This window comes from Zingiber officinale, chromosome 7B (assembly GCF_018446385.1).
Source record: "Zingiber officinale cultivar Zhangliang chromosome 7B, Zo_v1.1, whole genome shotgun sequence".
Classification (NCBI taxonomy): Eukaryota; Viridiplantae; Streptophyta; class Magnoliopsida; order Zingiberales; family Zingiberaceae; genus Zingiber; species Zingiber officinale.
Window position 1 is genome coordinate 83,432,281 of NC_055999.1, and position 62,721 is coordinate 83,495,001.

The 62,721-nt window shown below is 37.1% G+C and overlaps 1 protein-coding gene across 1 annotated transcript; it reads right to left on the reverse strand.

Annotated features, from left to right (window-relative positions):
• Positions 1–14,184: 14,184 nt before the first annotated feature.
• On the reverse strand, positions 14,185–27,668 carry LOC122006158. Its single transcript, XM_042561538.1, has 2 exons — positions 25,759–27,668; positions 14,185–14,765 (listed from the first exon to the last, which is right to left on the reverse strand). Exons 1-2 carry the CDS (start codon positions 27,385–27,387, stop codon positions 14,436–14,438), a joined length of 1,959 nt encoding a protein of 652 aa, XP_042417472.1. The 5' UTR covers positions 27,388–27,668; the 3' UTR covers positions 14,185–14,435.
• Positions 27,669–62,721: the final 35,053 nt, after the last annotated feature.

Sequence of the window (62,721 nt, forward strand, 5' to 3'; positions counted from 1 at the left end):
GGTTGGAAGGGGGGTCATTTAAAGGGATAAAAGATTTTGACATGTGTCAAGGGTTAGAAGTGGGGGTAGGGGAGGTTCTGACATATGTCAAGCATTGAAGAGGGGTAATTTAAAGGGAGGGGGTGTTTTGACAGGTGTCAATGGTTGAAGAATGACGAATTTAAATGGATGGAGTGTTTTGACAGGTGTCAATGGTTGGATGATGGGTAATTTAAAGAGGGTGAGAGATTCTGACATGTGTTATATGTCAATGGTTGGAGGGAGGGATGATTTAAAGGGAGAGAAGATTATGATATGTGTTAATAGTTGGATGCGGGTAATTTAAGTGTCAAATTAGGAATGTAATTTAAAGGAAGGAGTAATTTAAAAATTATATAAAATAAAAAAAATTAAAAAATTTGATAAAAAAATAATAAACATAATTGATTAAAGAAATAAAATTAAATAAATATTTAAAAATTAAAAAAATAATAAATAAAATTAATTAAAAATAAAACTAAATAAAAATTAAAAAAATATAAGTATTAATGAAAAAATAATAAACAAAATTAATTAAAAAATAAAATTAAATAAAATTAAATAAAATTAAATAAAATTAAAAATATATATAAATATTAATGAAAAATAATAAATAAAATTGATTAAAAATTTAAAATAAATAAAAATTTTAAAATATATAAACTAAATAAAAAATTTAAAATATATAAGTATGAATGAAAAAAATTAAAAAAAAAATTTTAAAAAAAAATTAAAATATATAACTATGAATAAAAAAATTTTAAAATAAAATTAATTAAAAATTTAAAAAAAAATCAGAAAAAAAAAATTAACTCTCATCATACTTATATAGTTCCGAAAAAAAAAATAAAAAAAAAATCAGAAAAAAAAACAAAACAAAACAAAGGTTACATGCGTCTTTTTGGCGGATGAGAGAGGGGGAAGTGGAGGGGTGCGCGTTGACCGAGGGGGGGAAAGCAATTTGCACGTCGGATAAGCAACTAGCATGGTGGTCCCCTGCTTGCACAGGCCTACTCAGCGTGACAGGATCCTACCCGTTTGGCACGCCATCCGCTGTGGCTTTTATTCCCCTGTTTTTTGCGTGGATAAATGAGGAAATTCAAGGCTAAAAAAATATATATCTTTAAAGGAAAGGAATGCTAAAGGTGAAGAAGACAAGGAGATGTCGAAAGAAAATGTCAAAGAACGAGGGAAAGGAATTCTCTTGTGGCCACGATCGACTATATTTACGGGTAAACTCACTGTATCACCGTCAGATCGCAGCCTCATGATAACCGTGTAAATTATTTAATTTCTTTTAGACAGTTAAACGTGTATTTAGAATGGTTTAAAAATAAAGAAAAGTAAAAGTGTTGAAATTTTTTATGGACCTAGAAGGTAGAAACAAGAATTAATGTAGGAAAGACTTTGTTATAAAGTAAGAGGATGGTAGAAAAATTCTATGAAGAAAAATATTTACTATATATTTTTATCATCATACAAAATTCTTATTTCTATACTTAGAGGGTATTTGGTTGATAGATTTAGAAATAAAGGAATGGAATGATAATAAAAATAGTATTTGGATTGTGAGTTTAGGAATAATTTCCAGATCTATAGGAATCATCCAAACTCATATAAATAGATGAGTTTTATTCTCATTTTCATTCTCATTCTACCTTCCTATCAAACTCATTCTCATCATTTAACCAAACGTCACCTTAGATTCATGCTTCTATATTTTTTCTATAATTACATCATATCATTAAACATAAGACAATTAGATTTGTATTCTTTTCTATACTAATGACTCTTGTCATAAAGAATTTCATTGAACTTAATAGGATAATTAAACTTTACTTAGTTGATTAAGAGTCACATGAAGTCAAATTGATTTTGACAACTTCCTTGTATGATTGATGAAGTCAAGTTGTTCTTTGCATTGTTCTTGTATTTGAAGAAGTCAATTTGTCTTTGGAATAAGTTTACATGTCAACATCTGCCCCCCTTAAACTTGTTCTTCCTTGAACTCCCAGCAAATTCCTTAGGTATTGGAAAGCTTTTGCTTTTAGAGACTTTGTAAATATATCAGCTACTTGATCACTTGAATTTACATTCATGGAACAATTCTATTTCTTTTAATTTAACATACTCCCTTATAAAATGAAAGTGAGTATCGACATGCTTGGATCTTTCATGATGAACTGGGTTTTTGACTAAAGCAATTGTTGATTTATTATCCACATAGATCTTGGTTGTAGCTTCTTGTTGCAATCTAAGATTATGAGTAATCTCTTTAGCCAAATAGCATAATAAACACAAATGACTGCAGCAATATATTCAGCTTCGTAAGTTGATAAAGCAACAATTAATTGTTTCAGAAGCTTTGTGTCGTTACAGAAGTGAAGTGAACTTCGATGTATTGTTTTTCTTTATAATATGAATCTCTTCTTACATTGCTTTTCTCCACTTTGCATTCTTGGAGGCTTCTTCATAAGTTATAGGATCATATCCTATAAATAAGCACAAATTATTAAGAGCAAAGTCAACATCAATCACTCGGCTAGAGTCATATATATATCTTGGATGCTCTTCATCTTTTTCACAATTGGACTGTTTAGATCATCACTTTCTAACTGAGTGTCAACTTGTTAGGGTAATGATACTTCTTCACTCTCTCCTTGTTTGTTTTTCTTCTCTTTATAATCTTCTTTAAATGAGATTTGTTTCATATTGTCATTATTGTTGTTATTCCAATTCCATGCTTGTTCTTCGTCAAATTCCACATCTCTTGATACCATGAACTTTTAAGTTATGGGATTGTACAATTTGTACCCACTAGCATTCTCGCAATAGCCCAAGCAAATACACTTCTGATTTTTATCTTCAAGTTTTGTTCGCTTCTCTTCTTGTACTTTTGCATATGCTACGCTCCCAAAAATACGAAGATGATCCACCTTTGATTTGTGTAAACTCCAAGCTTCCTCCGGGGTGTTGTCTCCAATTCTTTTAATGGGAAACTTATTCAATAAATATACAACATCTCCCTAAAATTCTTTTGGGACATTTTTCTCTTTCAGCATACATCGAACCATATTTTGAATAGTTCATTTTTTTTTCCTTTCGGAAACACCATTTTGTTGTGGTATTTGAGGCATTGTGAGTTGATGAAGCATACCATTTTCTTTGCAAAAATTTTCAAACTCTAACGAGATGCACTCACCTCTTCGATAAGTTCATAGAGATTTTATCTGATATTCACTTTATTTTTTTAACTAAATTTTTAAATTTCTTAAATTTAGTGAAAACTTTTTTCTTCTCTTTCAACATATATACCCAAGATTTTCCACTATAATCATCAATGAAAGTCAAAAAATACATATTTCCACCAAAAGAGATAGGTTTGATGAGTCCACGAACATTAGAGTGCACAAGTTCAAGTTGTGAAGATGTTTGTCTCAGATTGTACTTTTTGAATGGCTTCCTCTGTTACTTTCCTACAACACATATTTCACATAGATGGTTGAAACTTTCAATCTTTGGCAATCCAAATACCATGTTATTTTTTGAAAGTAGCTTTAATGCTTCAAAATTTAGATGCCCATATCGAAGATGCCAAAGAATGGAACTATCTATAGTGCTTGTCTTAAAGCAATTCTCTTCATTGATGCTTAACTTCAGTGGGAATATTCTGTTCTTGGTCATTGTGACATGAGTAATAAGATTATTATCACGAATACTAAGAGTCAAGTCTTTCATTTATATATCATATCCTTTCTCTAATAATTAATCAATGTTCAAAAAATTATTTTTTATACCAGGAACATAATAAACATCTGAGATGCAAACCTTCTTTCCATTTTGCAATTCAAACAAAATGTCACCTTTTCCTTTAATTGGCCTTTGTGATAGATCTCAGAAGGTGATATTGTCTATTGGCTTCTCATCAAACTTTGTGAACAACTCCTTTCTCTCACACATGTGGTTTGATGCTCTTGTGTCTAGGAACCATGTAATAGGCTAGACAGATTCTGGCACATCGCATGTCATTAATAATACTGGTCCTTCCTTGTCCACCTCCTTATTGACAAGGTTTACTTATTCTTCTCCATTGTTAGTGTTATACCAAAATTCATTATAGTGATGACCATACTTTATGCAAATACAACATTAAGATTTAGTTTTATCATACCTCCATCGAGTGTCTCTACCTGATGTGTGTAAATTATATAGGTTTTTAAATATACTTTAACGCACATCCACTTATATTTCATGAGCATAATCTATGTTTATTGCACCCTATTTTATTATTATATCGTATTTCTATTTTTTTATTTGGAGATCTACTCTTTGCATATTTTGATTGATAAGACATAATTTGGAACAACAACAGAGCAAAAGACGTACATTGGAGTAACTTGTGAAAATCCAGCAATCTGGTTGTGCCATGAGGCACGGTCGTGTGTTATTGCCCTTAGCAAAGCAAGGGTAGGTTGTACCTTAAGGCACGGACATGCCTCCCATCAGCAGCCAACCAAAGAGTGGCCTTGTGAAAATACATGGTCGTGTCCCCTTTCCATGGCCAAGTCGTGTTCCGACTATGCCATTTAATACGATCGTGGCACATTTCCAGAGGCTAAGCAAGGAGGGGTCGTGCCAATTGGCATGGGCATGCCTCTCCGACCGAGGCTATTCACACCTAGGCAATGCTAAAAGGCACGACCATGGCGGAGAAAACAAGGGGTTGTTTCACACCAAAATAGGGTTGTGTTAAATCTGGGCAAACTGCAAACTTATTTTAAAACGGTTATAACTTTGTGTTCAATTGGAATTATAGGTTGTTATTTATACCAAAATGTAGTTAACTTCAAGATCTACAACTTTTCTTCAAGTTTAACAGAGAGAAATCAAGGTCTAGCCATGATAAAAGGCACGATCGTGCCTCCTAACCGCAGCTTCATCGAGACCTCCGTCTAGACAGTAGACCAAACTTTGAACTGCCATAACTTTCGGCTCGGTTGGAGCTAGGGTTCGATCCAAATATTAGAATGTAGATAATTTCAAGGGCTACAACTTTAGTTCATGGTGAAATACTAGAAAACTAGGTTTAAGGGGTAAAAGATCTAGTTTACTGGACCCCTATAATCCTGATAAACCTAGGCAATTTGGAGAAAGTATAAAAGGGTCAAGAACCTCATTCTTTGATTTATCTTGGGTTTGGGACTTCATCCCTCTCCTTAGGGAATGGTTCTCCCCTTAGGAAGAAATCCTAAGGCTTCATCTACCTCCATTCCTTGATGTTCCGTCCATCTCCGGAGTAAGGAGGCATCCCCAAGATATCGAAAATCTCGGCAAGTATCTCTTCTTCCCCTTCTTCTCATATATAGGATTGTAAGTATGCTTTATTTTATGTTTTAGGGTTGTTATTCCCTTGCAATGGAGTAGATCTCTCTTTCTAGGATTAGGGAGTATTTGTGATGTGATGGAGATGTAAAACTATGCAGATTTGTCATGTTTCTATTCAATGACTTGTTTGATGCCTTATTTATATTTAATGAAATGTGTGTGTGAAGCATTTATATATCTTTTGCATGTTTTATTGAATGATGTGGAGGATTGATATCCATGCAAGGGGGTGCTCTAGATTGTATGGCTGGGGGCCCTAGTGACAAGGATATCCCTTTAATCAGACATCTGAAGGACGTTGAAATTCCGTTCTGTTTAAATTTCCTCGTACAAAAATTGTACAAGTACAGAACTATTCCTAGCAACCCGCATGTTCGATCAGACATGTGTTTGATTAATCAAGCAAGTTCTTAACGGATCAAAGCACACCTTGATCGAAGTACAAAATCGCTGGCCTCTTGTGTTAGTATTCAAAATCGATACAAAGAAAACTCGACTAATTACGCAACGGAATTAAAGAACTAGTTGTACCTTTTTCTTTGTAGCTAAAGACCTCTTGATCTTCTTCCATATTCCTCTCCTCTTCTTGGACATCGTGTGAGCGACGATCTACCAAGATAAAACCACCCTTCTTCTCTTCTCTTCCAAACCGCCGGCCACCAAGGGGAGATGCTCTAGGATGGGGTGTCTTCTCTTCTTCTTCCTCTTCTTCCTCTTCTTTAAGTCGCCGCCCACAAGGAGGAGGAAGGGGGCGCCAACCCTAAGCAAGGAGGAGGAAGGGGGCGCCGGCCCTAAGCAAGGAGGAGGAAGGGGGCGCCGGCCACAAAGAAGGAGGAGGAGGGGGTGCCGACCACAAGGAAGGAGGAGGAAAGGGGGCGCTGACCACAAGGAGGAGGGGAAGAATTGTGCCGCCGGCCCTAAGCAAAGGTGGAGGAGGCTTGTGGGAAACAATAGGTTTTGGAGGCACCACCTACTCCCTTTTGTAAGTTTGTCGCTGGCCCTAGGTAAGGAAGAGAAAACTAAAAACAAAAACCAAATCGGATGGGTGGATACGAGGCTTTATATAGAGACTACAACAGGGACCTAGAGGAGGAATTGGTTTAGGCCTCCTGATGAGCTTGGGCTTCCTGTGTTCGGTCAGAACACCCAACTCAAGTCCATCAATAATAACTCATACCACTAAAGGGTTATTATTGAACTACCGCACCAATCACATATTACAATATGGGCTCCTACTTATCATGAGTGCATTAATCTCCCTATGTTTAAGATATCGTATGTCCGTTAATTAAATGAGTTACTGACAACTCAATTAATTAACATCTGATTCCAAGAGTAGTACCATTCAACTTTATTATCATGCTAGACTAAGGGGGTGTTTGGTTAAATGATGGGAATGACTATGAGTATGGGTTTGATAGTAGGATGGAATGGGAATAGGAATGGAAATGAAACCCATCAAGTTATATGAATTTGGTTGATTCCCATAAATCTAGTAATGATTCCCAAAATGTCATTCCCAAACCCACAATCCAAACACTATATTTTACTATCATTTCATTCCCTCATTCCCAAACCCATCAACCAAACACCCCCTAAATCCACCTGCAAGGTTTACATGATAATCCTTATGAGCTCCTCAAGGCGACATCATCAGCCTAAATAATTAGGACACAGATTCTTTCTATAATCAACAACACACCATATAAACAGTACTATTTCCCAACTCATTGAGCCTATTGATTTAACGAATAAATCTCACTCATTGATAAGTTAAAGAAATAAATACTAAGCATACGTGATTGTTATTATATAGGGATTAAGAGGACGCACATCTATAATAGCAGAGGTTCTGTTCTTTTATGTAGTCAGTACAAATCGAACAACCTTAAATGGTCCTGCTCAATACACACATAGTGTACTAGTGTAATTTTATAGTCAAGACAGACTAATACCAAATTACACTACAACCGTTCCAATGGTTTATCCCAATCCATCTTGGTTGTGATCTACTATTTATAATTTATAAGGAACTGATAACATGATCTTCTGTGTGGCATCACACACTATGTTATCTACAATATAAATTAAATGGACAACTGCATTGACATATATATAAATATAAAATGCAAACATTTGATCAAAGTGATTCTCATTTTAAAATATTTCAAAACAGATGTTCATATAAAAACTAGGTTTATAGTATACATCCCAACAACATCTAGAGCATCACTTTGAATTAGAGGTCGATACTCTACAAGAGAATAGAACTTAATAGGTTTATCTCAATTCTGTGCTATAAAGTGGATGTTGTGATGTAGATCATATGATCGAGAAGCCCTTAGTGACAAAGGGTAATCTTTTAACCAGACTTTTCGCATTACTTATTCTACTTAGTAGCATTAAATGCCAATGGAATAGACACTCTGATGCGGGCTATCATGGGGTTGTCTCGGTATTTAGTTAGGTTTTTTACAAAAGCATGAACATATAGGATAGGAACTACGCAATCTATGTAACATCACCTAGCATTACAATGAAATCGAGATCCTAAAATCACTTCCCCAACCATTTCTCACATCCTCTTAAGCTCAACCCCTCTCAAGATCAATTCTCTCTCACTCTCTCTCAACCTTCTCTCCCTCTCTTCAATTTCTCTCGTTAGTTCGCAAGTACCAAAGTCAACTTTCGACCGTTTAGATAACTTACGTTGCGACATCTCTAGTGCTTAATCAACAGTCCTCATGGGATCGATATCTTTTATTATTTGACGACAACCGTACACTTGCGGATTGTACACATCACTACCTCGTCCACTGCCTTGACCTCGGCTTCCACCATGACCTCTTCCATGTCCATGTCCTTCATTTCCATCATTCTGATTTTGAGTGTGCCAATTGGAGTTAGAAGTATGACCACCTCTTCCTCTCCATGTAGAATCCCTTCCTCGTTGAGAACCTCGTCTGGATGATTCATTCTGCTTGAATGATAGTTTAGCTTGGAGTGTTTGCTCCAAAGTTCTTCCTTCACTTTTCTTCAATATTCTTTATTCATATGTTTGAAGGGATCTCATAAGCTCTTCCACAGCCATCACCTCCAAATCTTTTGACTCCTCGATCGCCACAACTATAGAATCAAACTTTGAGTCTAAAGACTTTAAGATCTTTTCAACGACTCAAACATCTTTTAGCTCCTCGTCATTTCTTCTCATTTGATGAACAATAGAGATAACTCAAGAGAAATAATCATAAATTATTTCTGAAGCCTCTTATTGTAGTGCTTCAAATTGAGCTCATAGAACTTGTAGGTGAATCTTCTTTGTTTTATCTAGTAGATCATATGTTATCTTCAATATCTCCCAAGCCTCTTGTGACATTGTTGCTAGAGCAATCAACTCAAAAGCGGTTTCATCTACTCCTTGATAGATAGTGAATAAAGTCTTCTTCTCTCTTTTCTTCATTGCCTTAAGAGCTTGCTCATTCCCATCACTTGTTTCGACTATAGTATAGCAGGTCTCCACAAGGTCTCATACATCAAGGGAACCTAATAAAGCCTCCATTTGTATACTCCACATTCTGTAGTTATTTTTGGTTAACTTTGGCACTTGGAGGGAACTTGTCGAAGCTATTGGTATATATTCTCTGATACCAAATTTGTTAGAATTTTTAGTGGAACTAGGATGAGGAAACAAGAATGTAGAAAAGACTTTGTAATAAAGTATAAGGATGTGAAAAAGACTATGAAGAGTAATGTTTACTATATACTTTCATCATCATACAAGGTCCTTATTTATACACCTAGATTCATGCTTCTATATTCTTCTACAATTACATCACATCATTAAACACAAGACAATTAGATTTTGTTCTTTTCTATACTAATGACTCTTGTCATAAAGAGTTTCATTGAACTTAGTAGGATAATTGAACTTTGCTTAGTTGATGAAAAGTCACATGAAGTCAAATTGATTTTGACAACTTCCTTGCATAGTTGATGAAGTCAAGTTGTTCTTGGCATTGTTCTTCCATTTGAAGAAGTCAATTTATCTTTCAAATAAGTTTATATGCCAACAAGCATGTCTAATTACTCAAATGAAAGATGAAGAGAACAACTTTACGAAAAGGAACAAGATTGAAAAAATAAGAATAATGAAATTAAACAACAATAGAATGAATTATGCTGCTATCCTCAACTCATCATCATCCATGAAGTTGTCACTAGGGCTATGGTGCAGCCAAATGGGTGCACAACCATGGGATGCTGAACTTCTGGACTGCCCACCGTGAATACTTCCCGATTTACCCTAGCGGTCGATGAAAAACTTCTGTGGGATCAGGCCAGTCGGCACATATTCGGTGTTAACTACTTCAATATTTTTTGGGATGAGCATAATTATCTTTTTTTTTACTATAATCATCATCTGCAAAGCATAAAAAATACATGTATAAAATAATAAAACTCAATAAAAAAAACTAGTGATTACCATTTATCAAAAACTAAATAAGTCTTTTAAGTACCAAATAAAAGAAAAAATAAATCATATTTTTTATCACCTAAATCAAAACAGTTGTAAATAATAAAATAGAGACAAAGGAGAAATCAAAAAATTTATGACTATAAATATATCTAAATAAAAGTTAAACTTAATATTTATCAAGGAAACGAAATTGTAAAGGTATCTAATTTGCTATTATTCAAAAATAATAAAATCTTCTATTTTGATAGGACACAATACCGATGAATGCATCAACATTTGAACTTAATCAAGCAAGGAGCATAGTAACACTAACCGAATCAGTATGAAAATGTTAGGTGTGATTTCTCTTCGCCGATCTCAACGAGAGAAGCACTGAGATGGGGAGTTGGAAAAAGGTAAGAGGAAGAACTAAAAAAAAACTAGTATTTTTATTTTTCATTGTATAGATAAAAAAATTCAAATTCTTGTTCTTATCGATCAAAGAAGAAAGCATCACCAACAAAGGAAAAAAATGTAAAGAGAGAAAACTAGGGTTGAGAGATACTGAAAAGAAAGCGTCACCAACAAATTGGGGTCCTAGGCATAAACCTTAATTGCTTATACCTAAAGTCAACCCTGAAACCTAAATGGCTTTGGGCTGAATGACCACGCCATGGGCCTGCTATGAAGGAACCTAGTTGAGCTGACTTTTATGAGGGTTCATCGCTCACCGTCTTTGACGTGGAATCAGTACCCACCAGTAGTCTACTGAAAAAAAGTGGCATCTGACTTACAACTAGACAAAATCAACGGTACGGACAAACAGCTATCGCCATGGGAGAGAAGGCTCACTCGTGTGGTCGGTATAAGCATGTGGTCGTCCACATAGCCCATCCCGAGCTGGTGTGGCAATTGACGTGGATCCGCTTCAACCGAGGCTTTATAAACCTTCTCGCAAGTAAGTAAAAGTATAATTTTCTGGACACTTGCTAAGGTCACTTCTTTCTATCTTCTGGTATTGAGCTCCTTACGTTCCTTTTTATCCATTTACTGACTTGATCGTCAAACAGGCAATAGCGACTCCCAATTGACCCTCATCGATCTCTAGGTCTCATCTCTCAAAGGATGTAGCAACCACCTCTTAAATAGGAGGAAAACATAAAGAACCCGCGAAGGCGAAAAGAGACACCTTCAACCACCACGAGTTTGCGGCCTCATGGTGGTAGTGTGAGTTTACAACCGCCAATTTACCATGGGATAGAGATGTATTGTCTTGTAGCCAAATTTTTAATTTTAGATGGACAAAATCAATCAAAATTAATCCATGATAAATTTAAAATCTATACAGCTATTATTTTTTCAATAATTAAAGAGTATATATATTAAGATATAATGAAAAATTTTGGTATTATTTTGGAAAGTTTAGATCCCCTGACTCTAGAATTAAAAATATTAGATCCTTTTAAATCTGTGAGTACAAATTTTAACTTATCGTTGTATATGTATTCATAGGAGATTCAAAACAAAACTACACCGAACCTAGTACATCGATCATAGTTTCCTTTAAAATTGATGCTCGAGTTCACTTGGGGGACAAGACTCAAAGACAATTGTCCAACATATCTAAAAGGACCAATACCAACCTTCACCCTATCAGGAAGTAGTAGGAAGAGCCAAAGTTAAAGATAAGCCTTATCTAACTCTCTAAGACCCATACCAAAGAAACTAAAAGAGAGTTTAACAGGGCTTCAAAGATTAATAAGGGAAGTTTATTATTCTTGAGAATGGATTAGAAGTGAAGAGGAGGGAGTTATTTGTAGGTATCATCCTCCCAAATAAACGATTGAAATCAATTTGATCCAATAATATACATGGGTAAAAATCGAGAAGGCACCCCTCTTTTTCCAAATCGTCAAAGGGGTACTCTAATTTGATATTTTATCAATAGGTAGGGGTGTAAATGAACCAAGCCGTTCATGAGCTATTCGAATCTCGATTCGATAAAAATTCATTTGAGTTCGTTTAATGAGGCTCGTTAAGATAAACAAACCAAGCTCAAGCTTCACAATATTCGGCTAATTAGCTCATGAATATGTTCGTTAAGCTCATGAATCAGTTTTTAAATTAAAAATAATAGTTTTGATATTGAATTTATAGATTTTACACTCTATTTATGAAACATATAGACAAGTATATTAAATTTATTTATTAAAATAAAATTATAAATTTTAATAAAAATATTATAATTTCCTCTAAATATATAATTTAGTTTTTAATGAATATTTAAATTTATAATTTATATTTATTAAGCTCGATAAAAGCTCGAATAAGCTCGTGAGTCATGAATATATTCATTAAATAAACCTTGAGCTCGGCTCGATTATAAACGAACCAAACTCAAACATTCAAAAATTCAGCTCGGATCGGCTCGATTACACCCCTATCAAAAGGGTATCCCATACCATGTAAAATGACATAACTATCCTTTTCAGTATTGTTCTCATCATTATCCCATTTATATTTCTTGTCAAAATCTTGAACCAGTTGGGCACGTTTGTAACAACTACGAAACCGTAGTTGCTACACATGTTGTAGCAATTATGGTTTCGTAGTTGCTACAACTACAATAGTTGTAGTTTATAGTTGTAGCAGCTACGATTTGATAATTATTACAACTACAATAATTATAACTTATAGTTGTAGCAATTATAATTTTATAGTTATTACAATATTAAAAGAAACCTTAATAAAGAGAACTAATATCCTTCAAAACCTCTAAGAAGACTTTAAATAATATTTTTTAAATCTAAAATTAGACTATTATGAGTTACACTAGGTAATAAATATAGATTTATAAACGAACTTCGATTTTATTATGCGTCTTGTGATTCAATCCGATTAAAAAATTATGACCTCTTAAATTTATCTAACATTTATGTTGTAGCAATTACTATTTCATAACTACTGCATAGTTATTACAACGCACTCCTTGATTCAAAATTTAGATGAGAAATATAAGGGGAAAATAATAATGAGACTCTAGAGAAAAAGAAGAAAATGAGTAATGAATATTAAAAATGAGTAAATGCACAAGTACAGTGCAAGATACACTAAGGAGATGGTTGAGTGCAATAATTTAATTAAAAAGCAATTGAATAAGACTCGTCAACTAATAATCAAATCTTTATCCCATTAAATAAAGTTGATTGGTTAAATAGATTTTCTTATACGACTATTAGGTTCAGTCTCTTATTATATATTTATTTATATTTATATAAATTTTATTTTATTTTATTTTATTTTATAATTGGTATAACAAAATAATTCATTCTCTAAAAGCATGTGTGGCGTGGGGATGGATGGATGGAAGTAATGGAAAACGTTGTGATAAAAGTGGGTGAAGGAAGCCAACAATTAAATGTCTTTTCCTACCTTAATATTTGGATAGGCAAATTGGCGACCACACAAGAGGAGGAGTAAGATCACTCTCCATCCATCACCCGAATAGATGATTAATTAAATGAAAAGGACCCTTTTGGCCACAAGTCGGCTTCTAATTATTCGCATACGACAAGGCAATCAAAATTAAGCCCATAACACGTTTGGTATGTAGTGATCATGAAACACAAAAGAGGGACCCAACTTGTCGGTATAAGTCTCCATTAGTTGAAGAGTCAAAGACTCAATTTACCATAAATGATTAATAGTTATTCATTATAAAATTGAGAATCAAATCGTTGCTTCTATTCTAAATAGAAATTATATATCTCCATATAAAGTTTTAAATCCGTCTAATAATTTTGTTGAGAGGGATTTATTCTTAGCACTTTGATAATGAACCAAAAATATCTTTGTGTGGGCACACCTCATGATCAAGACCAAAACATGATTCGACTCGATGAATTATGTTTGTCGAGTAGAGCATCTTAATTAACTCTCGTTCTCATTAAGTCGTACAGATTCTACTACATTTATTTCTCCTTAACTCGTCACCCCACTCACTAATTATCATACTCGTGTTTATCACGAGTTAACAATTTTCAGGAACATGTATGATTTTTTCCACCTACACCTTCCAAAGTCTAAGAAAAACACAACACATACAACCAAACGCTCAAAAGTGGTTTAGGGTTTGGGATTTACTAGACCACTTAAAATGAACGATATCATCTTTTGCTCCAACTACTCCATTACCTTAATTTGTACTACGACAAATTCTTTCACTTTTGTCCATCTCCAGTCATGTGACTAACAACTCCACAATCAATTATAACTGATGGCTAGCACTTCACTTAAATCATCTCGATTCTAGTCTTACTTGACTATGAACAGAATTTTAGTGATACAATATTCCAACAAATCTGTTTATGAGCACCTGATATTGTACATGACTATCCAGTGATATCTTCTAAATTAAACTGAACAATAAACCCAGCCCAGTGTTCAAATACAATTTAACACGGTAACAATCATCGCCGATCACCAATCAAATGGATTAACTTCCGAATGGACAGTCTTTTCTATCCAAATGCATCATCACATTACATCTTTCAGTTTAGTTTTCATCCACAATAATTCACTTTGTTTGACTCTTTCCCTTCTTGGATTTGATCTTGCTCTCCTGCATCCTCTTCTTTTTAGCTTCGGGTGTAATCCAAGTATAGTCGGGCGGAATCATGAACGGATCTTGTATATCTTCCACACGGCTACTAGGTCCTAAGATCATGGTGTTACTTTGGCGATAGGGTACCTTTATCCATCGAATCCATGGGCTTGATGTATTTTTTTCAGGGGACATACACATGGGACTAGAAGGAGGTGTCGAGAACTCTTCCAATGGCTGTAGCTCCTCAAATTTAGAGAAAGTAATCAGGACTCGGATTGTAGGAACAACTGGAATGGCAACCTGTAAACATATGTTATTATCAGGTAACATAAAAGATGATCTAGGTAAAGCTGGTACAGCCAGACTTAGGTCTCAGACTTTATGAAATGGATCCTCATGCTGCAGATCGATTTTTTTCATATTGTCCAATAAATTGAATTAAATCTAAAAACAATTTTCTTAACAAAGTGGAAATCTTGGAGGAAGACCAGTACTCCTGGCAAAAAGAGAACAACATTCAAACCAAGCAATAAGCAACCACAAGATAAGTTATAAGAACTATAGGTCAAGGGACTAGAATATAGCATAATACATTGCACAAAATTACACAATGGTTATGTGATTAATACTTTAGAAGATGCCGCAGAACGAGAGACACCAAAACAAAATCTCTCAATGTATCAGTCTAATAATTTTGCTTATCTCAAATTTAAAGCTTTAATTAAGAAATATATACCAACTTTTAACACATCCTTTAATTCTCTAATTCAAACATTCAAATGAAAATTAGTCAAAAACTGAAGCAAGATCATTTATGCTCGTTATTAAAACCTATGAGCATTTACCACTTAAATCATGCCAATTACAGGTTCATCCCCAATTATAAATGTGCCAAGTAACATCATCTAGGATGCAAGGTCAAAGGTGAAATGAACTAGTTATTAAGGAAGAAGATGATCAAGAAAATCATTAAATAGAATCCTATGAATGGACCAAACGATTTTTCGAAAGGTATTCGAAGGTAGTTATCAAACTTCATTATTGACCCAAAATACAGAGACTCAAGATAACTAGTAGTTACATAGTTAAATTTATAGCTCTTTCTGTTAGCTCACAACTCACTATAGATAACTAGTAGTTACATAGTTAAATTTATAAAGCTCTTTCTGTTAGCTCACAACTCACTATATGAGACCCAACTATGATCTCATAATCTCTCCAATCAAGACTTGTCACCTGTAAAGATTTAAAATCTAATACCAAGTCTAAAATTATCCCAGATTGGTGGCATGTGATGTCTAATAGTGACTCTACCATCATACAAGCACCCCTTTCTGAACACCCCACTATGTCTAGGATAGGTCTACTCTGATATAAATTGTCACAATCCATATACATCAGTGAACTGACCCGTAAATTTGTTAGGCACGACCACTGGCCTAAAATGCTTAAGCCCAGGTTAAATACTAGTTCACCTATTTAAGTTCATAAATTTCATTCATTAGTCACAACTCAATATTTGCAACTGAACTAGAATGTCATGATTTTCCCCAGATATGGTTGGACGTCCTTGTCAAAACCAATAGTCCAAATCATAGTCAAATTCTTCTCTAATCGATGGTATTAATGGTGTTTTTTTTCCATCACACAGACTCAATCCTTTTTAAACATCCCACAAAGTTTCAGATTAGTTCATCTCTAATACTAATCATCAAACATTCATATAGATAAGGGAATTGGTTCTGGGTCCACTCAAAATTTATTCTGGAGCTGATTTTGTAATTTGTTGAGCCTACATTTAGATATAATTTTCATTTACATGGGCTGATTGTCATATTCAAATGTCACATATGACTTAGTTACGACAATGACTATTTTTATTTAGTTATGGCATTGTCTTATTTTTATTTCTGTAATCATCATTATATGTGTAACTTTAGTTTGATCCGTTTGCAATATTTGATTGTGATATCTATAATATTCTGTTGAAGCTTTTGTTGTTTGCCTTCAGTTTTCAAACTTGTTTAACAATAGAGGACTAGAAATTGTTTTTGGTATCTATCAAATGCTCACTCGAGGACACACTAAAATTTTTTAAAACATGAGGTCTTTATTTGATAAGTGCCTTATCGTAAAATATTCAATTTGTGTTGGTTGCTAACAAAGGTATATTATTGTTGTATAAATATTCTGCTAAGTTTTCATTCATATTTCATGTCCAATTATTTGTTATGCTGATAGATAATTGTGATGTACTTCAGTTACTGTGATATAAATAGATTTTTGTACAAAAAGAATAAATTGCGACAGGATTTTGATGCCGTGAAAGCATAGGGAATATTTTGCCCTTTTTCTAAGAATTTTAGAATATTTAATTAGTTAAAAGTATCATGTGGCTCAAGGCAACCTTTCCTATAAAAGGTCAAGCCCATCAGGACACATCGATTTAGTGACTTTAAAACACAGGAAAAAAACAGCTTTCATTTGTTGCTTTAGTTGATTATATTAGATCAAAAGATTTTTTTTAATTTTTTTTACAGTTTCCAGATTTAATAATTTCATTAATGTTTCTTCGAATCAAAGTGACAGAGCAAACAGATATGAATTATAGGACTCACTAAGGATTAAGGTGTCAGCATTAAGGTTTAGGTTAGATGTTTTGTAACATTTACACTTCAGCAATTTGAAATTTAGGAAAGTGACTTAAGTTACACTAGAGTTCTAATTAGACCCTAAATTGGAAATAAATTGATCGTCAAGGATAAATGGAGTTATCTAGGTGTTGTTGAGAGATAGCTTAGATTAGATTTGGTTGTGCCAATATTTTATTAATCTAGGGTATGATATAATTAAATCCTAGATTAAAGATAATTAAGAGTTGAGTAATCAAGGTAATCCACATTTTAATATTATTATGCCTTACTTTCAACTATATAGTTAGTTGGCATTGAAGTTCACATTGTAAATGGATTTGATAGTAGATTCCTAGAATGACCCATCTATACCCATGCCCAAGTCATGCCTAAGTATCATAGTGTTGTATCATGCACAACTATGAAAGTTAGGCCGGCTTTACATAGGCCAAGGGGAATCGGTTATCTTTATTGTCTTCATCTAGCCTTTTATAATTTATTTAAAACATTATAAATCATTAAAAAAATAAAAATAAATTAAAAAATTTTAAAAAATTGTTAAGAAATAAAATTGGATTAAATTATAAATCGTGTCATGTAATTATATATTTCTAGCATATTGACCTCACTTAGGCATAGATTAGATCATTGAGATGGTCGTCATCATTGTCCACCACTTCTTCGCCCTTAAATTTGCTCAAAGGCCTTTGAGACATGTTGGTCATTTAAAATCCTTGGCTTAAGGGTATTTAGGGCCTATTGGATTTGATTGTATTGCTCCAAGTTGACTCCTAATCATTAATCCAAAGTGAATAAGTCCTAAAGGTTGAAGCTTCATACATTTTTCTAACGAAAACAAATTAACAATAATAATGCAATTTAAGTTAAATTGAAATAGAAAAGATTAAAAATAAGAATATATCTCATGAAGAAGAAAGGACAACATTGATGATTAGGCACAATAGGATAATAAACAACTAGAAGAGAATAAAAAAAACACTGGGAGGAAAGAAAATTATGGAGAAGTGAAATGAATTTGAAAATTAAGACCTAAATAGCTTGAGAAGCTTTTGAGAATTTATTGTTGGGATTCAATCAAAGTCCCACATGTCTTAAAAGATCATGGTTTATAAGAGAAAAGATATCTCCATTGGCATAAGGCCTTTTAGGGAGAGCCCAAGAACAAAACCATAAGGGCTTAGGCCTAAAGTGGACAATATCATACCATTGTGGAGATATCTAAATTCTTTTCGATCCTACAATTGGTATCAAAGCGAGGTCGCTTTTCACCGAACTAACCGCCAGAAGAAGCACGAGCCAGAGCCATGATTCAAGATTGAACCATGTGGGTGAAAACCTTGAACAAAGTAGGGGAGACCCTGAGCAGGTCAAGGTGACCCGATGCTCGAGGGGAGGCCCTGAGTAGGTCAAGAGTGACCCGATGCTTGAGGGGGACCCTGTGGTCCTTTGTTTGAGGGGGGATTGTTGGGGTTACAAGGTTGCAAACAAAGTCCCACATTAGAAAAACATAGGAAAGATCATGGGTTTATAAGAGAAAAGATATCTCCATTGGCATGAGGCCTTTTGGGGAGAGCCCAAGAGCAAAACCATGAGGGCTTAGACCCAAAGTGGACAATATCATACCATTGTGGAGATATCTAAATTCTTTTCGATCCTATATTTATTTTGTTCAAGGATGAAAAATGAGGAGCAAGTAGTTGACTTTTGAATATCTAAAGAAATTTTATACATTTATAGACAAATGACTATAATACCCTCATCAATTGAATAATTAAATATTTAGTTATGTCTGAGACCGACGACGAGTCCCGACTCCAAATCGGAAACACTTTACCGCCGCCTAAACATAGCGGTGCGGTTCAAGGCGGTGTGGTTGAGGTATGCCTCCCGCCTAGGCGCCCGCCTCAGCTGTCATTCTATGATTAACTTGGAGTTAAGTATTTCAAGCCATCTAGTATGGCCCAATAAATTAAATGGACTAGGATGCATCTATTGTGAGTCGTTTTGAAAGTGTTATTTTGTGTTAGAGTCATCATTGAGGGGCATTTAAACCTACTCATTGTGAGATGTTTTGAAAGGTTTATATGAGTCTTGGAGTCATCATTAAGTTTCACATCCCACCTATTAGGGATGATTCTGAGCTATAAGTTAGACGTTAGTCTTAATGGAGAAATCAAGCCTCAAGTGGAGAATGTTGTAACAACCTAGTTCAATTGTATATGCTAAGTTGTGAGGGAGCTTGGATGACTAAATAAGTACTCACTTGGACAAGCATTTTGGGCTAGTGTTTTGTCCTTACAAAGTTAAATGTGTCATATCTCTCAAAACAAGTAAAGATACTAATTACAAACAACTCTCTCTCTAGAAATACATACTTGAGACAAATATATACACCTTTTGTAGCCAAATGAATCCTGCTCCAAATGACTAAACTTATCACCCTGTCCTTGTAAAGATTCTAAAGCCCACAGGAGTTGTTCTTGTGTCTCATTAAATAGCTGAGCTTTTAATAGACTGCCCATATATGGGCATACCTAGTAATGATTCCTCTCTGATGTTTATAATTATTTCAATGCAATTGATGCAGGAGAGGATCTAAATTGAGTTTTTTTAAATAGTTATCTATTAATTAAGTTTAGTTTCTTTTTTCTTAATTATATTTAATTTTGTCCTAAATCTTAGGAAATCAAATCTTGTTAGTTAATTTATCCTAAATCTTAGGGAATAAGTTTTATTAATTTATCTTAAATCTTAGAGAATAAGTCTAGTTGGTAATTTTTTCCGTTTAGATTTTTTTAAAGGTTTTGAGAGCTATATAAACCTATGCTAAGATGATGTCTAGGACAAGTTATTTTGATATTAAATCAATTGGTTTCGCTTAAGCTACGTTACGGCTATATCTCTTTTTCTTTCCTTTTTTTTTGTGTTACTTCTCTCTTATTTTCTTGTTAATCACTCTGTAACTTTACGCCCCAGAATAATAAACATATTCTGCTCAGTGTCAGTTGGTATCAGAGCTCATTAAGATCCAATGCAAGGTCATCGTGGACGTGGTCATGGTCGTGAAAGGCAGGTTCCAGCTGAGGAAGACTCACACTGTGGTCATAGCACCCAAGATGAGATTCAATATCTACAAAGACAAGTCACAAAGTTATCTCGGCGTCTAGCGGTACAAGATCATAAAGAGCGTAAGTTCCTTTATTCCCCTTTTGAAAAATCCATAATTTCCAATCAAGAAGAGATGTCCCAACGCAAGTTTAGTTTCAAGAAATACGGGATCCACCGCCCCACCACCTACAACTTCGAGAGAACGCTGAATCTGCAACGCCTCTACGTCCCCCTTTCCTCTCACAGTGGCAGAGACAACCAAGAGAATGCGGACCTCGACAACATCGAGTACGACCAGCCCTACTCTCTCGATCGTCCAATCGCAGGAGGCAGCGGAGACAACAACAAGATCGAATTATTCGAGCACTGATAATTTCCCTGTTGAAAGCAGTAGAAAAGTTGAAGAGAAAGAACCTTCATCCGTAAGTTCTGTTCAAGACAAGGAGAATGAAATTAAAATACTTTCTGCAAATTTATGGAAAGATGGTATCTTTGGAAGTCACTCACTGTGGTGACTTCTGCTTCTGAAGTTGCATATGCCTTTGCAGCTTTCAGAGCAGTAGCTTGTGCAGATTCTATGACAACAAAAGTTGCAATTGATAGTGGAAGCTGTGAAAATATTGTATCTGAAGAAACTATGCAAAAGCTGTAGTTGAAGACGGATCGTCATCCAAAACCCTACAAGTTATTATAGCTAAGCAAAGGGAGCGAGGTAACCGTAGATAAGAGGTGTCTTTTAACTTTTTCTATTGGCAACAAGTATTACGATCGAGCATGGTGTGATGTGTCAATAGACGCATGTCATATATTGTTGGGATGACCTTGGCAATATGATCATAGCATCATCCACAAAGAACGGAAGAACACCTATGCCCTCAGCATCAAAGGGAGGAACATCGTATGGGCTCCTCGACGAGAAGGAACCCCTTCAAATTTGATAACCAATAACCCTACACTACTTTCTATGTCTAAATTTTTGAACAAGATGAAGCACGAAAACATGGTCTATGCTTTGCTTCCTTACAAAAGCGATGAAATAGACCTAGACTCGGATCTACCAACTAAGGTACAGCAACTCCTATCCAACTTTGCTGATTTGATGGCCAAAGACCTTTCTCCAGGACTTCCCCCTATGAGAGACATTCAACACCAAATTGACCTCGTTCCGAGGTCAAGCTTACCTAATCGGCCAACATACCGTCTTAGCCCTAAGGATGCCGAAGAACTACAACGACAAGTTGTAGAGCTATTGAGACAAGGCTATATTCATGAGAGTATGAGCCCTTGTATAGTCCTTGCCCTACTTGTGCCAAAGAAAGGCGATTCATGGTGCATGTATATTGATAGTAGAGTCATCAACAAAATCACGGTAAAGTATAAATTTCCGATTCCTCGTTTAGATGACATGTTCGATCAACTTTCCGATTCAAAGATCTTTTCCAAAATCAATCTTAGGAGTGGATACCACCAGATTCAAATCGCCCAGAGATGAATGGAAGACCGCCTTAGAGGCACGACATGAGTTGTACGAGTGATGGTCATGCCTTTTGGACTGTCCAATGCACCCAGCACATTCATGAGATTCATGCATCAGGTCTTACGATCTTTCATGAGAAGATTCGTGGTTGTATACTTTGACAACATCCTCATTTATAGTCTGACACGGACTTTGCACCTTGATTACCTCCGCACTGTTTTTGAGAAGCTAAAGGCGGAAGTTCATTAACAACAGAAGTATTCTTTCTTAACGATCTTAGTTTCGTTTCTTGGATTTATAGTGTCTACCGATGGTGTTCGTGTAGATCCATCAAAGATAGACCTAATCTTAGAGTGGTCGCAGCCAAAAGTCATTCACGACGTCTGAAGTTTTCATAGATTGGCCTCTTTCTACCACCGATTCATACGGAATTTCAATGCCTTAATTGTTCCTATCACTCAATGTCTCAAGGGGCACGAGTTCAAGTGAACTGACACGGCTATAATTAGTTTTCAACTAATGAAGCAAAAGATGGTCAAAGCACCAGTTCTAGCACTTCCAGAATTCGACAAACTATCGAAGTAAATTATGATGCATCTAGCATTGACATTGGTGGTGTTCTAAGTCAATCGGGACGCCCTATTGCCTTCTTCAGTGAGAAATTATCTAGTGCCAAGAAAAATTACTCTACCTATGACCTGAAATTCTATGCTATTGCGCAATCCTTGAAGCATTGACGTCATTATCTTGTGCAGAAGGAATTTATCTTGTTCACTAATCATGAGACTTGAAAGTACATCAACGGCCAACATAAGTTGAGTAGTCGACACGCCAAGTGGGTAAACTACTTGCAGGAATTCACTTTCACACTGAAGCATCAATCTAGGAGTCTCAATCGTGTTGTAGATGCTCTAAGTCATCGTTCTTCCCTGCTTACTACCATGATCATCAGGGTTGCCGGCTTTGGATCTTTCTCAGGTATGTATGTTGTTGACCTCTCCTTCGGCAAGATATTTCAGGAGTTAACTAATGGGCTTCACAACGATTTTATTCTAGACAATGGTTATCTATTTCGTGGACTACGATTATGCATTCCGAACTATTCCATAAGGCAACACATTATCAGTGACTTGCATAATAAAGGACACTTCGGTTGAGATAAGACATTAGCCTTCATCTCTTCCGACTTCTATTGGGCCAAGCTAACCAATGGCGTACCTCATTTCGTGGACCGTTGCTTTGTTTGTCAGTAATCTAAGGAACCCTCACCAATGCTGGTATACTCCCTTACCAATTTCTGAAACCCCTTGGCGCGAGGTTAGCATAGATTTCGTATTGGATTCATTTACCCCACATCCAATGGACTGCAGACTTTATTCTAGTTGTGGTGGACCGATTCTCCAAGATGGCTCACTTTGTAACGTGCAGAAAAACCATGGATGTTGTTCGGATTGTCACCCTCTTCTTTAAAGAGATGGTGTGTTTACACGGTATTCCTCAAATTATTACTTCAGATCGTGATACTAAATTTGCCAATTAATTTTGGAAGACTTTATGGGGAAAGCTAGGAGACAAAGCAAAACTTCAGCAGCGCCTATCACCCTCAGACGAATGGTCAGACTAAGGTAATGAATCGGAGCTTAGGAAATCATCTGAGATGTCTCACAGGAACCAAACCGAAGCAATGGAATCTAGTTTTACCTCAAGCAGAATTCGCATACAACATATCAAAGAACAAGACCACTGATTTGAGTTCTTTCGAAGTTGTTTATGGACGAAACTCATCTAAGGTACTGAATTTAGTCCCTATTTCGCATCCAGGACAAGCGAACCCCAAGGCTGAGGAGATGGCCGAGCATCTTCGGGTCACTCATGAGCAGGTTAAGCAGGCTATTCAGGAAAGCAACACCGAATACAAGATCAGGGCAAATCGGCATCGACATCAGGTTCTTTTTAACTTGGTGATATGGTTTGGGTTGTATTAACTCGTGATTGTTTCCTTGTTGGTGAATACAACAAGCTCAAGATCGGAAGATTGGACCTTACGAGATATTAGAAAAGATTAATGACACTGTCTATAGGTTGCGACTTCCTAGTCATTTAAAAACTTTTGATGTTTTAATGTAAAACACCCAAGTCATTGTGCTCTGAAGCCGGATACACCCACCCTAAACTCGAGGACGAGTTATCTTCAACTCCAGGTGACTGATGCAGGAGGGGATCCAAATTGAGTTTTTTTAAGTAGTTATTCATTAATTAAATTTAGTTTATTTTTTCTTAATTATATTTAATTTTGTCCAAAATCTTAGGGAATCAAGTCTTGTTAGTTAATTTATCCTAAATCTCAGGAAATAAGTCTTGTTAGTTAATTTATCCTAAATCTTAGGGAATAAGTCTAGTTGGTTACTTTTTCCGTTTAGATTTTTTTGAAAGTTTTGAAAGCTACATAAACCTATGCTTAGATGATATTTAGGACAAGTTATTTTGATATTGAATCAATTGGTTTCGCTTAAGCTACGTTATGACTACATCTCTTTTTCTTTGCGCTCTTGATTTCATAATAGGTTTAAGCCTAATTTAAGCTATTCCTTTTTTTAGTATGTTACTTCTCTCTTATTTTCTTGTTAATCCCTCTATAACTTCACGTCCTAGAATAATATATATATTCTACTCAACAATCCAGTAAGGTTTCCTGCCTTCCCCTTATATGACTCAGCAAAACAATTGCCAAAATCTCACTCATCCTCTTCATTCTATCTCTCTCTCATGATGTCTTTTATATCCAATCATCTCATTTGGATCTCTTGACCCTTTCTAATAAAAGCAAGGAGACATATACAATCTTCATTCATCAAAGGATGCACAATTTAAGAAACAATACTGTATAGGCCATTCAAATACTTCATATTCTCTCTGTGATTTTTCACATTCAATCCATTTTTTTCATACTTCAGTGTCTAGTAGATCAGTGCCAAAGAAAAGCATTTCTTTGCATTCTTTGAGAAACGCATGCAAAACATTTTAAGGAGTTTCTCTTCAAGCATATTACATCAAAAATGTATAACAACTAGACTGTACTCTATAGACTAGAGTGTTGGACATCTACCAAATTAATCTATAAAAGATTAGGATATTGAGATGAATGTGTGAGGTTACTAGGACAGATAAATAACAATAATAATGCCTGAGAGTTGGCATAGTCCTGGTAGATTAAAAAATAAGAGAAATATTAATGTAGTAAAGATGAAAACATTGAGATGGATGCTCAAAATTGCTAGGACAAATAAAACAAATGCTATAATCTGGCAAATACATATCAAATGGAAAGCATACTATATACTTGAATTAATTAGAGCTGAAGGTTTAAAGGAAAATAGAAAACAAAAAAACTTAAATGAGGTGTGTAAATAACCAAGGTGTTCATTGAATGAGTCTACTTAATGGAATGGAGGATAAGATATCTTAGTCAAACCAAAATAGTTCAATATACAAGTTGGTGTTGCTTAGTACATTAGAGATATGTGAGTCAATAGCTAATATCATTTCTTTTACAAAAATTATTAAACAACTGCAAGAATAATGCATAAAATAAACTACTAATGATCATTCCGACTGTGTGCATGATCAAGACTGAATTTGTCATCAACAAAATCCATACTCTAAGCATCTACTTATAAATTAAACAACAAGTTCAAACCAAATTCAGTTACAACTTGGGAGTCGAAGGAAGAAATATTAAGTGGTTTGATAATAGGGCAGTTGCATCATAGAAGTAACAAATTTTGTGAGAGAATGCTAGCATTCTACATAAAGACTAACCAAGAATTAGGAAGTAGCGCTACATGGTGGATCTTCACGTGGTAAACAATTTCTACATGATGCATTTTCACATGACAAACAATTCATCTCAAAGTACAGATTTTTATAAAGGACTTTTATAATGCTAAACACACAAAATTACATGAAAAGCTGAAGTGGCACAATATGGTAAATGTCAAAAGAAGTTAATAGGAAAAGAAAAAAATTCCATGCTGATGTAAGTTTTATCCCATACCTTAACTGGGAATGTTCCAGAAGGGAGCTTTGTAGTGAGCAGATCCCTTAGACGACGAATTGCCTTCACTTTGTTTGCCATGATATCAAGCAGTGGCAATAGCTCTTCAGTCCTTAGCGGAAAATCTGGAGAGAGCCATAAAACAGGCCTTAGACCTTTTTTATACTCACTCTCTTTGCTACTCTCTTTGCGGCGGTTTCCATTTTCAGAGCTCATTCCTGACTTTTTTGAATCCCTGTCCTTTGCCCTCTTAAGATCCTCCCCCTTGTTAAGAATCTCTACTGAATGGTTTCCAGGTCTACTCTGGTAATGAGATGGAGAGTCAGCAAGGAGATCACTCACCTTCTCTTCCACACAGAGTGAACTTCTTGGAGCAACACTTTTCTTCTGCCCTTCTTGTTTTTGATTGCTTCCCCTCCTTCCCCAGTTACTAAACCAACCTTTCCTCTCCTGTCTACCCTCACGCATACTACTACTACCTACATCCTGGATTTCGATCTCCCTGGGATCATAGCAACTATGACGATGAGCAATATGCCCATCTACTTGGTAGCCATCAATTATGTCAGGTGATTCCATTTTGAGTGCATGCTCTAATTGATTCCGCTCTTCCTCTGTCAAAATATCATCAAATTCTTCATTCTCAGTATCATTGTCATTACAGGCAGAGAGGAACTCCTCATCCGTCATGGCCCCTGGCACCCTGCGGGACTTCACACTCACCACAACGTTATGCATATCATACACCTTGGCTTTCCAAGGTCCAACCATTTCTGACCTCTCCTGCCGCCTCCATGTCAACTGCGGAAGAAGGACCGCCTGCGTGACGTCAAGCCCTGGCCGGAAGATGTTTGTCTGAGACATGGCGGTGACTTCTTGTTGAACCTCTGCCTCGGTGGCAGGCGCGCCTGCCCCATCCAAAGCATTCATTACTTCCTTGTCCTTGTGGGAGATCATGCACAGGGATCCAGGCGGCACCTTCCCGTCCTCCGATCCATCGCCAAGGAAAAGAATGCTCTGATCGGAGCGCTGAATCCTGAACCCATCGAATCCGGCGAGTGTCATATCGGCCCGCAGGTTCGAACCCCGCTTCCAGATCTTGTAGGTATCGGAAGGGGCTATTCGAGAGATGAAAGGGATAACGGAGCTCTCGAAGTGGAAGGTGATCTCCATGTAAAAGTCCCGCATCCGATGCATAGTGGCGACGACCCGCGGCAGCCGGCGGCACCACTTGGCCCAGGCGAGCGGTTGGTAATGGCGGACGACGATGCGAGCGAGGTTCTCCTCCCGAGCGCATATAGCCTCCTGGAGCGCACTCCAACCCTGTTCGTTCTGGAGGCTCCAGTCAGCGCCAGCAGCCATGAGCATCTCGACGGCGACGGCATCCCCGAGGCGGACCGCGAGGTGGAGCGGCGTCTCCCTCCCGGGGACCTCCCGGCGGTCAATGACAGCGGAGACGGCGTCGGCCTTCTCCTCCTCCGCCAGCGACGCCGCTTCGGTGCGGACGGACGCCGGATCGGCCAGGCGCGGCAGGGCGGAGATCAGGCGTTTGAGGGCGGAGTAATCGCGGGCGAGGACAGCCCTGTGCGCTGGGCTGTGCGCGTACTGAATGGGATCCAAGCCGGCCATGGTGACGCCTCCTACCTCCTCCTCCTGCTCTTCCTCCTCGAGGGTTCCGCACAAGCCGAATCAACCTCAAGCAAACAGAAGCATCGAGAAACCAAAAGGAGCTAGAAATCCAAACTCGCTAGCAGTTTCAGCTGAATCTGGGAGACGACAAGACGAAGGAGATGGAACAGCGAAGAGGGAGAGAGGGCTGATCTGTGCGACTCAAAGCAAACAAATGCATGTATCTGCCATTTCTTTCCTTTTTCTTTTTCTTTTTCTTTTTCTTTTCCCAAAAATTGAGTATCTCGTCATTTCGTGTATTTATTTATTTATTTATATTTTGAGTAGGTGCGGGAGCAGGGGGAAGAAGAGGGAGGGGGAGGAATCAAGTAACGAATGGTGTGAATGTGCTGCCTGAAGCGATCCAAATCCAAGGAAAATAGACGAAACAAGCAAAGTCCCCAAACCTTTTTAAAAGGGGAAATAATTGGGTTAAAATTAAATAAGCGTCCCTTATTTTTATCATTATTTAAAAAATATTTTTTAAAAAAAAATATTAAAAAGTGGATCCTGTATCTTCATTTAATATTATTATATAAATTTTAATGTTGCAAATAATATTAATGAACTCTAAATATATCAATTTTGATTCAATTTATTATAATTATCACAATTTTAATTAAAATTATTCTAGAAATATTTAATCACTGTTTTAATAAGTTGGATTGTTTTTACTAAATAAGAATAATTTTAAATTATATTTGAATATTGTTAACTAATTTTAAAATTATTTCGACTATAGTTATTTAATAATTTTGAGCATATTAATATAATTTTAAATATGCAACTAATTTCAATTTTTTTATTTTACCCCTCTCACTAATTATTATGGTACCATATTTCAAAGAACGACACATACTATATTCAAAGAGTATCACTATAGTAATCTTGATTTTAAAATTTATACAACATCTTGATAGATGTTTAAAAATACAACGTCATAGTAGTGTTATTTTTTAAAATACAGACTTATATTAGTGTTGTTCTTTGAATGTAATATTACAATGGTTAACAAAGGGTAAAAGGAGAAATAAATGCACAGTTAGTATGTGCAATTGCCGAAATTATTATAATAGTATAAAATAAAAGTATTTTAGAAATATAGAGTATTTTTTAAAATATAAAATAAAATTTTGTCAATATAATTTGATTAAAACATAATATCACTAATTTGATTTGAGCAATCACAGGTCACATTCATTACGATTTAGACTGAATCACCTTCGTTCAATCCAACTTGCAAATCAAGTGGATGCCACGAAAACAAAATCGAGCTTAGTCAACTTAGGGGATGCGTCCATGGAAATTTTATTTTTGCCAGGGACTTTAATATATTTTTAGCAGGGGTTTTAATATAGTGGAAGGATGTTAAATTATTATTTAAATATTTATAGAGAATTTTGTTTTAAATGAGATGTATAATCATGTGCTGAATTTTTGGACCGTTCATCACAAATATTTTCTGATTTATCTGACGGACGAAAAAATTTTCTTGAGCCGGATGTTTCAAGTTATCTGATTCATCATTTTGTCTAGGGAGATTTGAAAATATAATTGCGGGATGATTAGGTGCGGTCGGTGGTGATTAAATGCTAAATCGACGGGTTGATCATGATTTATTGTGATTTAATAGTGGGAGGTGGAGAGTCATCAATATTTGGGAGGATCACATGCGCCGCACGTCAGGGGACATAATCATCATCATCAAACTAATAAATATGTTTTTCGGTTATTAATTTAATTGATGATCATGTGAGGAGGGTTGAATTTCTTGGCTTTGATCGAAATTATTAAACTTGTTTAGCTTTGACTTGATAAAGGGTTACGAGTATTGGACTTGTTTCTTGTTGGGCTTTGGCCATTAGATGACCATGGAATATCACTGGTGAGTGAAAAATCTTTTAGTCAATTGAAGTATCAACTAAATATCTCTCATAATTGATTAGAATCTTAAGCTAATAGGCTCCATTCATTTAGCTAACCCCGTCGTGAGGGTTTACACAAAGGTTCACGACTCGAGTCTACAAAAAGGTTTTACAATTCATTAGTAGATCAATAATTTTTCGTACAATCAAAAGATACTGAACTTCTGAGTTGGTCATCGTATGCACTTTCCGATTTACCCCTGATAATCGATGGAAAATTTTCATGGAACCGGATCGATCACCCCAGTGATAGTCAATAAAGTTAACTGGATTATCATACAAGTGAAAAGCACAACCCCTAGGAATAGACATAGTTGGTATTAGCATTTGGTCTGGTGGACAGATATGATGAGGTAGCTATCTAGCTCCTCAGCTACTAACTGTGGGTGATAATACATGCTACCACCATCTGATCTAGTGGGTGGTCAGAGCATATAAATGTTACTGTCTATGGATGACAATACATGTTATTACTACTTGGTCTAGTGGGCAGACAAGATGTGTATCTATCTAGCTACGGACTGCGAGCGATAATATATACTACGACTATCTGGTCTAGTAGGTATCCAGAGATACAATACATGTTACCACCATCTGGTCTAGTGGGAAGATATGATGAGGTAGCTATCTAGCTCCTCAGCTACTAACTACGAGCGACAATACATGCTACCACCATCTAGTCTAGTGGGCGGTCAGAGCATATAAATATTACTGTCTATGGACGACAATACAAGACATTACTACTTGGTCTAGTGGGCAGACAAGATGTGTATTTATCTAGCTATGGACTGCGGGCAACAATATACACTACCACAATCTGGTCTAGTAGGTAGTCCAGAGATAAATATATACATAACAATAATAACTAAACAAGCTGAAATAATCACATCCAAGGGTAAAGCTCTATAAGTTATACTATGATATCATGAACATAATGACATAAGTATAAATAGCATGGATAGCAACGTGACTATATGGATATCAAATAGATCAAACTAAGTACAGACTGTTGGGCGTTACAGGAGACGAAGGGATTCGTCTCTCTCGTTGCTGCAAATGCCTCTTTGCTGCAAACGCCAAGGAGACGAAGGGGCGTCCTTTCCCCTTCGTCTTCCTCAACCTTCCTATAAAAGGAGCGTCCAAGCAATGAAATCAGAGTGAGGCAGCAGAATGTGATGCGAAGGTGATCAAAGAGGGGCAAGCAAAGCTGTGAGGTGATTTGGTCGAGCAAAAGAGAACGTCCAGAGGTTGAGATTTGGCTCGTGAACCTTGAAACACTTTCCGATTACTTGTGATTGTGTTTCCGACAACAGCGACGTCCGGCAGTTATTCTGCGATTCCTTCGAGAGATCAGTGTAAGTGGTTACCGTTTTATTTTGTTTCTGTCTCATGCTCTCAAAAATACAACAATATTAGCAGAGCATAGTTTTGAAAGCATGAAAATCCCTGCGGCTGAGAAATTGTGATCGCTCATGAAGAAATCGCGAAGTTGCGATTTCTGGGATTTGCCAAATCCCATTTCTGCGATTTCCACCCGGGATCGCGTAGTCCACGGCGGCATTGAGTCTCAACAGAGGAGTGTCGGCGACCGTGTTTTAGTACTGGTGGAAATCGACGTGAGAACAGCTCGTATTTTTTTCCTGTCGTGAAGAAGATGAACAGTGAACACTGTTCATCAATTGAATCGATTAACCAATCGATTTAATTGAATTGAATCGATTGGAGTTTCATTTCAATCGATTCAAAATCGCACATAGTTCTTTGATTGATTCATGGATCGATTGAAAAGAAATTCAAAAACGTGAATAGTGCAGTTTTTGACGAAGCACAGTGAATCAAAGTTACATTTTTTTTTTCCTTGCATGCGAAAAAAAATGTGAACAGTTGTTAAAATTTAATTAATAATACATTTTTTTCTTGCATGCGGAAAAAAAATGTGAACTTTTGTTAAAATTTAATTAAATATATTTATTAATTAATTAAATACATAATGAAATGTATTATTAATTAATAAATAAATATTTAATTAATTTATAGTTTAATTTACTGAAAATGGAACCATACCAACTTGTCCGATCAAAGCCAGGTCTGGTTTAAATTATTAATTGATTTAAGCAGACCAGATTGATTTAATGATACCTAGATCTGGTTCAAATTATTTGTTGGTTTAACCAGTTCGGTTTAGTATTGAATCAATTGGGGTGATCTAGATTACAGAAGTTGGGTTGATCAAATATGATCAGATTAGTTCTGTTGTGTCAGATTTGATAATAAAGATTAGATTTGTTCTAATGAGTCAGACTTAATCCAATGGGCAATTGGATGAATCAAATGGACCTAAGTTTGATAAATAAGTCTGAGATTGACTCAAATGAGCTTAAATAATAACAGAACATAGGTCAGAAATCCCTGTCCAATTAGATTAGTTCTAATGAGGATGATAGACTAAGCTTAAGAATCGGATTCATGATCGACCAATCTAATGTGTCAGTCACATGAAACTGCCCAAAATAAGGAAATTTGTTTTTCTTAATTGTTTATGTATTCTGTATATTTTGTTCTATATGTGGGAATTGAATATGACCCGTTTTTGTTATTAGTCTGTCGATTTTATACTGACATCATGATTTTCAATTCTAGATACAAAGAATGATATACATGATGACTGGTCGCTATGAACGACAACATGAACTATGGGAGGAGATCAAGAAGCTGGAATATGACCCGGATCACTGAGTCGGTAGGCTTATTGGTCGGCTTGATTGGTTGTTCTGGAATCTTGAGCTAGGAGGGTATCAGTCCAGGACAAAGAAAGAAGATGAGTTTTGGTTTATTCATTATCGGAACATCGATGATTCTGATGGCAACATCTCATATTCAGATATGTGTGGATAGTTACTTCATTCGGAATGGGGTCCTGAAGAATCTGAAGATGATCCAGATCCCGAAGATATGGACCTCAAAGAATCTGAGGAGGATCTAGAAATGGATTCTGAAGATTTAGAGGAGGATCCAAATCCAGCAGAATCTGAAGATGATCTGGAAATGAACCTCGAAGAACTTGAAGAGGATCCAGAAATGGATCCTGAAGATTTTGAGGAGGATCCAGAGATGGATCCCGAAGAGGATCTAGAGATGGATCCCGAAGAATCAGAGGAAGATCATCAAGAGTGTGTAGAAGATCTAGAAATGGATTTGATGGATACATCTGAGGTTGATCCACCCATCATAGAGTCCGGGATAAACGGAATACAATTGGCCACTGCTCTAGCATTTATTCTAATGGAAGTAGTGCTAGCTTATCTATGTTACTAGTGTTCTGTTTACTGTCGTTATGTACGAACAGTGTTAGCTCATTTAGTTTATGAGTCATGTAATAATTTCTGTCGTTATATACGAACAGAATTATATAATGAAAAGTTATGTTATATGTTAACAAACTTGGAAATGATTAGTTCATTTCATGACATGATTAGTTCATGTGAATATGATTTGTCCATATATCCATATGATTAGTTCATATGAAAAATGATTAGTTCATTTTAATAATGATTCGTTCATTAGAGTGGATGTGTGTAATAAAATTGATCAATGTTGATTAGATTAGAACATACGAATGATGAGTGGAAACAAAGTTATCACTTGATTTTGTAAACTAATTATAATTTACATTAAGTCAATAATTAATTGTATATATATGAATTACACTGAAATAATAAATAATGTATTTATTATGTAGATTATGACAACTAAAAACATCATAGTTGAACTCAATAAGAGTGAGAAATTATATGGGGATAACTACAAAATCTGACACCTTAAGATACAATACGTTCTTGAGGAAACAAGAAGTTCTAGAAGCTATAAATCAAATCATGGAAGAACCAGTTGATGGTTCAACAGCACAGCACATACGTGACCTTGATGCCTATAAGGCATGGAAAGGGAAGGACTCCATTACTAAGGGAATATTGATTAGTTCAATGATGGATGACCTAGTATTTGAGTATGAGACATTACCATCGGCTCATGCTGTCTGGGTAGCCCTTAGAAAAAAGTACAGTGGAGTTAGTCTCAGTAAGCTTCGTCAGCTAACAATTAAGTTTGATAGCTATAAAAAATACTCGAATGCTACCATGGCCCAACATCTCAGGGAGATGAGTAATATGATTCGAGAGCTTAAGACTGTTGGTCATGCGTTGACCGATGAACAACAGGTTCAAGCAATCATCCGTTCCCTTCCTGATTCTTGGGAAACAATGAAACAGAATATGACCCACAATGAGAGTATCAAGACTTTCACCGATGTCTCACGCTATGTTGAACTTGAGGCGGAGAGGATTGAATCCGCAAGGATTCCTGGTCAAGCTTTTGTAGCTGAAGGTTCTGGTTCCAAGAATAAGAAAAGATGGTTTAAGAAATGAAAGGGAAAAGGAAAGGAGGCTATTGCTGTTGTTGTTAAAATCAAATTAAGAAGAAAGGAAAGAGATATGGACAAAGACCTATGAGTAAGTTGACATGCTTCAACTGTGACAAGAAGAGTCATTTTGCTCGGGATTGTATTGAGCCTAAAAAGATAGATCCATTGTTATCTTCTTTCCACGAGCAATATGTTATAAGTACAGTGTTGTTAGCTGATTCGTATCATTTGTGGATTGTGGATTCAGGAGTAACGAACCACGTAGCACGTGATCGAGCTACATATGTGGAGTACCGTCGGGTACCAGCTAGCAACAAGTGGATATATATGTAGGAAATAATGCAAGAATTGAAGTCAAAGGAATTGGCACTTGCAAGCTCAACCTACGTGGTGGACGCACCTTATTTCTACATGATGTCCTGTATGCTCCTGAGATTCGACGGAATCTGGTTTCCATCATTTGTCTTCTTGATTTAGGTTACAATGTAAATTTTTATAGCCATTGTATGGAACTTCGAATTAACTCTGTGCTAATTGGGTATGATTATGTAACAAATGGTTTTATGATTTTTGATGTAGAGCCAAATAATAATAATGGTTGTTTTTCAAACATTGCTCTTACTAGTAATGCTGATGTTAATGATGAAATTTGTCATGCTAGGCTAGGACATATATGACAAGAACGAATAAATAGATTAGCTAAGGAGGGTCTTTTAGGCACTCATGCTAAAATTAACTTATCTATATATGAGTATTGTATTGCTGAAAAGACGACTAGGAAACCATTTGGTAAGGCTATTAGGGTTGAATCACCATTGCAATTAATTCATTCGGATATTTGTGGTCCAATGAATATGAAGGCTATAAATGGGAGTTCTTATTTCATTACATTTATTGATGACTTCACACGTTTTGGTTATGTATATTTGATTTCTCATAAATCTTAAGCATTGGATTGCTTTATTCGTTACTTGAACGAAGTTGAGAATCAATTGGAACGTAAGGTTAAAACCTTGCGCACTGACCGTGAAGGTGAATATTTGTCTGATCAGTTCAAGATAATGTGTAATGAGAAAGGGATTATTAGACAACTAACTATTCCTGGAACTCCACAGCAAAATGGGATTGCTGAAAGAAGAAATAAGACTCTTCTTGAAATGGTTAGGTCTATGCTGGTGCAACCTAATTTGCCAATCTCCTATTGGGGAGATACATTATCAGTTGCGATCTATATACTTAACAAAGTGCCTTCAAAGTCAGTTCTATCTACCCCACATGAACATTGGACATGCAGAAAGCCGGATTTAAGTAATCTAAGACCTTGGGGGTCATCTGCCTATGTTTATGATAAGACTAACGAACATGAAAAATTAGGACCCAGAGGTAAGAAGTGTTGGTGTGGTTAGCACTAACGATTTAACCCAGGTTTTGATAAATGACAAATCAGGTTAAGTTAGTTTGTTGTTGTCTGACAATTTGATCAAGTGTGCAGGAGAAGTCCAAACAGGTCGACGGGTTGACCGGATGTCTGGCACGAAGCCCAGCTAGGTCGACGGGCTGACCGGATAGCTTGCACGAAGTCCAAGCGGGTCGACGGGCTGACCGGACGCTTAGGCACGAAGTCCAGCTAGGTCGACGGGCTGACCGGATAGCTGGCAAGAAGTCCAGACGGGTCGACGGGCTGACTGGACGTCTGGCAGGTAAGTGAGGTAAGTCACTGGAGGGGAGTGACTGCGAGGACGCGTTCCCGGGAAGGAAACATTAGGCGTCGATCCGACTTAGATCCATTTCAGATATCTATGTCGAGATCGTGACTAGATTCCGGTCTCGGAAAGACGGAATCTAAGTCATACTCTTTTCTATTACATTGTTGAACTTTAACTGTGCTAACAAACTGTTTTACAGGATATATATTTGCCTCGGACTAACTCTATTTTACAGGAAAAGGAGTTCCTGGAAATAGGAGGTCCGGGCGCCCGGAGGTCCAGGCGCCCGGAAGGGATCCGGGCGCCCGGAAGGGATCCGGGCGCCCGGAGGTAAGTTTTATCCAAACTTGCGCGTCGCCACGTGGAGCTTGTTGGTTGGATCTGCCACATCCCACCAGGGCGCCCGGAAGGGATCCGGGGTACCCCGAGCCTCATATAAAAGAAGGGTCAGAGGGGAGCTTCAGAACAACAAAAAGAAAGTCTTCTACTGCTTGCTCTACTGCTCTGCGCTCCAGCGACGCTCCGACAATACGCTTCTTTCCTCTTCTTTAATCCTTGTCGATATTTTCTTTATTTTGCTAAGCATTCCTGTACTTTAAATTGTAATCATCTTTTCGAACTGCTAGTGATTGCCCAACGAAAGTACTCACGGAGTACGGGCCTTCGAGTAGGAGTCGACACAGGCTCCGAACGAAGTAAAAAACACCGTGTTCAGTTTGTCTAAGTTTTTTATTATTCCGCTGCGCTTAACTCTTATTAACGCTGTTTTTCGAATCGATATTCACCCCCCCCTCTATCGACATTTCACGATCCAACAAGTGGTATCAGAGCAGGTACCTCTCTGATTTGGTGCAACCGCCAATCAGACAGGGGGTGAAAATATTTTTTTTTTTTGCTTTACGCTTAATTCTAAGTTGATTTTATTATTAATTTAGGAATTTTTTTCTTCTCGTTGCAATTAAATCTAAATTGGTGCAACACCAATTTAGATACAGCTATTATTTTTTCCCGCACTACTAATCCAAGACTAAGTCTTGGAATATTTTTCCGTTGTTCACTTGTGTGCAGAATGTCTCAACTAGAAGGCTTCAGCACAGTACGTCCTCCCCTATTCAACGGGGATGATTTCTCGTACTGGAAAAAAAGAATGGAGGTGTACCTAAAGACAGACTACGATCAATGGTTCAGCGTCATAAAGGCCTACCGAGCTCCAACCGACAACTCCGGAAATCCACTAGACACGGAACAGTGGACTCTAGACATGAGGAAAAAGGCGTCGACAGAAAACAAAGCAATCAATACGCTACACTGCGGCCTAACACGAGAAGAGCTGAACCGGGTCGGACCGCATCAGAATGCTAAAGAATTGTGGGACAAATTGATCGAGCTGCACGAAGGAACGAGCGACGCAAAGGTAACAAAAAGAGATTTATTTTTAAATAAAATATTTAATATAAAAATGCGAGAAGGGGAAACGGCAAGTCAACTGCACGTAAGAATCAAGGACATCCTCAACGGACTCCATGCGATAGGCCATCAGATGGAAAATAGAGATTTAATACGGTACGCACTAAATGCCTTTCCTCGTAATAGCTTGTGGGCATCAATCGTAGATGCATACAAAATTTCGAAAAATCTATCTAAGTTAAAATTAGACGAGCTTTTCTGTGAGTTAGAATTACATGAACAAACTAATGCTGGAGCCGAGAAAGGTATTGCTTTATTTACAGGACCATCCAAAGAAAAGAAGAGCAAGTCTGAATCTGAAGAGGATTCCGGTCAAGATTCAGAAGACGAAAAATACCTGGTGAACTTGGTTAGAAAAATATTCACTAGGAGAAAAAAGAACTTCAGCAAAAAGGACCTTCAAAAGATCAGTACTCCCACGGAACAAAAGAATGTGACTTGCTACGGATGCAACAAAAAGGGGCACTACAAGAGCGAATGTCCAAGACTGAAGTTCGACAAACCGAAGTCAACCAAAAAGAAGACCCTCAAAGCAACGTGGGATGACTCCTCGGATGAATCGGAGGTAGAAGAGCAGAAACACCAGAGCCACCTCGCGTTGATGGCCCGCGAAGCTGAAACGGATGACGAGTCAGGAGATGAATCGGAAGACGGGTCCGAACCCGAATTAAGCCACGAGTCCGTACTCGTTTCCGAAGGCCCGGATGAGGTATATTTTAATTTAAATAAAAAATTCTTTAAAATTATTTCTTGCTTAAATAGTAAGTTGATTAAAATAGAAAATGAAAACAAATCACTCCTTGAGGAAAATCAAGACCTCAAGGAACAAGTAAAAAATTCAAATTCAACTCAAGATCTAATACTTGAAGAGAATTCATCATTAAAATCAGAAATTAATAACTTAAAAGAAATACTAGAAAAATTCACTACAAGATCAAAAAATCTAGACTTAATCCTGAACAATCAAAAAGCATATTATAATAAAACCGGACTTGGATACAAGTCGAACTCAAATAAAACCTTTAAGTCATTAATAACCCAATACAAATCAACTAATCAAGCTTGGGTTCCGAAAGCGTGTTTGACCACGCAAGTAGGAATTAATCAATATTACATACCTAAAGAAAAAAAATATTTTATAAACTCGAACAAACCAAATCAAAAACCAAAATACAAATCAAAGAAATCAAAGAAATCAAAATTTAAACGTATTAAAACTCAACAAAATATAAATTATCACCAAGTTAATTTTAACTATAAAAGAAATCGACACAAACCTAAAACGAAAATTTAAATTAAAAGTCAATAATTCAGGGGGAGACTCCAGAATAGCTGGCACCTCCAAAACTAACTTACCCGACAGGGTAACCTAAACAAACTAACCCGGCAGGGTAATTAGAATTAGTTAAAAAGAGACCAAGTTTAACTTGAATCATGGTACTGGTGAAGTTTTGGATAATAGTACGTTAGGGAAACTTGGGCATCGCATGTCTAGAAAGATATTGTTTCGATCTGGTGCATTTGGCCAAATGGAACTGACCGAAACTACCCTTAAATGGATCCTAACTAGTTAGACCAAGATTTAGTACTAAGCTCCATGGATAGGACTATTCGAAAAACCTCGAAAGGTTGGTTACTTCTAATGACGTCCACGTGACTCACCAAGCTTAGAAGTTTATCCGAAGAATGCCTATTTGTAGAGACCAAAGCTAAACCTGAATCTAACATAAGTTAAACCAAACTCCTTAATCCAACCCATCTCACAAAATTATAGGATTCCCTGATTGAAAACTTAAATCGGGTGAGATGACTAAGGATTAAAATTAAATTTCAAATTTCAAATTAAATTTAAAATTTCAAATTGAAATTAAATTTTTTAATTTCAAATTAAATTTTGAATTTCAAATTTAAATTAAATTTCGAATTTATTTTAAAATCAAATTAACTTTAAAAATTAAACTAACTTTAAAAACTATTTTAAATTATTTTAACTTTAAAATTAAATTAACTTTAAAAACTATTTTAAAAATTAAACTTTTTAAATTATTTTACTTTAAATTATTTTAAAATCAAATTAACTTTAAAAATTATTTTAAATTAAACTAACTTAAAAAAAACTATTTTAAATTATTATTTTAACTTTAAAATTATTTTAAAATTAAATTAACTTTAAAAAAACTATTTTAAATTATTATTTTAACTTTAAAAATTATTTTAAAATTAAATTAACTTTAAAAACTATTTTTTATTAAATTAACTTTAGAAATTATTTTAAATTAATTAAAATGGTTTTTTTAATTGAATCAAGTTAAAATTTGAATTAAGTCAATTAAATTAGTTAAATTTTGAATTAATCAAACTTCAATTAAAAAAAAATTAAAAAAAATATTGTAAATTAACTTTAAAATAAAAGACTAACCTTAATTTCTACTCATTGTAGGAAACCAAGTGGATTTTGGACAGTGGTTGCTCCAAACACATGACTGGAGATCACACCAAGTTCACTCAACTCACTTACAAAAGCTTAGGAATAGTTGTCTTTGGAAACAACGGCAAACTCAAGGTAATCGGAATAGGTAATATTGAATTAAAAATAGATTTCATAATTACAAATGTTCTACTTGTCAAGAATTTTAAATACAATCTCCTGAGTATAAGTCAATTGTGTGATACTAGGTATAAGGTTAAATTTCTATCCACGGAGTGTTTAATCAAACATCTAGATAATCCTACTATAAGTCTAAAAGGTTTTAGAAAAGACAACATCTATGCTATCAACTTAACCACCTCTTCAATTAAGTGTTATTTAACACAAAAAGAAGAAACTTGGTTATGACATAGGAGAATGTCTCACACCAACTTTAGAAATATAAGTAAATTAAATGGACTAGTGAGAGGCTTACCGAAATTACCTAACCTAGATTCAACCATATGTAATGCTTGTCAACAAAGTAAACCAACCAATCAGCCACAAACCAACTCGATATTAGAACTTCTACATTTAGATCTTTTTGACTCCCATGGAGTCAAATCCATAAATGGAAACTTATACTGCTTAGTAATAATAGATGATATTCTAGGTTTACTTGGGTTAAATTCTTAAAACATAAAGACGAAACTTTTGAAATCTTTACAAACTTTTGCAAACAAATTGAAAACGAAAAAGATATTAAAATTAAAAGAATTAGGAGTGACAACGGAGGAGAATTTAAAACTCATAATTTTAACAAGTTCTGTCTTGAGAATGACTACCATCACGAATTTTCGTGCCCTAAAACCCCCCAACAAAATAGAATTGTAGAAAGAAAAAATAGAACTTTATTAGAAGCCTCTAGAACTATGTTAAATGAATATAACTTACCTAAATATTTTTGGGCAGAAGCTGTTAGTACAGCCTGCTATGTGCAAAACAGAACAACATTAAATAAAAGACATAATAAAACTTTCTTTGAAATATTTTATAACAAACAACCCAACATAAAATACTTTAAAGTATTTGGGTGTCCAGCCTACATCTTAAATACTAGAGAACACTTAGGAAAATTTACCTTTAAAGTAGAAAATGAAATTTTTGTAGGATATTCTCTAAACAGTAGGGGTTACAGAATATATAATAAAATTACATTAAAAATCGAGGAAACTGTTGGGGATCGGACGGCCGGCTTGAAGGGGGGTTGGATAGACGGCGCCCCCAAATCGTTGCTTCCTACGTATTCGTTAGCACAGCGGAATACAAAGAATACAAATACGAATACTAAAGCTAATCTAAAGACAAGGAAAGAACAAGCAAACCAATGACACGTTCGTTTAACGTGGTTCGGAGATTAGGGCTCCTACTCCACGGCTGTCCGTAAGGTGGACGATCCCGATCCTTCGGTGGATTACTCCCCGGCAAACTCCGGCTAGCACAATCCTCCTTGTCGGTGGAGAAACCTCGCCACAACTCGATCAAGAACACTTGGATTGCTAGGGCACTAGTTGACTACTAATTAGAGGTTACCCACCACTAATTTCGTCAACTCAAACCAAGCTCCCAAGCTTTGGTTTTATAGGCCACGGGTTGGAAAACCCCGCCTACCAGTCGACTGCTAAAACATCATCCCTCTGTGGAAATTCGACCGTTACATCCCAACGGCCGATTTCACACATTCTTCACGCCACCGATCGCTCAGTCGATCGCACCGATCGCCAAAACATGCAATGATCACATAAGATCGCTACAAGAAGCGCACAAGAACGCTTACAAGATCGCACAAAGAAACCCTAAAATCTAGGATTTTACCCGAGTACAATCTCTCGTGCACCCTCACCCTTATGACTCACTTGATTCTTCCTTGCAGCTTTGACCTTTGCCTTCAAGCCTACTTCCTTTGGCTCTCGCCCTCGGATGCATTCAAGCCCGCGGCTCGACTCCAATGCCATCCTTCGCGTATGCCTCAAGTCGCTTCCCTCGGCCCTCGCCTTGTCCACGGTCCCTGATGCTCCATCCTTCACCGACCCAGCCATCAACTCGAGTCATATGTGTATCCCGCAAACCCGCACAACTCAAATACACATATCAAATACAGGAACCTAACTTAAACCCTTTGCCCAAACACCAAAACACATGGTCCCGCGGACCATCGGGATTGCTCCAACAATCTCCCCCTTTTTGATGTTTGGCAATACGTTTAAGTTAGGGAAAACATATAGCAAATAAACATGCTAAAACAAATGGACTTACGTTGCCAAGGCTACACACTTGGACTTACACCGTCGAATGGACTTACGTTGCCAAGGCTACACACTTGGACTTACACTACCGAATGGACTTACGTTGCCAAGGTTACACACTTGGGCTTACAACGCCGAATGGACTTACGATGCCAAGGCTACACACTTGGACTTACAACGCCAAATGGACTTACGATGCCAAGGCTACACACTGCGACTCACAACGCCAATGGACTTACGTTGCCAAAGCTACAAACAATGCACAGGGCTTTTTAAGAACCTATCCCAAGGCTCCCCTACACCTAAGCTCCCATTGAGCTAGGATTTTCCACATAAGGCTTTTGAAGGACCTATCCCAAGGCTCCCCTTTTACCTAAGCTCTCCATTGAGCTAGGATTTTTACAACGGGCTTTTTAAGAACCTATCCCAAGGCTCCCCTACACAAAGGTACTTAGGTTTTCCTAACTAAACTTTACTTCTCCCCCTTTGCCTAACATCCAAAAAGTTCTCCAACAATATCCCAATTATTGAAAACTTGTCATCCAAATGACCCTAAACTCATGTATGTATCACCCATGGATCCCATACATCTATATGAGCTGACCGGTCAAAATCTAGTGTTGAAAACACTTTCAGGTGGTATCAGTCGACTGCCCCCATGAAAACGAGCTTACAGAGACATTCTGTGCTCGTGAACAGTGTTACCAGTCGACTGGTAACTGTACCAGTCGACTGGTACACTATTCATGAAAAAATCAGCCTTTTCTGGCCAACTTCAGAAATGCGCCAGAAATTTCACAGACCTCCAAAAATTCTCAAATTTTGTGGAGAGGTCTATTATATCAATATCTACTTGGGAAAAATATATAAAATATATCTATCACCAATCCCAAGATTGACACAAAACATAAAACTAGCTAAAAAGTTCAATTGAACCTTGACCTAAAGTCCTAGTTTTGGCTTCCTCTTGATGTATTTGCCCATACCAACCCACAATGCATCCCTAGCATTGGTTTATATGGAATCTATACTTCCAAAACCAATTATCATGCAATATGACCCCAATTGTCATATTTCTTGCATGAAACATAAACCATGTGTGCCAATTCCCTAGGTTTGAGACTCAAGTCCGTCTCTAAACCACTTGGCACACTCCATGGCTCCTCTAGACCCCCAAGTAGAACCCACCTGAGATCCATTGGCCATGGGTCCCAATTTGACTCTTGTAGCTCCCCCTAGAGCTCTTTACCTTAGTCACCTCCATAGGTGACTCATCTATTGTGACCAAACCACAATGATGTCCCTTAGAAGATCTCCTTATCTTCTTGACCTTAGACACATCATCCTTGCCATAATCATATGCAACCCTAGCATATTTCTTTTCATTGGCCTTGGACGACACTCCCTTGCACTTATCATGTGCCACCCTAGCACATGGTCTCCTTTTGACCTTGGAGGGACTAGATTGGTATCCCAAACCCGATCTATCATTGTTGGGTTTTTGACTACCCAACACCATGTTTAATCCCTTAGATCCAATAGTGAATCTCTTAAGGAATTGTTCCAAACCATCAAGCTTTGCCTTCAAAGCTTGGTTCTCCCTTTCTAGGTTCCTAAACCTAGAGTCAACATGTCCACCTTGGACATTCCTAGACCTACCCTTTCTAGGCATATGTCTCCCCTTCTTGGGATTAATGCCTTGGTTCTCTATTACCTTCTTCTCCTTAGGTAATGAGAATTTAACTTGCCTAGGTCTACCATTCCTAGGTTTTTCATGAATTGGCCTCCTAGGGTTTTGATCTACATTAACCCTATTCCTATCATGATATCTAAATCCAAAATTTTTCATTGCTACATAATGATAATCATTATTTCTCCTAGCATGCATGGGAACATAAGAATTTGAATTTGAATTACACTTCAAATTAGGGTATACCTCCCTTACCCTTGAAGCTCCCCCTTGACTTGAGCTCCTCTTCTTCTTCTCCCACTTCTTTAAATGCGCTAGCTTCTTGATCTCTCCCTTCTTGGGGCATTTTGTGTGGTAGTGGCCCTTCTCTCCACACGTGAAGCATATAATGCGCATTTTCCTTCTTTGGGCTTCTTCATTCCTACAACCCTTGTTAGTGTCTAAAATAACTTGATTGGGTTTAGGAGTTACCTTCTTCTTACCCAATGGACACCTACTCTTGTAGTGTCCCTTCTCATTGCACCCGAAGCACACAATGTGAATTTTTGAATTTGCTTCGGTGGAGGTGCTCACTAGGTTGACTTCTTCCAAAATTTCTTCTTCATTCATCTTGGACTCTTCTTCAACCCTTGAGGATGTTGATGATGCCTCATCTTCCTTCTCCTCCTCGGATGTTGAGTGTGACTCAACTTCCGTTTGCTCCTCCTCAACTTGAGCAATTAAACCCATCTCCTTGGGTTCCTCTTCTTCTTGTGTAGGTTTAGGTTCTTCCCGTAGAACCATCTTCAATTTGCTCCACAAATCATGGGCGTTCTTATATTCACCTACACCACTTATCATGTTAGAAGGCAAAATTTCAATCAAGATTGATATTACCTTTGAATTTGCCTCCGATCGTGTGGTTTGCTCTTCCGTCCAACGTTGTGGTTGGAGTCTTTTTCCTTTCTTGTCTTTCGGGACTTCAAACGGTTCTTTGACCACCATCATGGTGTCCCAATCCGTGTTGAAGAAAACCTCCATCCTCATCATCCAATACGTGATGTCCCCAAGGCTTCCTCCTTCAAATTTTGGAGGGACAATAAACCCGGCCATCTTGTGCTTCCTTGGCGGTTAGTCCAACGGAGAGCGTCCTCGCTCTGATACCACTTGTTGGGGATCTGGCGGCCGGCTTGAAGGGGGGCCCAAATCGTTGCTTCCTACGTATTCGTTAGCACAGCGGAATACAAAGAATACAAATACGAATACTAAAGCTAATCTAAAGACAAGGAAAGAACAAGCAAACCAATGACACGTTCGTTTAACGTGGTTCGGAGATTAGGGCTCCTACTCCACGGCTGTCCGTAAGGTGGACGATCCCGATCCTTCGGTGGATTACTCCCCGGCAAACTCCGGCTAGCACAATCCTCCTTGTCGGTGGAGAAACCTCGCCACAACTCGATCAAGAACACTTGGATTGCTAGGGCACTAGTTGACTACTAATTAGAGGTTACCCACCACTAATTTCGTCAACTCAAACCAAGCTCCCAAGCTTTGGTTTTATAGGCCACGGGTTAGAAAACCCGCCTACCGATCGCTAAAACATGCGATCGCCCTGGAAATCGCTACATCCCAACGCTCGATTTCACGCCACGATCGCGACCGCCAAAACATGCAATGATCACATAAGATCGCGCTACAAGAACGCTTACAAGATCGCTCACAAGAAACCCTAAAATCTAGGATTTTACCCGAGTACAATCTCTCGGCACTACCCTCACCCTTATGACTCACTTGATTCTTCCTTTGCATTGACCTTTTGCCTTCAAGCCTACTTCCTTTGGCTCTCCTCGGATGCATTCAAGCCCGCTGCTCGTCCCCAATGCCATCCTTCGCGTATGCCTCTTGTCCTTATCGCCTTGTCCACGGTCCCTCGGATGCTCCATCCTTCACCGGACCCGAAGCCATCAACCTGAGTCATATGTGTATCCTGCAAACCTGCACAACTCAAATACACATATCAAATACAAGGGTGAACCTAACTTAAACCCTTTGCCCAAACACCAAAACACATGGTCCCGCGGACCATTGGGATTGCTCCAACAGAAACCACAAACGTAAAATTTGAAGAAACTCAAGGATAAAATCAACTTCAACCTATTGAAAATAGTAATTCTGAAGAAACCAATCAACCCCCAGATCATGAAGAAGATGAACACAATCAAGAAAATCAACCTCCAAGAACTATAAGAATCAACCCTAACCATCCAACTGATCAAATAATTGGTGACCCAGACCTAAGGATTCAGACCATATCTTCCTTTAGGAACCTAAGTCAAATTTCCCTGATTTCAAAAATTGAACCCAACACTATAGTCGAATCCCTACTTGATCCATATTGGATCATCGCTATACAAGAGGAACTAGCTCAATTTGAGCATAATGAAGTTTGGGATCTAGTACCACCACCTAAAGATAAAAAAATAATAGAAACAAAATGGGTATTTAAAAATAAATTAAGTGAATCTGGGGAAATTACTAGGAATAAAGCTAGGCTAGTTGCCAAGGGGTTCAGTCAAGTTGAAGGACTTGATTACGATGAAACCTATGCCCCAGTAGCCAGATTAGAATCCATTAGAATGTTACTAAGTTATGCAGCCCATAAGGGATTCAAACTATATCAAATGGATGTTAAGTCAGCCTTTCTCAATGGACTGATAAAAGAAGAAGTTTATGTAGGTCAGCCTCCTAGATTTGAAAATCTAGAACATCCTGATTGTGTCTTTAAATTAAAGAAAGCATTATATAGACTTAAACAAGCACCCAGGGCATGGTATGAAAGGCTAACATCTTACTTAACATCCAAAGGATTCAACCAAGGTCAAATTGACCCAACCTTGTTTGTTAAATTACTAAATAATGACATATTTATAGCACAAATATATGTAGATGATATAATATTTGGGTCAACTAACTCAGACTTTTTAGAAGAATTTATCAACCTAATGGAACAAGAATTTGAAATGAGTTTAGTAGGAAAGTTGACATATTTTCTAGGATTACAAATTAAACAAACAAATGAAGAAAATTACATTTGTCAACAAAATACACTAAAGAATTACTTAAAAAATTCGGAATGGAAAATACAAAAGAAATAAAAACACCCATGGCAGTAAACACAATCATAGACAATGACCTAAATGGAAAACCAGTGGATCTAAAGTATTATAGAAGTGCAATAGGTAGTCTACTTTACTTAACTGCAAGCCGACCTGATATCTTATTTGCAGTTAGTATGTGTGCTAGATACCAAACATGTGCTAAAGAGTCCCATTTGACTCAAGTCAAAAGGATTTTTAGATATCTTAAGGGTACAACAAACGTAGGAATTTGGTATCCTAGGACCAATGACTTTGAATTAATAGGATATTCTGATTCAGATTATGTTGGATGCAAATTAGACCGCAAAAGCACAAGTGGTGGATGCCAACTACTAGGCCCATCACTTGTTAGCTGGTTCAGTAGAAAGCAACATTGTGTTGCACTATCTACAACTGAGTCATAGGAGAATGTGTAGCCCAATTATTATGGATGATGCACACTTTAAAAGATTTCAACTTAAAAATCACAAATGTCAAAGTTTTAATTGACAATATTAGCTCAATAAATTTAACAAAAAATCCAGTGCATCATTCAAGAACCAAATACATTGAAATCAGACACCACTTTATCAGGGATCATGTTACTAAGGGTGACATTGAACTCAAATACGTTGAGTCCAAGTCAAACTTAGCTGACATATTCACTAAACCACTCCCTGAAAGTGAATTTAGCAATTTGCGTAGAAAACTAGGAATGTGCTTAATAGACTAGGAGTTTCAAATTTCAAAAATATTTTTTTAAAAAAAAATGGTTATTCTCAACTTATAGGTTAAAACATATTTCGCTTTCAAAACTTTCCTATTTTTAGATTTTTAAATATATTTTTAGCCTTAGACTAGTTCAAAATCCTTAGAAAGCATGTACCCATAGGACTAGTTTTGAGCATCTCACCAAAACCCTAGGCTTACCTTACTTGTGTTTGACAAACATAGAAAGGGGTGAGATGTATAGGCCACTTGCCTAAGACTTAAGATGCTTATTTCAGTGCATCAATATAAGTCTGGGCGTTAAATACAAAATATACATTAATCAAGTTTTAGTTAAACTTAACTTGACTAACCAAGTGAAAGCTGCTATCTTCTGATAAGTCAGTCAGTAACAAACTGGTTAGACATTTGATTTAATGTCAGGTTCAGGGGGAGAAATAAAACTACTTCGGTTTTTCAAACTTAATTTTGAAAACCAAACTTTTCAAGTATGTTAAACCATGTTTTTAAAACTAGTACTCGTGAACTTTGAAAATTTGATTCTGAAAAAAGAATTTTACAAAATTATTTTGAAAACTCCTTTGTTTTAAAACTTACTCTACTTTGAATATTTTTAGCAAATACTTTCAAAATTTTATGTCAAGTTCAAGGGGAGGAATTAATTAAAATTTTCCCTTTATTTAAAAATATTTTAAATTTGTGTTAGAAAAATGTTTTCTTAAAAATTTCTTAAACCTAGTTTTGAAAAACTAAGCTGTTTTACTTTTTATTGAAAATTGATTAGACTTAGTTTTTGAAAATTGAATTTAAAACTCTAGTTCTTAAAATTTGATTTTACTTAATTTGAAAGTAAAATTTTACAAAAAATAGTTTTGCTTTGTTATTTGATTTTGAAAACTTATGTTTGAAAACTTGAATTTTTAACTTTGACCTTAAAAACTATACTTGAAAAATTAGCTATCTTTCAAAATTACAAAGTTATAAATCAGTTATGTTTCAAGACTTAGTTTTTTTTAAGATTTAAGAAATAAAAGCAAAATAATCTATGTTTTAAACTCTCCCAGATTAACTTGACATTATTTCTTACTTTGTCTGAAATCTATGTGTATGCTTACTTAATCCATGCTTATTTTTGATGAATGCCAAAGGGGGAGGGTTAGGTGGTTAAGTTAGCTAAACCAATTTGAAAATACAAACTAACTTTAAAACCACATAAATGCATGTTGTTTCTTGCATATGTTTTCACTAACTTAACCAGATTGTCATTCCATCAAAAAGAGGGAGATTGTTGGTGTGGTTAGCACTAACGATTTAACCCAGGTTTTGATGAATGACAAATCAGGTTAAGTTAGTTTGTTGTTGTTTGACACTTTGATCAAGTGTGCAGGAGAAGTCCAGACAGGTCGACGGGCTAACCGGATGTATGGCATGAAGCCCAGCTAGGTCGACGGGCTGACCGGATAGCTGGCACGAAGTCCAAGCGAGTCGACGGGCTGACCGGACACTTAGGCACGAAGTCCAGCTAGGTCGACGGGCTGACCGGATAGCTGGCAAGAAGTCCAAACGGATCGACGGGCTGAACGGACGTCTGGCAGGTAAGTGAGGTAAGTCACTGGAGGGGAGTGACTGCGAGGACGCGTTCCCGGGAAGGGAACATTAGGCGTCGATCCGACTTAGATCCATTTCGGATATCTATGTCGAGATCGTGACTAGATTCCGGTCTCGGAAAGACGGAATCTAAGTCATACTCTTTTCTATTACATTGTTGAACTTTAACTGTGCTAACAAACTGTTTTACAGGATATATATTTGTCTCGGACTAACTCTATTTTACAGGAAAAGGAGTTCCTGGAAATAGGAGGTCCGGGCGCCCGGAAGGGATCCGGGCGCCCGAAGGTAAGTTTTATCCAAACTTGCACGTCGCCACGTGGAGCTTGCTGGTTGGACCTGCCACGTCCCACCAGGGCGCCCGGAAGAGATCTGGGGCGCCCCGAGCCTCATATAAAAGAAGGGTCAGAGGGGAGCTTCAGAACAACAAAAAGAAAGTCTTCTACTGCTTGCTCTACTGCTCTGCGCTCCAGCGACACTCCGACAATACGCTTCTTTCCTCTTCTTTAATCCTTTTCGGTATTTTCTTTATTTTGCTAAGCATTCCTGTACTTTAAATTGTAATCATCTTTTCGAACTGCTAGTGATTGTCCAACGAAAGTACTCACGGAGTACGAGCCTTCGAGTAGGAGTCGACACAGGCTCCGAACGAAGTAAAAAACACCGTGTTCAGTTTGTCTAAGTTTTTTATTATTCCGCTGCGCTTAACTCTTATTAACGTTGTTTTTCGAATCGATATTCACCCCCCTTCTATCGACGTTTCACGATCCAACAAGAAGTGTATCTTTATAAGGTATTCTGAGACTTCTAAGGGTTATGTTTTTATTGGTAAGCGACAAGATGGACCATCTCTTAAATAGAGTCAAGAGATGCTACTTTTCTTAAAACTGAGTTCCCAACACGAGGTGAAATTGATAAGATAATTCCTCTATATGAGATAAAGGAGGAGGATAATATTCCTTTATTAACAAATCAGAAGATGTCTGAATCTAGTCAGCCTAGTGGAAGTAATTTACCACTGAATGAGTCAGCTTCTCAACAGTCTAACCTTCGAAAAAGTAGTCGTCAGATTATTCCTCAGAGAAGGTTTGATATTGAGAATGAGGCATTGATGGTTCTCCCAATTGATGATAAGAAATCTCGAATAGTTGACGAAGCTTTGAGAAGCTCAGTTTGAAAAGAATGAAAAATTGCAATGGATGAAGAAATGGAGTCAATGAGAAAGAATCAAGTTTGAGATTTAGTCGATCTTCTTCCAGGCCAAACGACTATTGGGAATAATTGGATTCTCAAAGTAAAGAGGAAAGCAGATGGATTGATTAATCGATACAAAGCTCGATTAGTTGCAAAAGGATATACTCAAATGAAGGGTATTGACTTTGAAGAGACATTCTCCCCAGTTGTAAAGTTTGTGTCAATACGTGTCATCCTAGCTATAGTAGCACAATATGACATGGAATTACATCAGATGGATATGTTGCTGAATGGTAATCTTGACGAATAAATCTATATGGTACAACTAGAAGGTTATGTTGCTGAAGGCCAAGAAAAAAGAGTATGTAGACTTAGAAAGTCTATATATGGGCTAAAGCAAGCATCAAAACAATGGAACATAAGATTCCATAAAGTTATTTCGTCTTATAGTTTCGAAATGATCAATGAAGATCATTGTGTTTACCTAAGAAAGGAAAAAAAGAAAGTTTGTCATTTTATCATTATATGTTGATGATATGTTAATAGCTGGAAGCAACATAAAGTGTGTGATAGAAGTCAAAAGTTTATTTTCATCACAATTTGACATAATAGATATGGGAGAAGCAGAGTACATCTTAGGAGTGATGATCGTTAGAGACCGATCAAAAAGACTTTTGAGTTTGTCTCAAAAAACTTATATCACTAAGATGCTACAATACTTCCATATGTCAGATTGCAACATTGAACAGATGCCTATAGCAAAAGATATTGTTTTGAGCAGAAGTATGTATCCTAAGACTCCTAAGGAAATAGTCGAAATGAAGAAGAAACCATATGCCAGTGTTATTGGTAGTTTGATGTACACTATGTTGTATACTCATCCTGATATAAGCTATGCTATTGTCTTAGTTAGTCGTTTCCAGTCAAACCCAGGATCGAGACACTGGAAAGCGGTGAAAAGGATATTTAGATATCTCAAAGGAACAGCGGATTATTGCTTTTGCTTCCAAGGATCATATATGAGCCTAAGTGGCTACATAGATGTAGATTGGGCAGGGGAACTTGATGACAGAAAATCCACATCTGGCTATGCCTTCTTGCTGAATGGTGGCGCCATCTCATGGAACAATAAGAAGCAGGCTTGTGTAGCCTTGTCAACAATGGAAGCTGAGTATGTGGTTGTGCAAGAGGTTGTCTGGCTAAGAAGGTTCTTGAAGCATCTGAAGATTGCTGAGGATAGTGGGAGTCCTGTTACAGTGTACTGTGACAGTCAAAATGCAATAACTTTTTCTAATTATCCCAAATATCACAGCAAAGGTAAGCATATTGAAATTAAGTATAATTTTGTAAGAAATATTGTTGACAAGAAAAAGGTGATTCTTGAGTACATTCCTACACGAAATATGCTTGTTGATCCTTTTACTAAGCTATTGACTAAAAAGTCATTTCATAGACATGTGAAGTCTTTGGGACTTCGAAGAATGTAACTAATTGTAAAGACATTTTGATAAATGAAAAATGTCATGATCTATTCAGTGTATATGTCTTTGTTACATTCGAATAAAAGTCTCGATAAGGATATTGGCAGATTGAGATTGATCCACTCACATGGACAATCATCTCTATTTGTTAAGTACAAATAGAGGTAAAATCGTTGCTTATGGGACAACTTATGTAGCTGTGAATAGAGACATACTCATAAGTTAAAGTCGCCTTGATAAGTATGTCAAGATGATATCATTTGTGTAATGATTGGAGTAAATGCACCCATCATTTACTGAATCTGCTTAAAGGCCAAATTAGAATTCATATGTTAAATTCAGAATTAGACATTAAGTATGTCTAGATTAAAATATGTACGATGTTAAATTTGGAAAAAAAACATGCGCTCTTTTTAGTAAAGAGAATAACATCGTAGCATGTGATTCATACCACATGTGCTATGATGACAAGAAGGGTAGTAGGAGAATGGATCCTTGCTTCTCTACTATGTGAGACCTTTGATATTATAAGTTAATCTCGATCTTACCCTAAGTGGCTATTTAGCTGTCTACTTGAAGTTCTGATCAGTGTCTGCTACTTTAGCATGTTTCCTATTGGGTATGGATGATTAGGTCTATGGAACATAGCTAGAAAAATGACTGATTAGAATGAATAGATTGTAGCTAAAAAGGAAGATTAAGATTGATTTACATCTGTGACATTAATTCACTGATACCAGTTACATCTTTAGTTCAGTACATAAAATGTAATTGTGAATAATTTGTTTGATTTGAGATGTTGAACATGCTCTTGACATATAGTCAATATGAGAGATTAGAGATGTTCATAATGCTGTAAATAATTTTAATATGGGGTAAAGGCAAGTCATTTATGTCTCTGATATGTTCTATGGATATTTATGTCTCTGATTCGTTCTATGGAGCAGCTAAGTAAGGTGTGACAATCTTCTTAGCAATTGAATGCTCAATGTGCTTGTTGTCGCACGAACCATTTTCCCTAATGTATGGAATGGATGTTCTTACTTGGTCTTTGTGACTAATTAATTTTGCTCTGGTCTTCGTGACTTGATCCTCATAAAGTCTACGTGACTTGATCCTCATAAAGTCTACGTGACTTATTTGGTCTTTGTGACTAATTTTGCTCTGGTCTTCGTGGCATGATCACCTTGAAGTCTATGTGACTGACATGGTCTATGTGACCTTGTGGATTGACTTGGATGAGTGGGAGATGTCGGGCGTTACAGGAGACTCGTCTCTCTCGTTGCTGCAAACACCTCTTTGCTGCAAATGCCAAGGAGACGAAGGGGCGTCCTTTCCCTTCGTCTTCCTCAACCTTCCTATAAAAGGAGCGTCCAAGCAATGAAATCAGAGTGAGGCAGCAGAAGGTGATGCGAAGGTGATCAAAGAGGGGCAAGCGAAACTGTGAGGTGATTTGGTCGAGCAAAGGAGAACGTCCAGAGGTTGAGATTTGGCTCGTGAACCTTGAAACACTTTCCGGTTACTCGTGATCGTGTTTCCGACAGCAGCGATGTTCGACGGTTCTTCTGCGATTTCTTCGGGAGATCACTATGAGTGGTTACCGCTTTGTTTTGTTTCTGTCTCATGCTCTCAAAAATACAACACAGACAACTAAGTATCAACTCAAGAAGCAAGTAGAGTGTAGTCAAGGTAAGCAACAATTGTTGTCTAATCAATATATGATAATAAATAATTATACACTAAGATTAAAAAAATTACTGGGGACAAACAGGAACTATCACCTGATATGTAGATCGTTATAATCGCCTTCAAGTCGAGGGTCTGTATCAAACTTGAATCCTTAATAATCGTGACGATGGTGAGGCCACTGGTCCGTGCCATCGTTCTCATGACGAAGCGCCGTGTGCAGCGATCAAACACTCCAACGGTTAACTATACACCTAAGATTCGAATCTTAACTATAACGCATTGTAGAGTATTTTTCTCTAATATGATGACAAATCTAAGGACATTGATCCCTCAGGACGGACAATCACGAACATTTTCTAAATTATTTGGTGGATGGAATGTGAGACCGGACCATCTAATAGGATTGTAAAATTTGAATATTCAATATAAAAAAAATAACATTGTTACAATTCATCATGGCTCTTAATTTTCAGAATTTAAGCTCCCCTCCAACTCCAATATAGCATCTCAAACACATGATTGTTATGCTTATAACCCAATCCTATCGAATCTATAAGATCCACAGCTTTTCCCGATTTAAGTCTCCAACCCTCCAACATCCCATCCAAGTATTTATACACATAATATGTATATCAAAAATATTTAAAAAAATATGCAATAGATGAATTAGGGGAGACCGTCTATTTTTAAAATTAATCTGATAAAACCCAAACATATGAATTATAAAAAAAATTACAACTGAATTAGACAATATTGACCCTAATTAAGAAAGCTTCCATCAACAAAGCTTGCTTCCATCGTATAACAAAATATACTTTTCTTAAAGTATACGCTTCAACAAAGCTTGTTTCCAACACATGTAAACTCATAAAAGATCATTAAATATAACTATTGAAAACAGCTATCAACATTAAAATCTGAAACTAACCCTAATAAAAAACCAAAGAAGCCGACAGAGTTTATCTTCCTCATAAATCGACAGTCATTAATTAATTATCAGTTGACAATCCATCCGTTTTTCATTTGTCTTGGTAAATCAAATCATTCATTCCTTTCTTCCCAATCAAAAAATAAATAAATAAAATTCTTATGTTCGAATATAATTGTGAAAGATGTCTCTTTTTTTTCATTTATTACTAGTGTGATCTTGAACACGTATTGCGTGTGTAATATAATAATATATAAATTATTTAGGTTTTTAAAAATCCGAATTATTTGGATTTTTTAGTGTCATCTTTATAAACCAAGAATACTACTGTAATGGGTTTCCCTATGCAAAAAATTATTTTAATTTAATATTATATTTGTCTTAGTAAAAAAAAACTAAAAAAAGTATATTTTTTAACATCGTCAGCCTAAAATATTTATAGAAACTTCTTTAATCATAGTGTTATCAATTCTAAGATATGGGACTAAAGAGAACTATATTTTTTTTATATAAAACAACCAGAGAAAATTAATGATGAGAAAAATTCATAATAATACGTTGTAGCTGAGTCTCGAACTCTAGATCACTGATTATTTTTCTTGTGGAATTACTAATAAACCTTGGAATTATTTTTAGTGTAAATAGAAAAAAAGACATTAACGTAAATACATTTTATGCTTCACTAAAGTTACTTAGTAAAGGGGGAAATTTTTAATAAAATAGTAAGATTAAAAAAATATTTTGTTGTGTATATATATTTTTTATTTTTTAAAATTACTCTTATTTTCTCAGATTACTGTAGCACAGTTTTAATATAATACTAATTAATCATAAATAAATTATTTATCTTATAGCAATATAATTATGATGTAATTAATATTTTGATTAGAAATGAAACGTTTACACTATAATAGCTTTGCTAACAGAGTCAAAATACTATTATAACATACTGTTGATCTGTATCAACATAAAATATCTATATTGATGCTGTACATGAGTATCGGCGGATCAACCACTGATAAATTAATTCAGTTGTCAAATTAATCATCAATCAATCGTAGGATGATAACAAGGATAGTATATGATTGGAGGCCTAGATGAAGAAAAAAAATAATAACAAAGTTAAAATGACAGTCATGGTACGGTTCTCCGGGGTAATCAGTCTGATACTCAAATTAAAAGATGAAAAAAATAAATATTAGAGTTTTAATGTATATAGTGATGCTTATAAGTATGTGATCCTGTCCGAGTGCTGAGTCGATGGACGTTAGGGATGTGGCGCTCCTGTTGACTGGTCGAAGATTCCCAAGACGTAGCTCCTTTGCCGTCGTGAACCTACAAACACAACGCCGAGCCGGGGAGGGGTTCTCAGCGGCGGCCCTCCGACGCTCAAGTCAAATCTCCAGCAGAAAGATGTAGAGCAAAGAAGCGAGAACTGTAGCTACAGTAATGAAGTGAGCATACCTCCATCGAAGTCTGGGGTCCTTATATAGGGCTTCCCAGAGGTGCGTGCACACTCCTCAAAGTATACCTAGAATGGATGTGTCAGAAAGGCACGTCCGACACCCTACCTTAATAGCACGAGCATATCTTTGACGTGACAGTGGAAGCTTCCACCCTACGATTTTTTGTCCGACCAGGCCGCTGGTCATGCCTCTTGTCGGCGACACGAGTTCCCAGGAAGATCTTGCCACCTGCTCCCTTTGTCCTTTACCGGACCGAGTGGAGTAACCGCTCGGCTAGCGCCTTTCCCGGGCCGAATCGCTCGGCTAATACCTTTCGCTGAGCAGAGGCCCGTTGGCTGACGACCTTTAGGCGGGTGCCCGCTCGTCCGAATGTCGCGTCTACTGTTAGCCGAGCGAGATGACCGCTCGGCTTCCGTTTCTTCCCGCTTTGCCTTGTGAGGGTCGGAAACTCGGCGTCAAACCGAGCTATTGAAATGTCGGGTCGGTCATTCCTCCTACCGATTAGGAAGGCAATCCGTCCGGTCGAACGGCTGCCAGGTGTTGACCACTTTGACCTTCTGTCAGGTGGGTCCTTTCCTTTACTATCGGATCAGTATGTATACCTTAAAGTTGAAAATGATTATTTTTTATAGAGGAAAAGTGAACATTTTCATTCTGTTCCAATCTTCACATGGTTACTATTTAATTCCTTACATTATATGAGATTTATGTAAAATACCGAAAAATGGTGAATAATGATAAGGGAATTTTTCAGAATTTTTAGAAATTTTTCGGAGACCGTATGGACGAGTTTACGAGGATAAAAATGGGGCCCGAAAAAGCCTGTTTAGGCTACCCCGTTTTAGCGAGAAAATGTTTATTTCTTAATTCCTTTTCTTTATTTCTCCGTTTTCTTTTTCCCTCGCCGAAACCACGTGAGTCGTTCACTTTCCTTCTCTTCTTCCCTGCCGAACCGCCTGTGCCCTAACCTCCGCGACGTCAAAGCATCTTTCTTCTTCTCTTCCTCTGCCGGCACAAACCACACGTGGAGCTTCTCATCGCCGGCCGACAAGAGCCAACAGAGGGTCTCCGTTCCTCTCCTCGGGCCGACTCCTAGCTTCTACCCTAGCGCCGGCCACTCCCTTGAGCTCTTCCCTTCTCAGCGGACGCGCCGCCGTCACCCTCTCGCGTCGCCTCGGTCGCCACAGCCGACGCCTAGAGCATCGCCGAGCCCTTCCTCTCCACCGCCCCTCTCTTTCGAGCACCGATTAGCCGGCCGAATTCCTCTGCCTTAGATCTGTTCCGCGTGGTCTTCACTGCGCCACTGCCGACCGTTGGGGATCCACGACTGGTTGTCATCTGCCAAGCGTGTTGCTTCCCTTACGGCCGCTGTGACTCATTTTCGAAGCTGCCGTTGCTGCCGACTGTTGACTTGGTAATAAATTTCAGTTTTTGTTTTTTTTTTGAAGCAGCCGATTAAGGATCGATTGAGAACTGTTTGATTTGGAAAGCATCTCTTTGGATTGTGGTAGTGTAGACTTTTATTCCATGTTGCTTTGTTGTGGGTGGCATCTGTAATATCTGTGTTTGGAGGTGTAGGTATGCTTGATGATGTTGAAGAGCAACAATTTAATCTCGATGACTTTGAATTGAGTTTGGTAGCACTAAAGAGGTGATTGAGGTTGCAGAGGTAATCAAAGATGATAGATTTTTGTGTGGAAATTAGAAATGTTATTAATAAGGCTAGATCAAAATGAATTATTGTGGAGGATTATTTAGAGTGTAACAGTGTGAATGTGATTACTAGGGACAATCATTTTATTATTCTTAAATGATTGACTATGATGAGATTTGTAAGGGATACTGAAGGGGCTTTTGGTTTGGAGAATTGATTCCAGTTTGTAATTGCTTGGCTTGAGGTTATTCTCGGGGATGGTTTGGTTAAATAGATAAATTAAATTGTTGAATGAGGTTTGAGTTGTTTTAATTAGGAATTTTGAATAATGTGGAAATGTAAAATACCGGAAAATAGGCGAATACGAATAAGGAATTTTTTCTGAATTTTTGGAAATTTTTCGGAAATTTTTCGGAGCTCGTATGGACGAGTTGACGGGGATAAATACGGGGCCGGAAAAGCCTGTTTAGGCTACCCCATTTAAGTGAGGAAAAGTTAATTTTCCTTTTCCTTTTTAAATTCTTTTTCTTTATCTTCCTCGCCGAAAACCCGCGTGCCCTAAACTCCTTCCACCGATGTCGTTTCTCCCCAAAAATCGCACGAGCGGTTCCTTCCTCATGCCTATTTCCTTCGAAGCCACTTCATTTCCTACTCTTTCCCTTCCTGCGACGCCGGACCACCTTGCTACGCCGCCCCGCCCCGCCGACCTCGTCGACACTTGAGCGCTGGCCACCGCGAGCCCTAGCTATCTTCTTGGTCCCGCGTCTTCTCCACCCGACGGCGTCACCACCTGCAGTGCCGCTGGCAGGACCCTTCCTCCGATCATTGAGTAGAACCGCACCTCAGCCCTAGCGCCGGTCAGTCGAACCTTAGTTGTCCTCGACGCTGATCGCCACAGAGAAACCACCGGCAGCAACTTGTCTTTCCGGTCTGGCTCAGGTATCCTTTCTTTCCACCGTGCCCTAATTGTGGACTATGGGCATTTGAGTTCTGTGTGGTATTGATTTGGAAGCTTTTGTGTCCGAAGATAAAAGTTTAGCTAGATTACAGCCACCACGACACTGTGGGTTGGAGTTTTCCTTCGCTGGAGTCTTGGATCACCTCCGACCAGTGGAGAGGAAGAAGGTAAGGTGAGTTGGAAAATTTGGGTCATTTCTGGAAATTGTTATCTCTGTTTCTTGATTTCCAACAGCTACCTCTGTTCCGACAACAAGTTGTCTTTGCTATGGATTTGTTGGGCTGTGGATTAAGGTAAGAAGTAGGGAAATTGGTTTGTATTATTGATGAATTAGGTAAGTTATGATGGATTCATGTTTAATTTAACCTAATGTGATTATGGAAGGCTTAGTCTATTGTAGTTGTGATGAATTAAGTACAGTTGATTTATGTTGGATTAGATTTAATCCTTGGATTTATTAAAGATGATCACATTGCTAATCATAAGTTGATCAGCGATAGGAAATGATTGTGTTGATTGAGGATTATTGATTTAAGAGATTAATTCAAGTTAATCATTAATTAGGATTAATTAATGATGGATCGATTAGGGTTTTCCTAATTAAGTTGGGTTGGATTTAGCTAGTTGTTGTTTATAAAATTAGCTAAATTGTATATCACGTTGTCTGCTGGACTTTGATTCGAGGCAGTGTCTCGACGAGGGATCTATTTGGATCGATCTTCTTGAGGCTGATACTTTTGACTTATGTCATTTGATATGCTTAGTAATTAAATTAACATGTTGTATTAATTGTGTTTCTTATCTGTTTTTGCTAATCACTACCCAATCTTACACGCTTGATTGATTGATTGGTTTCATCTCGTATATTTTACCGCTTATATGCTATAGTGGTAGTGATATACCATGTTCACCATGGTGACCTAGGTTTTATACCTTCAGATACCTTTGATTGTTTTGGATTCTGACCTTTGATGCATTTTTATATATGGATTAGGTCGATATTCTTCATGATTAGTGCCATACACCTTTCGTGATGATCGCACGCCGTCGATAGTCCGCCCATTATTGCTGAGCACATCGCCAGCCATACGGATCGCACACCACCACCCGCGGGTTAGGGTCGATCTCGGCGGAGGACTCAGCGCCGTTGGTCCGCCATGGGTAGTGTGACACAACGTGTTATCCGGCAGGGATTCCTCCCGTCTTTGAGTCCCGGGAGTTGAGAGCATTCGCGCCCCCATCTATGATTTGGGGTAGGAGGATAGGTGTACTCAAAGATCCCGTCCACTCGGCCATCACTCATCGAGTAGTGACGACGAGTGCACGGTTGTCACACCTACCCACTACTCACTTTTGTATGAGATGATCGATGGCGTCGGGGGTGACGGGCAGTCGTTAGATCATCGTCATACGATGATCGCATTTATTGCTTGTGTTTGTGTTCTCACGTTTATACGCCGTATTGTTGATACCTATGTTTGGTACATCTGATTTCCTTATCCCTGACCGTTGTTTGACCTTATACTCAGACTCGTCTGATTCTCCTGCTTATTTCATCATTCTTATCTTTTATCGAGAGACCACGCATGATTAGTCTTGGTGTTGTTTCTTTACTTCAGCATCAACTGTGAGTGTTGGACTCACCCCGCCTCCATTGTTGATATTTCAGGTTAATGCTGTCGCGGAGGGAGTTCCATCGTTAGTCCTCACTGCACGTAGTCTGGTCCTGCACCTCCAGGATATGTTTGGTTTTCTTTGGTTTCTTTCTATTCTAGACTGTTTGAACTTACCTATGGACGTTATATAGATTTTATTATATCGATGGATTTGGATTTGGTTTTATTCTACTACATGCCTGCCGATGGCAGAAGAGGTGAGTTCGTCGGTTTGGAGCTTTACGAGTGTAGTTGAGTAGGGTGGTTTTGAGTCGAGTATTATTATGTGTCAGTCAGAGGCTGAATATATATATAAACCGCGTGGTGATTGATTTTTATTATTGTTATGATTCCAGCCGCTTGTGACTGAGTATTTAATACTTGTAGAAAATTTTGATTGTCATGTAAATGGAGATCCTTAATTTCTCGGATGACTCTTCCGGCGTGATTTAGTGGTATCGAGGCCTTGGTATACGATCTTTGTTTTCGTATTGATGTTTGGGATAACCCGATACCAATTTATTTACTTGGTATCGGAGCGCCAAGTTCGGCGATACTTGTTGGATTTTTGATTTTGGATTTTGAGATTTATCCGATACCAATTTATTTGGTATCGGAGCAGATTTATTCTGGAGATTTATCGGATACCGTGTTGGTATTCTTGATATTTGGGTTAGCGAGTCAAACTGGGCATTTTCGGATTTTCGTTATGGTTATGTTTGGATTTGTTTGGTTTATATGGATTTCGACGATGTTTCGCTCGGAATTTTGAGGTCAAAAGTTGGGGGGCGATGGAACATCTCCGCATGCAAATAGGTATGATGTTTATTTTATGATAGTTAGGACAACTATTAGCACTTGTCTTTATTACCTGTCTGGTTGTTATAGCTCATATTACAACCACTGATCTTGGTCGATCCTAATAGAGATCAAGGATTATAGTCTTGTGATTTTATACATCATACCATCGAGTTTTAACTTCACATTACTATTAGAGATGGAGGCACATACCCTCTGCTATTAGTGGTTAATGGATGATACCTACTTCATTGACTTAGCGAGAGAGTTTTTTTACTCTTACCTTTTGATATTAGGGTACCCGATACGATGGGAATTGGGGTTATCATGTTTGATCATTGTTGAGATGATTTGAGGTTGAGGATATTGGGAGATCGATATTGTGATGTGTTGATTTCTAATGATTTATGAGAGTAAATGTTATGTGGTTGTCGATGATCAATTACTAGATATTTGTTTTGATGATCTATTAGTGGATAACTATTTTGATGATTTATATTTGGGTTGTCATTGATGGTGACATAGTGAGTGTCATTTATGATATTCACAGTTCATGATTATGGTTGGTGATCGATTATAAATTGGGTCTTTGAGAGTTTATTATAATTATATTTTTGGGATTTTGGATAGTTAGCTGGTAACGGAAAAAAAAAAATTGATATATGCTTCCTCGATATGGGAATATGTGGATAAATAATGATTGATGTTTTGAATGCTAACTTGCCCTCATGGGGAGTAGAGATTTATTCATCCGATATAGTGTGGGCTGATGTTTTTGAGGATGAAGATGAGAGTGTCTTGATGTTCTTAAATTCTGATTTTTTTTGGGTCGTACACATTTATACATATGATATTATGTGGTTGGATATACCTTAGTTGCTTGTGGAGGATTAAGGTATTCTTGATTAGTTAGTAGATGAATGATTTAGTTTTGTTGGTTGATCGGTAGAGGATTGCCATGATCTATTTTTAGAGGTTCGAACCTTTAGCTTATTTGTGCTTAGTTATGTATCTAGAGCACCTTTGAGTACATGTTTTGTCTTGACGTGGGAAGGACCGATTTAGTCATAAATCATTTTCAGCTTGGATAGTTTATAAAGGATCGATGTATCCTATTCCATGAAGACTTTGTAGTCAGATATACCGTGGGATAACTTAGGGTGCATTGGAATACGCAACCCGTGATTTAAGGAAGTAGAGCTAATCGCTTAACACTTACGGGATACAATCGTTACTAATGTAAACCGAAGAGTGCATTTGATTTATGATGATAAAATTTTCCATTGATATAGTCTTGGTAGTGTATCGACAATGTTATACCACGGTGTATATTTTTCGTCCGATACCGGTTTCTTTGAACCTAGAGGGGTCATATCGATGATTAGGCCGCTTTATTTTGGGTTGTTTTGATTGATGTATTCATGCTTGATACATATACATGAATTTTGTTTAGATATACCGGTAACCCATGAGTGTTGGTAGCATAAGGTTGGTCTCTTTGATTGAGCTGGTATGCTGATTTTGCATATATATCATGATTGTTTTGGGTTGTAGGAGTCCTGTGGTAGACTGTCCATTTGCAAGTAGTATATGTATCCATGTTCGATATGATTTGAAGGTTCCTTGTGGATCATAGATATGTAGTTCGGTGTATGTATCTGGAGGTATTATTGAAGATAGCTTGTTGATTAAATCCGAGATGTAGTATAAGTACATCGGTGGTGTTTTGATGGAGGCATTTTGTCGATTTAATCTGAGTTGTGATATGTACATATGTGTTTGGTGTGGTATCCGATGTAACTGATTATGTTTGATTTGTGAGTGCCGAGTTTAGTATGCTTTATCGAAGTATATGTTGGTTATACTCGCATAGGTGAAGATATGTCGTATGAGTGTTGTTTGTGGTGTATTGTTGATTTTACCGCATTGATTTTGCATACGTGTCTGTGATGTATTGTTGGAGGTATCATCGAATATACCCGAGATGAGTATGTTTGTGTAAATAATCGGAGGATTTTGTTGATCATACATATGTTGTGTGAGCGTGTGCTAGGTGTATACATTGGTAGCAGTATGATGATTTTACTTATACTGAATG

Coding starts and splice junctions, on each gene's coding strand:
- LOC122006158 (XM_042561538.1), bottom strand. CDS start 27,387: ATGGCCGGCTTGGATCCCATTCAGTACGCGCACAGCCCAGCGCACAGG. Junction 14,766..25,758: donor CTGGAACATTCCCAGTTAAG/GTATGGGATAAA, acceptor ATATGTTTACAG/GTTGCCATTCCAGTTGTTCC.